The following is a 72,089-nucleotide window of genomic DNA, read 5'->3' as shown; positions in this document are numbered from 1 at the left end:
CATAAATTCAACTACCAAGTTAGATAATCTAAGAGTCAAGGACTCAACCCAATCAAGATGATCTATCAAAAGCAACATGACCAAATTCACGTTATGCATAGCTCAACAATTATCAGAAAGAGAAGGAAAATCCATTTATTGACACTCAAACTCGAAATTAAAAATGCTAAAAAAAAGAGAGAAAGGAAAGAAGACTCCATATCCTCCTTAGAGAGGGTGCGTGGCATCAATGAGCTGAATCTCTTCCTCCACAAGTTGCTGCTGGGGTCCCTCATAAGAAGGCTTGAGGTGATGTCTATTCCCTGTGAAGGTCCTTTTCTTCTCTTGATAATTTTATCCAACCTTGTGAGTAATTTTCTGCATTTTAGAAATAAAAGGAGGACTTTTTGGTACCTTTTTCATCTTGGGTTCATGAAAGTTAGAATCAATATTGATATGAAATTTTCTCACATAATAATTCCTTCTATGATAGCACAAATGAGAAATATATCCTACTTTACCACAATGATTTCATACAATATGAGTGCAAGATGTCTTGTTATTCTTTAAAGAATCAATTTCACTTTCTGGACAATGTTAAAAAAAATCATATTAGAGTTATGATCAAAATTATTATCAGAATGATCAGACTTGCCTGCATCAAAATTCAGTGTATATTGAGAACTAACATCAATAGGCAAGTCAAAATCCACAACTAATACAGAATCACCAATCAGTCAGCATCAGTATCTAGATAAGCACGAAGAATCAATGCGACCAGGGAAACAATGTTTACCAGGGCAACCACAAGTATTAATGTCATGAACAAATGCAAAATTTGGGTAGTCAAAAGGAAGTTCAACTTAAACATCATCAACCACATCTTGAATAACATCAATTCACGAAACTGAATGCTCTACCCTAGAATGTTTCATTGCATAAAATATACTAAAATGCATAATAATATCACCAAATTCCATGGAAAGAGTACCAACATGCACATGTATCTTAATCCTAACTGTTTTAAAAAAAGGCCTTCCTAGAATGATTGGAGACCAACTATTGGGAGATTCACCCTTTATCTCTAAAATGTAAAAATCAGCAAGGAATATCAATTCATTCATCGTAACTAAAAAATATTCAATCAAACTAGCAAAGCGAACATTACTCCTATTAGCTAACTAAATAACAACACCAGTGGCATGCAAAGGGCAAAGAATAAGGGAATTATAAACAGATTTAGGCATAACATTTATGTAAGCACCTAAATCTAACATGCAATCATCAAATCTATAATTTCCAATAATGCAAGAGATAGTAAACATCACTGGATCTTTTCACTTCTCAGGCATGATTTGGATGAATGCTAACACATTTCGGCTCACGCTCACTAGCTCGATCCCTTTCAGTCACCTCTTGTTGGTACATAACTCCTTTAGGAACTTGGCATACTCAAGAAACTGCTTGATTGCATCTAAGAGAAGGATGTTGACTTCAAATTTTCTGAATATTTTAAGGATCTCCTTTTTCTTGTATTGTCTCTGCTGACTTCTTGGACTTAATGGCTCTCTGAGGAAATGGTAGACGAATGGAGATTTTAGACTCATTATCACCTTCCCGCTTCTTTTGCATTGTCTTCCCTTTTTCTGATGTTGGTTCAGTCTCAGGACAACTTGCTTGAGCTCTTCCAATTGCTTGCTAGACCTCAGGGATATAGCATTGACATTTAGATTGGAAATTGTCTAATATTTTAAGCTCACACAATGATTTGAAGGTGGGACACACGTTTAGGTCACTGGAAATACTATCATTTTTTCATACAAAAAGGGGGTTTGAAACGAACAACTTCTGATCAACACTTACTCGAGCGAGTAACCCACTCAATGTTGTCAAACTCGAGTTTCTACGTAGGAACGGAAAGGGGTGGTAGAAACGTAAAATGTAGAAATGTAAGAACCCGCACCGTTAATTAATGTATTTAATTAATTAATATGCAAAATTAGGAAATGATTCCATAATTGACCCTAATAATTATTAAGAGGCTTTAATAATTATGGTAAGTGATTAAGAATGCTGAAAGTCGCTTTTCGGAAGAAAAGTGCAGATACCAGTTCTGCTAGTCGGTATATATGCGTACCGAAAAAGTATCCCAGAAAATTAATGTAAGTGCATGATAATTACTAGAATAAAATGTAGGACTTGTAAAACGAGTTTCAAGTCCAGATAATGAGAACTGGTGCTAGAAACCGGTACTGGCTTGGAAAAGCGCGCACCGGAAAGGTGCTCAGAAAAATATAAGAAAAATATGATAAATCTTAGAAAATTATGTAGTTTCATAATCCAAAGTTTGGGATTAAAATGCTAAGCATAGAAATTAAAGTTAATACTATGTGTTTAAGTGTGTTTGGGCTATAAATACTCCCATTATGGGCACAAAACCCTAGGATCAGAATTCTATACGTGACTTGGTGGCTGAGTGCACCTTGGCACTGTTCCATTGCTGTTTTCTTCTTCCTTGAGAGTCTAGGAGCCATTTCTTCCTTGTTTTTTGTGGTTTCTTCTTCTTAAACACTTGTGTGATGGAGAGTCACCTTTGGGAAGGGGTTTGTACGTGGTGGTGTTTCTGAGTTGTGAAGTCTGTGTGAGGGAGGTTTGGTTGCTGACTTGTTGGTTTTGGGTTGAGAGAAGCTTGGTTTTGGTTTTTGGAGGTCCAAGTGGTGACATTTGTGTTAAAGAACCAACCTTTGTGAAGCCATTTTCGTGCATCTTCCTTGAGTCAGACTTGAGGGGCTGTGTTGAGCTCCAAGAGCATCTCCATTCTGAGTTTTGAACCTTGGTATGTTGTATCAACCTTTAACTTGAGTTTTAAGGCTTAAAAATGGTACCTTGATGCATCTAATGACTAAAAGATGATAACTTGTCGTTGAGTAATGTTGAACACACCTAGAAATGCAAGATTAGGTGTTTAAAATCGGTAAAAAGGGAGCCTTTAAGGGATATCTTCACGAAAATGCAGAAATTACATTCGGTCATGAAATATCCGGATATTTGTCGAACAGATATCCGGATATTGGATATCCGGATATGCGGTTTTGGGATATCCGGATATTGGATATCCGGATATGTGAATCTGTATATCCGGATATTGCATATCCGGATATGGACAGTGAGATATCCGGATATTGTATATCCGGATATGGTCCCGAGGAATATCCGAATATTCTGGGATTTCGCAGAACAGTGGTTGTGTTGTGTGTACAGTAGGCTATTGGGGGTTTATGGACCCTAGTTTGATGAAGTTGAACTTTTGTATTTAATGGACTAAGCCAGAATCATGGGATTGAGGGCTTGTAGCTTTGTTAGAAGCTTTAAGACTTGAAAACGTAATGAAAAGACGTTGTCTTTAATTTGTATGCATGTGGTACATGTTTATTGATTTATATTTGGTCCATATCAGATTGTGATCTGCTGTGATTGGACTTTGAGCTTGTGGCGTTGGATAGCTAGCTTAGAGGTAAGCTTTCGTGTCCTCGGTTTAGCCATATTGTGGTTCCACCATGTCCCTTGGGGATATGGTATATGCATGCTGTGTTACATGCTTTTGATGTTTTGGAAATGCTGTTGAGCTATTGTATGTTAGTGCCTTGTTGATATGCATGGAGGTGTTCCACTTATACGGTAAGCCTGAGTATGTAGAACATACAAGAGGGTGAGGCTGTGGGTGAGGTGCAAGCGGTGTTCCTTGTACTACATGTAGGGAATAGACGTATTCCTACATTTCTCTGGCCAGTAGACAGTGATTACACACATGCCATAGATATCTGTTGCACTACATAGTTTTGGAACTGATAATGATATAAATGCTTTTAGAACTTATATTGCACATGTAAGTGAGCTTGGGGTGGAAGATCCTTGAGGACCCCTTGTCTTACTGAGACTTCTTGTTTAGAGATCTCACCCCACGTTTGGGGAATGCTTATTTCAGGGTCAGGTAATGTTGAGACCTCAGGCGGCAGGAGGCCGGAGCTGAGTTAGATTGTTGTTATATTATGCTGCCATGATTGGATGCTGGATTTGCATGCTGTTTATATGCTTATAGCTTCAGTTATGTTTATGGAGTTTTATGTTGAGACTGGTTGTTGACTATGTTTATTTGGTGAGCATGGGGATTGTCCATGACACATAGTATTGTTATGTCTTGATTATGTCTTGAGTCTTTTAGAGTTGTAATAATGTATCAGGATATTGTCCGGCATTACATGATGTAATACCGTGATTTAGATACACACTTTATTTATATATTGAGGTATTTCAGTAGATGTCTTATTGCAATTTATATGCAGGCGTTATTTTATGAAATTGATTAAGTAATCAAGTTGGTAATTGATAATGACGTCATAATTGAAAAGAAAAAGAATATTCCGCATTTTTAATTAAGCACCGCTTAATACGATGTAATGTTAATATTCCGAGTATACACGGGGTGTTACAAGAAACGACACGAAACATAAAGTTTCTACTTTCTACTATTTAAGGTCAAGATACAAAATTATATATATGCATGTAAAAAAAAATCACATAATGAACATGTGTGTTGAGCCACTTATCTATCTAAAAAGGAAAATTATTTCTGATAACCAAGTATCAAAATTATAAAGTGATAACTAACAAGTAATGGATAACCCATATGCTCTAACTGCTTCATACACTCTGCAGATTTCGGATCATCGCTCATCAGATATAATTGCACTTCTTTCAATGCACACAATGATCCAAAAACACAAAACGATTCTCATTGCATAACTTATAATAGAATTGCAGCTTTATAAGACATAATTATAAAATACATATATTCAAACAAAAAGATATCAAGGTAATGTGCATATGATTTGGGAAAAATGAAAAATTAGGTTTTTTTTAATTTATTTTTTTGTAAATATTTTTTTTTTAATTTCTTTTTAAGTAAAAACGGTCAAAATGGTACAAACGTAAGTTTTTATCATTTTTACGTTTTTTGGAGGCATTTTTACCAGTTTTTACCAAGGGTCATTTTTACTTCACGCACCACTCTAGTAAAAACGTAAAAACATAAGTTTTTACACTAATTTTTGACAACAATGAACCCACTAACTTAAGTAAGCGAGTTATTCGAGTAAGTAGGTTACTTACTGGAATAAGTGTTCGTCAAATATGGACAAAGTAATATATGGTTTAGGGACTGAGTTAAAGTGATAAAGTTTTGTTAAAAATAGGACAAAATGACCAATCAACCTAAAAATTATAAAATTAAAAGATTTCCGAGAGCCTTGGTCAGTGTTATTAAACTCGAACTGGTAATCGACTCGGTCAGGGTGCTGGGTCAATGGATCATTGGTCTAACCATTGGGTCATTGGTTCAACCGCATGAATTAAATATATGTAATAAAATACAATAAATAAAAAATTAGAAGCATTTTAGCTAATTAGATTTGAATTAGTAGTAACTGTTATAAATTATAATCTAAATGGTTTATGTTCGCATTTTTTGGATAAAACTTATTTACCTTTACTGTCATCCACTTGAGTGTTTTTTGGCGGCTCTACTATTGGAAAATTCATCGTAAAACTTTATGGGAGAATTAAATGTCATGTTGCATGACATTTCTTAAGTCATGTCACTCTCACAAAAAAGGATGGCCCCACCTTATTTTTTTTTTCTTTTTAAGTGGGACCCACATCAAATTTTTAGGTTTTAATATTAAAAATAAATGAATATTTATGTAAAATCTACGATACAATAAGAAAATAAAATTTCTAAAATACTCTTTATTTTTAATCATAATTCTCAAAACGATATCATTTTGAGATTGTTGGAGATAACTTTATTTTTTTGTCACATGAGAAATATTTCTCCTATAAAATATTTATTATTAACACAAACTTTATTTTTCCAACAATGCATGCAATTTTACAATATTTAAGCATCATTCACAATTAAACATCAACTGCTTGATATCAAGCATTTTGAAATTAATTTTTTTTATAAATAGATATATATTTTCGAAGCTCTCACGGATCCATCGAATCTAAGTTTGGGTGTGAGCCTCTCCACTCCATTAATATTTTTCCATGTGCTGAAATCACCATATACCAATATCAGCCCAACGCTATGCAATAACTATACTAAAGAGGATGGAGAGTCAAGATTCTTCGTACTTGCCTAAACACAAAATTGACTAGGTGCAGTGGCTTTAGGGGGCGATAAAGACGGAGATTAATGTGAGAGGGATGAAGAAGTGAGGTTGCATAAATGAAGAAGGGAGTTGCATGAGTTCCTAAGTTATTTTATATATATATATACCTAAATAAAAGCTAAAAAGCAAAAAATAAAAAGAAAAGAATCAACCGACATCCCTAATTTGAGGAGTGGCTTAGGAGTCCACAAGCAAAAACAAGAGTAATCAGGATGAGGTTCTGAGAAGACAAAATCATCATCCATATTTGGGTGGTCTAATGTAACACCCCGTGTATACCCGGAATATTAACATTACATCGTATTAAGCGGTGCTTAATTAAAAATGCGAAATATTCTTTTTCTTTTCAATTATGACGTCATTATCAATTACCAACTTGATTACTTAATCAATTTCACAAAATATCGCCTGTATGTAAATTGCAATAAGACATCTACTGAAATACCTCAATATATAGATAAAGTGTGTATCTAAATCACGGCATTACATCAAGTAATCCGGACAATATCCTGATACATTATTACAACTCCAAAAGACTCAAGACATAATCAAGACATCAAAATACTATGTGTCATGGACAATCCCCATGCTCACCAATAAACATAGTAAACAACAAGTCTCAACATAAATCTTCAAAACATAAACTGAAGCTATAAGCATAAAAGCAGCATGCAAATCCAGCATCCAATCAAGGCAACATAATATAACAGCAATCTAACTCAGCTCCGGCCTCCTGCCGCCTGAGGTCTCAACATCACCTGATCCTGAAATAAGCATTCCCCAAACGTGGGGTGAGATCTCTAAACTAGAAATCTCAGTAAGACAAGGGGTCCTCAAGGATCTTCCACCCCAAGCTCACTTACATGTGCAATATAAGTTCAAAAAGCATTTATATCATTATCAGTTCCAAAACTATGTAGTGCAACATATATCTATGGCATGTGTGTAATCACTATCTACTGGCCAGAGAAATGTAGGAATACGTCTATTCCCTACATGTAGTACAAGGAACACCGCTTGCACCTCACCCACATCCTCACCCTCTTGTATGTTCTACATACTCAGGCTTACCGTATAGGTGGAACACCTCCATGCATATCAACAAGGCACTAACATACAATAGCTCAACAGCATTTCCAAAACATCAAAAGCATGTAACACAGCATGCATATACCATATCCCCATGGGACATGGTGGAACCACAACATGGCTAAACCGAGGACACGAAAGCTTACCTCTAAGCTAGCTATCCAATGCCACAAGCTCAAAGTCCAATCACAGCAGATCACAATCTGATATGGACCAAACATAAATCAATAACATGTACCACATGCATAAAAATTAAAGACAACGCCTTTTCATTACGTTTTCAAGTCTTAAAGCTTCTAACAAAGCCACAAGCCCTAAATCCCATGATTCTGGCTTAATCCATTAAAAACAGAAGTTCAACTTCATCAATCTAGGGTCTACAAACCCCCAATAGCCTACTGTATGCACAACACAGCTACTGTTCTGCGAAATCCCAGAATATCCGGATATCTCATTGTTCATATGCGGATATGCATATCCGGATATACAGATTCACATATCCGGATATCCAATATCCGGATATCCCAAAACCACGTATCCGGATATCCAATATCCGGATATCAGTTCGACAGATATCCAGATATCTCACGACAGAATGCAGTTTCTGCATTTTCGTGAAGATATCCCTCAAAGGTTCCCTTTTTACTGATTTTAAACACCTAATCATGCATTTCTAGATGTGTTAAGCCTCACTCAACAACAAGTTATCATCTTTTAACCTTAACATGCATCAAGCTTTCATTTTTAAGCCTTAAAACTCAAGTTAAAGGTTGATATACATACCAAAGCTCAAAAAAAGCAAAGGGAGATGCTCTTGGAGCTCACAACCAGACTCAAGCTACTGCCACAAGAGGATGCACGAAAATGAACACAAGATGACTCTTTTACTCAACAAGAAGACACCTTGAAGCATCAAAATGCCAACAAAAGGTCACACCCCTCAAGAACAGCAAACACAGCTCTTCAAACTCCCTCACACAGGTTCTCTAACTAAGAAACACCACCCCAATGTAGTCCCAAGGCCAACCCTCACCCTCACCAAGTGTTTTAATGGAAGAACAAGCCTCAAAGGTGGAAGCTTGCTCAAGAAATGGAAGGGAAGGCAATGGAACAGTGTATAAGGTGCAAGTCAGCCGCCAAGTCACGTAGACAAATCTGAGTGCTTAGGGTTATGTGCTAAAAGGCATATATATAGCCAAAACTCACTTAAGCGCACAATATTAACTTTAATTTCTACGCTTAGTATTTTAATCCCAAACTTTGGATTATGAAACTACATGATTTTCTAAGAATTATCATATTTTTCTTATATTTTTCTGAGCAATTTTCCGGTACGCGCTTTTCAAAGCCAGTACCGGTTTCTAGCACCAGTTCTCATTATTTAGACTTGAAACTCGTTTTACAAGTCCTACATGTTATTCTAGTAATTATCATGCACTTACTTTAATTTTTCGGGATACTTTTTCAGCACGCATTTATATCGACTAGCAGAACCGGTATCTGCACTTTTCTTCCAAAAAGCGACTTTCAGCATTCTTAATCACTTATTATGATTATTAAGCCTCATAAATAATTATTAGGGTCAATTATGGAATCATTTCTTATTTTTGCATAATTAATTAATTAAATACCTTAATTAACGGTGCGGGTTCTTACATTCACACCACCTTTTTGGGATTTTGACCTCAAAATCATAAACATACCTGGTCGAAACTCGGGGTACTGCCGGAGAAGCTCGTCCTCACGCTCCCAAGTACACTCCTCAGAAGTCCTTCCGGTCCACTGCACCTTGACCATCGGAATGATCTTGCTCCTCAGCTGCTTCTCGCCACGATCGAGAATTCTGAGTGGTCCGACGGGAGTCTTTAGGTTCTCCCGAACCTCCACATCATCCGGTTGCACCACGTGCGACGGATTTGCTATGTACTTCCGAAGCTGAGACACGTGAAACACGTCATGGATGTTAGCCAGGTTCGGAGGCAAGGCGGTAGGCAACAGGTCCTACTCTACCAAGAATCTGGTATGGCCGGGCTCAGCTTCCTCACTCCGAGTGCCCGACCTACACCAGTGACAGGTGAAAGTCTCACAAACACGTGCTCACCCTCACTGAAATCCAGTGGACAATGCTTGACATCATAGTAGCTCTTCTGGCGATTCTGCACCTGCTTCAACTTTTCACGGATCATCTGAATATGCAAGGTGGTATCTTGGACAAAGTCCAAGCCAAAAAGCTCCTTATCCCCAACCTCAGACCAACAAGTAGGAGTCCGACACCTCCTACCATACAGTGCTTCGTAGGGCGCCATGCCCAGGCTAGCATGAAAACTGTTGTTGTAAGAAAACTCAACCAACGGAAGGTACCCATCCCATGCCGAGCCCTGCTCCAACGTGCAAGCTCGCAGCATGTCCTCCAAGGTCTGGATGGTCCTCTCAGTCTGTCCATCAGTCTGAGGGTGATAGGCGGTACTCAATCTCAACTGCGTACCAGAAGCCTCCTGCAGCGCCTCCCAGAACCGAGAAGTGAACTTCGGGTCCCTATCACTAATGATACTCTCGGGCACCCCGTGAAGCCTCACAATCTCGCGGACATAAAGCTTGGCCAACTGCTCTGTAGTGAAGCTCACCTTCACTAGAAGAAAATGGGCAGACTTCGTCAGTCTGTCCACAATGACCCAAATAGAGTCACAACCCGCCTGAATCTTCGGCAATCCCACCACGTAGTCCATGGAAATACCTTCCCACTTCCACTGTGGTACTTCAAGAGGTTGAAGTTCACCAGACGGTCTCTGATGCTCAATCTTCACCTTCTGGCAAACCAAACACTTAGACACAAAGATAACAACATCTTTCTTCATGCCCGGCCACCAGAAGTTCTTCTTCAAGTCTTGATACATCTTAGTAGCACCAGGGTGGATAGAAAACTGACCCTTATGACATTCTGCCATAATCTCCTCTTTCAACGGGCCTCGAGGAACTACAATCCTCTGCTGAAACAAAAGCACTCCATCCTCATTCCAAGACACATCGTCTTGGTTCTTCACATAATCCAAACACTCTCTCTGAACTTGTGCCTCTTTAATCTTTTCAAGCAGCTCGTTCACAACATCAGATGCTTCCAATCCGAGAAGTACACTCTCACACAGAGCGGTCACTGCCAAGTTGCGGAACTTCTCAACCACATCGAAGTTACCAAGTAACAAACTGGATGAACTACTGGATTTCCGACTCAAAGCATCAGCTACCACATTGGCCTTGCCAGGATGATACCTTAGCTCGAAGTCGTAGTCCTTTATGAACTCCATCCATCTCCTCTGCCTCATGTTCAACTCCTTCTGGTCGAACAGGTACTTCAAACTCTTGTGGTCACTGAAAACCACAAACCTCAAGCCAAAAAGATAATGCCTCAAAATCTTGAAAGCAAACACAATAGCAGCCAACTCCAAGTCATGAGTAGGGTAGTTCTCCTCATGAGGCTTCAACTGCCTCGAAGCATAGGCAATCACTTTGCCCAACTGCATCAACACACAACCTAGCCCCTTCCTGGAGGCGTCGGTGTAAAGCTCAATCTCAAGCGCAGGATCAGGAAGGACCAACACAGGAGCAGTAGTCAGTCTCTCCTTCAACTCCTGAAAACAGACCTCACACTCGTGAGTCCACACAAATGGAGTCTCCTTCCGAGTAAGGCGAGTCAATGGCAAAACCATGGTGGAGAATCCCTTGATGAACCTCCGATAGTAACCTGCCAAACCCAAAAAGCTCCTCACTTTCGTAACTGTCTCGGGTCTTTCCCAATCCAGTACGGCCTCAATCTTGTTCGGATCCACTGCAACTCCCTCAGCAGAAATAACATGCCCAAGGAACTTCACAGACTTGAGCCAGAACTCACATTTGGAAGGCTTCACATACAACTTCTTCTCTTTCAGCACTTGCAGAACAGTCCTCAAATGCTCCACATGCTCCTCCTCCGTCTTGGAGTAAATCAAAATGTCGTCAATGAAGATGATCACAAACTGATCCAGGTACGGCTGGAAAATCCGGTTCATGTAATCCATGAACACAACAGGTGCATTGGTGAGACCGAACGGAATCACCAAGTACTCAAAATGACCATATCTCGAGCGAAATGCGGTCTTCGGGACATCCTCCGGCTTCACCCGAATCTGATGGTATCCGGACCGGAGATCAATCTTGGAATACACACAAGCACCCCTGAGCTGATCCAACAGATCATCAATCCGAGGAAGAGGATACTTGTTCTTGATTGTCACCTTGTTCAGCTGCCTGTAGTCGGTGCACAATCGCATTGTCCCGTCCTTCTTCTTCACAAAGATAACTGGTGCTCCTCAAGGAGACACACTTGGTCTAATGAAATCTTTCGCTGAAAGATCCTCAATATGCTTCTTCAGCTCTGCCAACTCCGGTGGCGACATCCGGTATGGAGCTAAAGAAATCGGCCCCACACCAGGAAACAGATCTATGGAGAACTCTATCTCCCTCTGTGGCGGAAACTCAGGAATCTCCTCAGGAAACACCTCCAGGAACTCCTTCACCACAGGAATGCCGGTGATGTCCTCCTGTGTACCACTCACCAAACCTCCCAACATGACATAACCAAATGCCCCTGCTCTCAAGGCTCTCCTAGCCTGCAGCAATGAAATGTACGGCGAGGAACTGACTGTGGAATCACACGGAGACAACACTACACGCTTGGCACAACAATCAATCATCACACAATTTCTGGACAGCCAATCCATGCCCAGAATAACCTCCAAGTTGGCCATCGACAATCCTATCAGATCCACCGAGAACTCACGGCCATCCCACTGAAACGCCACATCGCGATGAACAGTGGTAGCATCACATCTTTCTCCGGTGGCGGTAGTCACCCGCATCGGTGGAGAAAGCACATCACTGGGCAACTCAAGCCCCACAACAATCGGGGTAGCAACAAAAGAATACGTAGCCCCAGAGTCAAACAACACATCAACAGCTGATGAACCAATCGTAACAGTACCTCTGACAAGGTTCGGAGCTCGATCCGACTGCTGACGATCCAGAGTATAAACTCTCCCAGAAGATGGTGGCACTGCCGGTGCCGAAGCAGGTGGAAGGGGAACCATCTGAAGTGGCACTGCCTGCACTGCAGTAACCCTTGTCTTCGCCGACGGACAATCTCTGGAGAAATGGCCCTCCTTGCCACACTGAAAGCAAATCAACTGGCCGGTAGAACACGGCCCAAAATGAGTCTTCCCGCATCCCGAACACCTAGGAGCAGGAGGTCTCGCTGCACTCCCCTGAGCATAAGTCCTCTTGAACTGACTCGGCGCCTGCCGAGCTGCTAACGGTTTACCATTGCCCTTGTTCCCAAACTTCCTGTCTCGCCAAGAAGTGGAACTACCAGCTGCAACCTTCGTCGCCTCAGCAACCTTGGCCCTCTTGGCCTTACTCGAGCTGTAGAAATCTTCAATATCACGACACTGCTGAACCAGTGTCCCAAAATCTCTAGAAGCAGAACCAGCTAGGTAACCAGCAATATCCTCACTAAGTCCCCTGCGGAACTTAGCAGCCAGAAATATAGGAGTAGGCCTCGCCATCCTGAAGTGTGCAAACTTCACCAACTGGTTGAACTTGGCCAGGTACTCGTCCACAGACAACGAGCCCTGAACCAATCTATCAAACTCTCCCTGCTGCCTCTCCTGAGCGTCATATGGAAAGTACTGCCCCAAGAAGAAATCCTCAAACATAGGCCAAGTCATCACATGACCCTGCATCTCGTAGACATGAGAAAGGTTTGTCCACCACTCATGGACATCGCCCTCCAGCATGTAAGTAGCGAACATCAACTTATGCGGATCTGTGCACTGCATGACCCGAAAAATCTTGTCCAACGCCTGAAGCCAACGTGCAGCAGCAACAGGATCAAAGGATCCATCAAAGGCAGGTGGCTTATGCTTACGGAAAGCATTCAGCCGGCGATCGATCTCATCACGATCCTCAGCAAAAACAGGGACGGTATGCATGGCCCCCGTAAGATGACTGCCATCTCCCATCTGACTCTGAGAGTCATCCTGCAGACTGGGTTGAGGTGGTGGTGGTGGTGGTGGCGGTGGAGGTGGTGGCGGAGGAACATGGCCAACAGCAGGACCATTCCTCATCTCCTCCAACATGACTTTAAACATCGTCATGTTCGCCATACGGTTGGCCTCCAACACGTCCTCAGTGGCCTTCCTGTTCGCCTCTCTGACGGCGTCCAGCCTGGCCTGGTTTGCCATTCTCATGGCCTCCTGGTCGGCTAGTCGGGCCGCCTGCATCTCAGCTAATGCAGCCAGGACAGGATCGGGCCGATCCTCCGAAGTCTCGCGGTTTCTCCCGGGCCTTACCATGATTCTGCACAAATTATGAGTTGATCAGGCCCACGCAATGTGGTCACATATGCATTATCATAATAATACTCGACAGAGCAAACACACAAAACAGACACAACCAAACATCCTAATCATTGCAATACATACAGGCTTTTCCCTTGAACCGTTGCTTTGATACCATAAAATGTAACACCCCGTGTATACTCGGAATATTAACATTACATCGTATTAAGCGGTGCTTAATTAAAAATGCGAAATATTCTTTTTCTTTTCAATTATGACGTCATTATCAATTACCAACTTGATTACTTAATCAATTTCATAAAATATCGCCTGTATGTAAATTGCAATAAGACATCTACTGAAATACCTCAATATATAGATAAAGTGTGTATCTAAATCACGGCATTACATCAAGTAATCCGGACAATATCGTGATACATTATTACAACTCCAAAAGACTCAAGACATAATCAAGACATCAAAATACTATGTGTCATGGACAATCCCCATGCTCACCAATAAACATAGTAAACAACAAGTCTCAACATAAATCTTCAAAACATAAACTGAAGCTATAAGCATAGAAGCAGCATGCAAATCCAGCATCCAATCAAGGCAGCATAATATAACAGCAATCTAACTCAGCTCCGGCCTCCTGCCGCCTGAGGTCTCAACATTACCTGATCCTGAAATAAGCATTCCCCAAATGTGGGGTGAGATCTCTAAACTAGAAATCTCAGTAAGACAAGGGGTCCTCAAGGATCTTCCACCCCAAGCTCACTTACATGTGCAATATAAGTTCAAAAAGCATTTATATCATTATCAGTTCCAAAACTATGTAGTGCAACATATATCTATGGCATGTGTGTAATCACTATCTACTGGCCAGAGAAATGTAGGAATACGCCTATTCCCTACATGTAGTACAAGGAACACCGCTTGCACCTCACCCACAGCCTCACCCTCTTGTATGTTCTACATACTCAGGCTTACCGTATAGGTGGAACACCTCCATGCATATCAACAAGGCACTAACATACAATAGCTCAACAGCATTTCCAAAACATCAAAAGCATGTAACACAGCATGCATATACCATATCCCCATGGGACATGGTGGAACCACAACATGGCTAAACCGAGGACACGAAAGCTTACGTCTAAGCTAGCTATCCAATGCCACAAGCTCAAAGTCCAATCACAGCAGATCACAATCTGATATGGACCAAACATAAATCAATAACATGTACCACATGCATACAAATTAAAAACAACGCCTTTTCATTACGTTTTCAAGTCTTAAAGCTTCTAACAAAGCCACAAGCCCTAAATCCCATGATTCTGGCTTAATCCATTAAAAACAGAAGTTCAACTTCATCAATCTAGGTCTACAAACCCCCAATAGCCTACTGTATGCACAGCACAGCTACTGTTCTGCGAAATCCCAGAATATCCGGATATCTCATTGTCCATATCCGGATATCCAGATATGCATATCCGGATATACAGATTCACATATCCGGATATCCAATATCCGGATATCCCAAAACCACGTATCCGGATATCCAATATCCGGATATCAGTTCGACAGATATCCGGATATCTCACGACAGAATGCAGTTTCTGCATTTTCGTGAAGATATCCCTCAAAGGTTCCTTTTTTTACCGATTTTAAACACCTAATCATGCATTTCTAAATGTGTTAAGCATCACTCAACAACAAGTTATCATCTTTTAACCTTAACATGCATCAAGCTTTCATTTTTAAGCCTTAAAACTCAAGTTAAAGGTTGATATACATACCAAAGCTCAAAAACAGCAAAGGGAGATGCTCTTGGAGCTCACAACCAGACTCAAGCTACTGCCACAAGAGGATGCACGAAAATGAACACAAGATGACTCTTTTACTCAACAAGAAGACACCTTGAAGCATCAAAATACCAACAAAAGGTCACACCCCTCAAGAACAGCAAACACAGCTCTTCAAACTCCCTCACACAGGTTCTCTAACTCAGAAACACCACCCCAATGTAGTCCCAAGGCCAACCCTCACCCTCACCAAGTGTTTTAATAGAAGAACAAGCCTCAAAGGTGGAAGCTTGCTCAAGAAATGGAAGGGAAGGCAATGGAACAGTGTATAAGGTGCAATTCAGCCACCAAGTCACGTAGACAAATCTGAGTGCCTAGGTTTATGTGCTAAAATGCATATATATAGCCAAAACTCACTTAAGCGCACAATATTAACTTTAATTTATACGCTTAGCATTTTAATCCCAAACTTTGGATTATGAAACTACATAATTTTCTAACAATTATCATATTTTTCTTATATTTTTTTGAGCACCTTTCCGGTACGCGCTTTTCAAAGCCAGTACCGGTTTCTAGCACCAGTTCTCATTATTTGGACTTGAAACTCGTTTTGCAAGTCCTACATGTTATTCTAGTAATTATCATGCACTTACTTTAATTTTCCGGGATAATTTTTCGGCACGCATTTATACCGACTAGCAGAACCGGTATCTGCACTTTTCTTCCGAAAAGCGACTTTCAGCATTCTTAATCACTTATTATGATTATTAAGCCTCATAAATAATTATTAGGGTCAATTATGGAATCATTTCTTATTTTTGCATAATTAATTAATTAAATACCTTAATTAACGGTGCAGGTTCTTACATCTAACAGGAGGTTCGTCAGGTAATCGGTGTAGCAATTGGCCTCTCTCAGTATATGAATAAAGTGAACCAGTCAATTACAATTGATCAATGCTCAAAAATTTGAGTCACCAAAGATGACTCACGAGCTTTCTCACTATGCCTAGTAAGCAATGCGACAACAGAGTTTGAGTTGCTTTCGATAATTAGTTTCCTAACACCCTTACTCCAAGCTACCAGGTAGCCTTTTCACAACACCCCACAGTTCTGTATTCCATGCTAAACAAATACTAATTCTGTAAGAAAATTCACCTCTTCAGTTGCCACTTGAGTCTCGCAGGACCCCATCACAAGTAGGATGCCCCTAGAAACAAGTAATAGCAAATACATATTTTACATGGAACTTAAAAAAAAAATGAGATGACAAAAAGAATTCATTTGTTATTAAAAAATGAAAACGGCTTAAAATGATATCGATACCGTCTTGTTTTCGGGGAGAAACCACCTTGTTTGTTATTTGGTTTGTAGTGTGGATTCATATAGTATTGCTCAGTGATTTTCTATTGTAACACAAAATAGGAAGCTATTATTTGCACCTCTTTTACTTATTCACACGCAATAACATAATATTATTGTGGAATCAGAACATTTTCTACACATTTGACATCTTGAGTAAATTATTTTTCCCCTTAAACATGATTGTTTAAAACTTCATCACATATAAATTCATACACTTATAAAGAATACTTTGCAACAAGAAAAACTTTCTTTGTTTTCCAATAATAATAACAATAATGATGATGATGATGATATTTTGTTTGAATTCGATGAAAAAACATCTCTTCAAATTTTGTGTTGGTCAACATTCACATTCATAAATGTGGTTCAAGCATGACACGATCATTAATAATGGGTCAAACTTTAGACTGGGCTTTGGGCCAGGGTGTAGGGCTGGTTTGAGGAATTATAATATAGAATAAGAGTTTTATGCAACATATATAACTCAGCTCCTAAACAATTGATGAGGAGACGAGAGATGGGTGTGAGAATTAGTCGTACTCCTATATTTGATCGGAAACGGTTAGAGGCTTAGAGATTCTCATGATTAATTTAAGGGTTATAATATATCCCTTAAGGGTGATATAATATTTGTTTTTATCCAAACCAATTTAATCAGGTTTGAGCATTGTTGAACCCATTTCTTTGCTTTTCTCAAAATTATTTTCTTCGTTTGATCTTGGAACTCAAACTCCAAATTTCTAATCAAGGAGAATAAATTTATTAGCATGTGAGCCATTGATTATTGGTTGGTGATATACTATTTCAGTTCAACTTCAGTACTTTTTTAAAACTTAAGTGAAACAACTTTATAATATAATATAATTTTAAAATCCTTCAAACCCTAGTTTCTTGTTAATAATCGGCTAGGTGAATTTTCATTCATGAAAACAAAAAATTATTTGAGGTACTAGGGGTGTACAAAAAAATATAAAAAAACCAATCTATTTTTAAGAACTGAACTCAACAACATCAGAATATCCATAATTTTTCAAACTGATTTATGAACTGAACCACTTTATTTTAATTGATTTATAAACCAAATCACTTTAACTGAACCGGTTTGAGAACCAAAAGAATCGGTATGATAATACAATAATTTTGGTTGCATTTTATCATTAAACATAATCAACTTTACCTACCTAAAAATGAATTTCTTGCTCAAAAAGAAAAATATTTGTTACATATCCTATTAAAAGTACGTGCTATAATTAGAATTTCAGTATATGTAAAATAAAACAAAATTATTTTCATTTAAATAATAAAAATACATAAATATAAAATAATTATATTATTATCTCTCTAACAGACACACTCACGTAACAGCCATTTGAATTTGAAGCATAGATATTTCACATACTTAGTTTTTGGTTCTATCTTATGCTGTCTTAATTCCAATAGAAAGAGGATTGAACTCACATGAGCCATGGTCACAGACTATGTTAAGCAATTATTTTATCTAACAGCTTAAACTTGTAAGGGATGGACTTTCAATGATTTTATATTATATTTCTCTAACACATATCTCAAGGTAGATATTACACATGCCCATTTTTTTGTTCTACTTTATGCTGACCTAATTCTGCATGACCTAATTCTGCATGAAAGTAGGGGTGTGAGAATCAAACTCGTGATCTCGTGGTCAGGTTTTAATACAATGTAAATAATAAATTCAACCAAAAACATTAAGCTTGTAAGTGATAAGCGTTCAATAATTTTTATATTATATCTCTTTCATATAAATCGGTTCGGAATCATTTAGTATTATCAAAATCGATTGACCGGTTCTGAAACGGTTAAAAAAAAATTGATTTGGAAAAACTAAGAAATTCGATTTGATCCATGTACACGACTAGTGAAAAAATAATTTTTTTTCAGACTTTTGTGTTTCGAGATCTCATTTATTAAGCAATTGAGGGAACGAGAATTTTTTCATGGTTTAAAAATCTGTCCTATTTTCTTAATTTCTTATTGCCACATATGATGCGGCGAGATCTGAATTTTATGTCACGAAATAAATGTAAGAAAGGTGGCTTCAAACACTCTGTAGACACCTTAATGCCTAAGAAAAAGTGATTCATTTTTGCAACATGATCTCATACATTTTCAGTATATTCCATAAATTACACAATTCATTTGCCAAATATTCTAACAAACTATACGTGCTTTGTTTTGTTTGTTGAATCTCCTTTTTTGGATAAACAACATTCAGGCAATGATTAATTTACCATTTATTATCCATTCGAAACACTTGGTAAAGAGTTACTTGGAGGGTCCCTTCCCTTATATCTAACTAAATAACCAAAAGCTGCCACATATGAGTTTGACCAGAGTGCTCATGTAGTGGCGCGTGAGTTGCAAGGATAAATATTTCCATGCAAAAAACAAAGAAGAGTGTGGAAGGGAACAAACCTGACCAAGAAAAGGTTCACTTGGTCGGGACACTAAAGCACAAGTAGACACCTTTTTTTACCAATCCAATATAAAAATTAATTAATACATGACCACAATCTTTACCTTAATTTATCATTCATTCACCAACTAATGTTATATTTTATAATAGAATCATAATTAAAGTTTGTGTTGGCTATTCTACACCAAATTGCTAGCATGTATAGGCTGGTCAGCATACACTCTATATCTTTTCCCTTTCTCTCCCTATTAAAACATGACATATTGGACAACAATACTTAGCTTTTTTCATGCAGAAGGAGGGGAGAGGCACTAACAATCTCTTTTTTCTAAGCACAGTACTTAAAGAGCATCAAAAAGAAGCTTATGGGTTAAGAAACATCGCCTTCTCAAAACCCTGAAAAAGCAATAAAACAAAAAGAATGCTATCGAGGAGAGGGAGGGAAGGAATGAACAAAGAAACTAAAATTATATATAAATACTCAAAAGCATCTCCTTTAATTTTGCTTCTCATTACAACCTCCTAACCCTTCCCTCTCTTCTTTCTTTCTTGCTTTCTCTCTTTTTCTTTCTCTCATCTTTGTTGAACTCAGCCACACACACACACACACAAAACACTCTCTCTCTTTAACTTGTTGATGCGATTCTCCCTACTATTATCTCCCAAAAAACCCCATCAACCTTTACAAAAGAGAAAGCTCCAAGAGAAACCATGGTTTATACTTCCATCCCAGCATATATTGATCCAGCCAACTGGCACCAACAGGTAAATAATAAGGGTTTCTTCAATTTGGTTCTTCACATAAAATTTCTTTCTCCAAAAGACAAAATTTCAAAAGATAAATATTCTTGCTACCTTTTGTTTATACCCTTCTCTTGAATATACCAGATATTTTTTATTTCTTTGCTTCTCCATGTTTTTTATTTTATCTCCTTCTCCAACTCCTCTAACTTTATGTTATTGCAGCAACCAAATAATCAACAAGGCAACACTGGTGGTGCTAGCTCTCATCATCTTCTTCTTCCACCACCACCACCTCCACCACCGCCAACACAACCTCATGGAAGCGGCGGTGGATCCCGGTCTATACGGCCGGGATCGATGGCGGATAGGGCAAGGATGGAGCACATACCTATGCAAGAAGCTCCACAAAAATGTCCGAGATGTGAATCCACAAACACAAAGTTTTGCTACTTCAACAATTACAGCCTCTCTCAGCCCCGCCACTTCTGCAAGACCTGTAGAAGGTACTGGACAAGAGGCGGCGCCCTGAGGAATGTCCCGGTTGGCGGTGGCTGCCGGAGGAACAAGAGGAGCAAAGGGGGAAGCACCAGCAGCTCAAAATCATCGCCGGCGAGCTCCGATCGCCAAACGGCAAGTGCGGCTTCCACTAATAGTACTGCCTCCGGTGCTGACATGGCAGGCCTCGGGTCTCCAGTGCCGCCGCCACCTCTAAGGTTCATGGCTCCAATGCATCAATTTAGTGATCACCACCTTGCTGGTGGTGATATAGCCTTAAACTATGGCTTGAACTTTAGCTCAATTTCAAGTCCAATGGGAGGAGTAGGTGTAGGAGACTTGAATTTTCACATAGGAAACCCTTTTGGTGGAGCAAGTGGTGTTGGTGTTGGTGGTTCTATCTTATCTAGTTCTAATTTGGAGCAATGGAGGGTTCCACAAACACACCAATTTCCCTTCTTGTCTAGTTTGGAAGCTTCTTCTCATGGATTATACCCATTTGAAGGTGGTAGTAGTGGAAATAATCAGGCACAAGCTGGGTATAGTGGTGCACCCAAGGTATCAACTTCAGTGAAAATGGAAGAAAATCAAGAACTTGGTTTGTCTAGACAGTTTTTGGGAATGAATAACCCTACAAGTGAACAATATTGGAGTACTGGTGGTGGTGCCACTGCAGCTTGGACAGATCTTTCTGGTTTTACCTCTTCTTCTGCTGCTAACAATCAACTATAGAATTTTCATGCTCTCTTGTTAAAGCTTCTGGTTTTTGGTTCTTCAGTTTCCTTAACCCTCCAAGATTTCAAAGTTTCACTCAACTCGCTAACTCTATATAATTAGCCCAATGTGAAGAACTTGGAGGATGGGTTGAGAAAACTTTGCTTTCTTTTAAGATCACATGAAAACCCTAGGGATGTTAGTTCTTCTTTTTTCTTTTCTTCAACTTTTAATCTTTATATGTTTTTGTTTCTTCTTGTTTTTTCTTTACATTCCAATTAATAGGTTTAGGTTTGTTTGTATGAGAAGGTTTACTATAGTGATATTATGAGTTCCAAGGAATGAAGATTGTAGTAGCTAATTAATTATGTTTGCTCTTTGGTTACCACTTAACCACACATCTATGGAAATTTCTATTTTTCTAATGGTGAAGATTGCTGAATAACTAAACTTGGTGGAAAGGTTTCATTTCCACAAAATGATTTGGAGGATAATTAATGTGCTGCACTGATAATCATAAACTCCAAAAATCATAGATTCTAAATGATTGATTCCTGGGAAATTTTTCTAATTTGGTTGGTGATCATCTTAATCAAAATCATGAATCATTTGCTACTTTAGTTTACTTAATTAGTCAAATTGAGCTCATTTGTAGTGGTCCTTTAGAGATCTGGAATTTCCTTGTGAACAGGTAGTAAAGCAAGAGTGGTGGTTAAAGAAAGCTTAATAAAAATAGGTTGTCTTTCTTATTATATACATTCCTCATATATATAGTGGAAAAGTGCGATTTTCTTCCGTTAAAAATTATATTTCTGTTATTTTTTACCTTTTAGAAAGTTATTGTAACGACTACAGGAACTTTTCCTTGATGTTAATAGCATTGTGCCGTTTAATATAATTTTCTCAAAAGATTTATCTTGCAACTTAGTGGTTATTTTATTCATAATTTTTAGTTATTGTAAAACCAACTCTCTTTTTTTTTTTTTGGCTTTTGACTCTTAAAACCACTTTTCTCAGCATACAAGATTATAGCAAGTCTTGGATAGAAGTTTTTTTTATCTTTATTCCCCAACTATGGACAATGTTTACTTTCTCATTATAAGAAGCTATTATACATATAAATCTTGGCAACCTGCACAATAAAAACTTTAGAATGCGAATCAATGAAAGTAAATATAGCTCCTTAAAGCAACTCATGGTATGCCACTTAATTTGTTGACTAATGTAACTGTTGGCAAAAATATAATAAATTGTATCATTTCTTTAGCAAATTTGGAGTGAGAATGAAGGATTCAAATAGAAAGTTTAGGATTTGATCATAGTAAACTAAAAATATACTTCAATCAACAAACATGAAACAGTTTCAATTAGGTGTTCCTTGGTTTAACGATTACTTTAGAGTTAATTAACCCCATGCAATTATTTGACCAATCAGTGACATAACTATTCAGAGACCCCAGTTTGGGACAAACTCTAACGACCTCCTCCTTAAAATTCAAAAGGTTGTCCTTGTCATGTTGTTGCAAATATGATTCGAATTTGGAGTTTACTATTCTATCCATGAACAGAGTAAATATTCTAGGACAGGGATCCTGTTCTCCAAAACCCAGATGTTGTTTTTATAACAAAAAATAAAAATAAAACAAAAAAATCGAAAATGATTGTGATGTTTCATCTTGCGCAGCCAAACCTAGCTAGAGATTGCTTTGATTCACTGAACAAAGTTTAGTACTTCAAGAAATTGCAGTTGTTATATAATTCATGAATGATTAAATATATATTCCCCATGGAGATTGAATCTCACCTTCAAATTTTATATATAAAATTTTGAATACTATAACCTAACAAATCCACCTTGAGTTTAGTGACTTCCAACTCTCCATAGAGAATATTTAGTTGATATGTCATTAAAAAATTATCGTATTTTTGCATGAGAGAGGAGTATGTCCTTTAATAATAGATATATAGTAATTGAGTCACATTGATAAAGAGAGAGAGAGAATGATTTTGAAATAATGTGTCAATGTACTTAATGTTAAAAGAGATCTAAATGATACTGTGAAGACTTTGCCTAATTTTGTGGTTTTGGTGGCAGAGACGCGGAGAAAGAGCATCAAAAGACGACAAAATGGCCACCCCACCCCAAACGATAAACATTGTAACTTTCGAGATCCATATCATCATGTTCATGATGGCCATGGATGATCTTTTACAATCGTTCTCAATACTAACAAATTTGTCATTTTTCTTTTAACTTGTTTTACGAATATTCAATTAATGTTCGAATATTAACCGAATTCATATAAATGTTTTTTTTATGAGGATAATATTTATTAAGAAGTTTTATTCTTATCTAAACTGTTGTCAATTTTTATTCATATGATGTGATAGTTTATTGAGTTAAATTTATTAATTAATTATTAATTTTAAATAAATTACAATTATCATATAAATAAAATTCAACGACTAATGAGAAATAATATTTCTTAATGTTATACTGAAATCAAATAATTCAACCTCTTGTATATATACACACACATATATATAGGGGAAAGATCCATTTACAATTTTTTTTTTACAAATTACAACCGGTCATACACTCTTAATTGAAGTATGACCAATCATACTTAGCGTAGTTTGTAAACAAAAATTTTATAAATATAAAATTTTATAATATATATATATATATATATATATATATATATATATATATGAGGTAGGATCCATTGACACTGGTGTCAAATTTAAAACTTGACACCTCATCTAAGAGCCGTTAGATCAAAAAAATTAATGGTATCACATGCTTACAAATCAGAGTCGTTGATCTTTTTTGATCTAATGGCTCTCAGATGAGATGTCAAATTTTAAATTTGACACTGGTATCAAAGGATCCTATCTACCTATATATATATATATATATATATATATATATATATATATATATATATATATATTGAATTTAATGGATTAGAAATGCAGTGGCGTAGCCACTAGGGGTGAAACTGGGCCGGCCTACAGGGGCCCACGGCTCGGCTTATATCAGGTCATACTTGACATAGTATAATTTGTATAATAGGGCGAACTTGGGCCATAGAAAAGCCTGTTTAATAAAAAGGTCGTAGGCCCACTTTCAAAAGGTCGGGCTTATAAACCTACAGGCCGGCCTATATTGTACTATTTATTTTAAATAAAATAAAATAGAATAAGTATATATGCCTTGAAGAAAAAACAAAAGATATAAATTTAATCAATTGCAATTATTTATAACTTAATTATTTTCGATTATATTTTAATAGAAATCTTACTTTATTTCTTATATAGGAGGAATCAACATCTCAACATGTTTGATTGTGTATATGAATATATTAAAAGATTTTTGAGAAATGTTATACTTACTACAAGCATCATGATGTGTTTGTTGAATTCATGTGGTTATTTTAATTTACATAATATGGATTTGTTTGTTAGATCTGATGAAATATATATTATTTAGTTTGAGCATTTTGTTTTTGAAAATGAATTAAATGCATATTGTATGAGTTTTGTTATGATTCATGATTCTGTTTGGACGTTGAAATTATGATTTTTGGTGTAGCAACAGAATTTGAGTACTTTGTAAAGTTGATTCATGGTTCTGCATGGAAGTTAAAAATTAACAAGCTAACGGGCTAAGCCAAGCCATTTATTTTTTTATAAACGGGCTAAGTCAGGCTAACAGTTAGACTTATACTAGGCTTGGGCCAGGCCAAATTGAAATTTTTTGACGTAGGTTTTTCGGGACAAAGTTTGGCCTAGCCCAGCCCACTTTCACCCCTAGTAGCCACCTTATCACTTGGTAGTGCCTTGCCTTGACACTACCTTTGTTTCAAAATTTTGCATTTATTATATATAAATATATATATAATTATATGATTAATTATAATTTGGCTATGCCTAAAATTATAATTTGGCTAAAATTATAATTTGGCACTATCTAAATAAATATAATAAAATTATAATATTTTTATCTTCAATTTTTAATTTTTATCTTTTCCCTCATTTTTTAACCACTCATTTTTCATTTTACTTTTTTAAACATATTTTTATTTTTTATTTTTATATCCACATCTTCTTTACACAATTCTCTTCCCCCCCCCTCCGCACACTTCTTTTTTCTTTTTTCCAATCAGCATCCCAAAATATCCTCCCTCCATATTACCCTAAGTATTGTTCTTTTTCTCAAAACCAACACCAGCCGCCGTCTAGCAGCAAACTCAATCAACCTCCCTGGTGCATAGAAAAAATTTGTTAGTTCTGGAGCGCAAGTTTTTGACAAATGATTACTAGCCGTATGGTTTAGATGATTAATGAAGAGCATAGCAATTTCATTTCGTCTCCACTTTCATCAAAGAAATTCGAATCCATTTGATGTATGACTGATTACAACAAAGACCTATTACTCTTATAAATTATTATATTTGAAATGTTTATCCGAAAGATTAGTACATTTTATATATTTGTTTTTGTATATAATAATAAAATTTTTAATGTTATGTAATATTATTTAGTAAATAATTTAGATAAATATGCTAGAATTACTTTTTTTCTGATAAATTTGCATAATTACAATAAATATTTTGATATGTCAAATTTGTTGACAGTAACTAAATTTTTTTTCAAACTCCGCCACTTTTGAAATGTCTAATGATGTGTGGCTAGATTCTGTCAATCTAAGATTGGGCTCCATCGTGACATGCTTATTGATAAGAAAATAAATTGAGGATCTAAAACATTAGGAGTTGTTATGTGAAATGATTAACTGGAATCTGTTGATTGAAAAATACAATCGTTCAGTTGTACTTGAAAATAGAAGAATTCAATATGCATCATTCCCAATAAATACTATAGCCAAAAATAGAGTTATATTATAACGTTGTAAAAGAATGTCCGTCCCATGAAATAGCAGAGTCAAAGCGCAGAGATTTTAGCAATCTCTAATTTGACGCAACGTTACTACAACAATGTCACAAACTCAGTGACACCAGCTGCTATCAGGTAATTAATAGAATGTCTGAAGACTCTGACCAATTCGCAGACTGTTACGCGCTAACCGCGTGGTTTTTAAGGAGGTAATAAAAGATAAAAACTCTTAATGTTATCATTTTATATTATTTAATGTTGGGAAAATATTTACCTTGCCACGTATGATAAAATTATCTTCAACAATTCAAAATTATATTATTTTGAGAGGTAGAAGAATTAGTAAAAAAATTTATAAATTTTATTTGCTTATACCAAATTTCTAAAAATTAAAAATCTATAATTTTGAAACTATTAGAAATATATAATTTTATATCCAAGAAACGATATCGGCATTCAGCATGTGAATTAACCCTTTAATGTTTGTCATTTTCAACCATTTGAATTATTTCAATTTATTATTAATTTAATGTTTTTTTCTCATATTAAAAAGTTATCAAATTTCTTAAAAAAAATTTTTTTTTTTAAAATGAGTATAATTGATGTAACAAATATTTGATGATATAAAGTAAGAAAATTACTCTAAAACAGCTAATTTGTTTGTTTGTTGTTTTTTTTCTTTTTTGGTTTTAAAAGAAGACAAGGGACTATTTGTCAGTATCTAAGTTGGACCATATAAAGAGAGAGAGAGAGAGAGGACCTGAGTGGCAGTTACTGGATCTGATTGCACGCGCTTCCATGCAGCATGGATATTTGTGGCTTTGAACATTCCAACTGAGAATGAATGCATGCTTTCATGGCGTGTTGTGTCATGTGTGAGACTGTTCCTTTCTTTTTTGGTTTAATTTCAATGTTTTCTCAAATGTTCTGCTCCAAAATTGTCTCCGTGCACCACCACTTCATTCTTCTGCATATCTTATTACTTTTCCACTTTCTTTGTTTTCAAATTAATATAATATTTTACGATATTACTAATTAAAAAAGTTATATATTTTAAATAATAATAATAAGGATAATAATTTCCTTTTTAATTTTAATAAATTATGATTGAATAATAATTTAAAATAATGCTAAGAAGTTAATAACTATCCCTATTTTTAATTCGTTAATTAATTTCGTAGGTATATCACTATTTTCTATCTTTGTAATTTTAAAAATGTTTAATTTTAACTATTATATATAAATGAATTTCCCGTTCGTTATACACTCATAATCCTAAAGTTACATATATACATATAGGCACGCATACATGTCTGTGTGTGTGTAACAAGGTATTAATAAGTATAATATACATTTAGCCACTGCTTTACAATATATAAGAAAGCCTTTATTGTAAATTTGCACTTTTGTTGAGGTTAGTTCTTCATATGCTGCTTTTCTGTATATAGAAAATTCTCACACAGAATATATGGTGGTGGCCTAGTGGGTTTCTCGATTCAAAACTTTATTTGATGTATGCTGAAGCATCAAACCAGCTTGCACCTTTCCTTTTTCCTTTATTTTTTAAATAAAACTATAACAAAAACGTGGGAGTAACCATTATATATTAAGTTGGATTTCATATATGCAGAAGAATATTTGTATTGAATATAGTATTGGAATATAAATTAATCCTTAATAACAATTAAATGAAATATAAAATGGTGGCTGCAGGGTGCAGCTCAATCTCTTAGAAACTTCCTTCAGACACCCCCATTTTGTAATTAGCGACAAAAGATATATTATTAGTACAAGATGTATGTATATATATATATATCTATATAAAAGAAATGCACTGCACTTTTTGTGCATGAAATTTGAAAATGGGATTGGCTATGTTGAAAGAAAGGAATCTTTGTTAGGTGTTAGGATTCGCTTTTGATAGGATCAAGGTCTTACCAAGAAGGAACAAAGCACATTCAAAACCACGAAAGACATAAAAATCTCACTCTCACTCACCCACGGTTGGTCGGTCCCTGAGTCAGTAGCTTATATAGTAATTAAGCATATTTTTGTTATAATAGTGATATTCCTTTCATTTCTTCACTGTTGAGTGTGGAATTTTATAGAGCAATCAATGGGATTAGAACTTGGTCAAGGTGATCCCGAAATTCTCGACTTTGAAATTCGGGTCTTGTTCTCAAGTTTCAACATTCTTTTGTACTGAAATTCTACGGACCAAAGAGGGGGAAAAAAAACTTGTAGCAAATGAAAGAGGATTAGAAATGGCCTAAATAAAAAAAAAAAATTGTTATATTTTGTTTTGTAAATATTATTTCAACAATTCTCCTAATATATAATGAAAAATTATTAAGTGAAAAATTAAATGCATTCATTATATTAAAAAAAAACAAATATTTAATATTTATATACTGATTAAAATGATTAATAGGTTGATTATTACAAATATTCAAAATTAATTTATAAAAAATAAAGGAGTTCTTAGGCTCGGAATTCCAAGCCAAAATTCTATCATTTCTCTTTCCTCTCTCTATATATGTGTGTGTGGGAGTGAATGCAGGCAATATTCGCTTAAGTTATTGATACCCACATGTACAAGTTTGGGTACCTAGATATACGATGCTCTTTCTTTTTCATGTTATCCATATATATGTATTGCAGCTTTCACTTTTATAACGTCCTTGTTATAAATATAATCTCTCTCTCTCTCTCCTTGTGTATGTGAGAAATCAGTGGTGATCTTCATGAATAGATGGAGAAAGAAGGAAAGAGACTGAGATTCCAAACTGTTCTGAGAGTCCTCACGTTCTCTCACATGTTCTCAATCATACACATGAACTTAGAATTGATTCCCTGGCCCTTATATTATTATCATTAGTTAATTGAATTCATTCATTTCAAGTTAAATGAAAGAAAATAATTGGGAAGATGACCCCACTGGCCTGGTCCATATATATTTGATGGGAACTAGCATATGCCACTACTTCCTTATAGCTGCTTTCCTTTTTTGATCAGGGCATGAGGTCCCCCATACAACTTCTTATTATTTTCCTAGAGTAACCCCAACACAAAAAGAAACATGTAGTCAGAAACTAAAATATAGGACAAGGTGAAAAATCCATATAAAGTCATCTCATATATCATTACATATATATAGGAGATAAATGTTACTTAGAAAAATTGTCTTTTAGTACAAATCTCTCTTTTATATATATATATATATATATATATATATATATATATATATATATATATATATATATAACTTATATGTAAATGGATGACCCCGTAAGAAGAAGAGAAAAAAAGAGAAAGAAAAAAAAGGGGGGGTTTTCCCTCTTCCACATGTGAGTATAAAAGATAAAGTTATCTCCAACTTATAGAAAAAACATTAATCCCTAATTTTATTTTATGATCGTGAATGTGATAGAAAAAAAGAAATGACTTTGATCTTATTAATCTAAAACGAAACCATTTTTGTAATTATGTATATTTCGTAGTAATATATGTGTATATGTAACATTATTTTTCATAAGCATATGCAACTCAGTGGTGTTGAATGGTCCTTAACTAATGTATATAGAGAAATAGATACATACACAAAAAAGAGGGAGAAATTATTGACCAAAGAGATTCTTTGTCACATTTCTCCTTTTTACGAGAGCATATGGCATCCTATGAAGCATCTAACGGCCTTATGTCAACATTCCTTTTCAAAAATGAAAAATATACTCTGAAAGCATGCGTAAATATTCTTCAAACTAATCAATGAATAGTTCATTCTACAAACATGAATAATTAGGTTAACTTTTATATATTGTAATTTTAACAACAAATGAAACAGACATGCACGTGTAAGTGTAGAAAAATTAAGAACGCGTCGCTTATTTAAAATTAATTCAGAACAAAGTCATTTTATTCCCCGCATAAGCAAATGACTGTTTTAAAATAATTCTATATTATCTTACACTTAAACACCCACTTTAAGGTTCAAAATGATTCGTGGTTTAAATTAGTCACAAACAGATTGAGAAGTGCACAAGAAGAACAAGAAACAAAGAGGAAAAAGACGTTAAAATTTGATCAACAAATAGGGGCTGAAAAAAAGCGTTACATTTTGGCTAAAATCAACCCTCTAGTCAAGTCAGATCATAATGGCAAAGGTCAGAAAAAGAGAGATTTGATACATCTAATCAAATCAAGTTGTTACGTAATGGATTCAAATTAATGTGTTGATAGACACTTTTTTTTTATATTTTTTCAACCAATTTATTCTTCAAACTATATCCAATTCGAGCATTTATCGAACTTTATTAAAGGAAGCATCTCTTCTGAATTATTTTTACATTTAAAACCTCTAGTTAAGGGGCTCAAATTTCTTACCATCTGTATCAAGGCTATTTGGTTATATACGGTGGTAGATTTTAAACCAAGAAAATGCATAACAAAATGGGGTTAACAGGAGATAGCAATTTGCATGCATAGGTGTACTCTACCTTTTGCAAAGTGCGCTGTCGTGCAAAACAATATAGCTCAATTATTTTCGTCTTCTCCAATGGAATCAGGGAACATAATTTTTTTGTTGTGATGCTGTCAGTCTTTCAATCATAAATGAGCTAAGGCTTGAAATGGGGAATAGTTGGGTGTGCAAGTTTGATGTGGACTTTGAGGGTTTTAAATTTTGTTTAATTATGTATTCTTTTGCATGGAATATGGAAATGGATGATTGCGTGAGCAAGCACTGAATCTTAATATCATAGTATTTATCCATTCAATAATGAAGGATCAATCACTCTGGAGTCAAAACTAGTCAATGCTGACAAGAATGTGAATCCGACACGAGCGTAGAAATAAAACAAATTTAAAAATAAATACAGAAAGAATTTTTTCTTAAGAAAATATGAAATACGATATATAACATATAATACTAATAGTATAATTTAAGAAGTATATATATAAAGATATAGACTTTCGATTATTTTGATTAATCCAGTTCGAACTTTCCATTAACACTTTATATTTTTTTATTGGATATTTTTATAATTAATATTGTGATATTATAGTTTTCAGAGTATTTTTATAATTAAAATAAAATTTATAATATATAATTAAAATTTATAATATATAATTATTTTTTACAAGATTTAAACGTCGTAAGTCTTCAATTGCTTTATCAATTGCCAATGCTATGGGTTTGCCGAGAATAGCCTGATGCCTGGTGGATCCTATTGGGCATACGACAAGTATGTTTTTATTGTGCTTTTGGACTAAGATTGCAGTAAAAACCCGAATTAGACCTAGCTAATATAAAAGAACCCAAAGGAAAGCTAGTGTTCTTTTGTCTCCTTTATAAACTATCCTTAGCCTCCATAGTCTCTATGAAAGTTAGATTGTTGTTGGTTGTCAAGAGTCTAAGAGAAAAATACAAGTACTCACACACTGTTCGGGTGCAAAGACATTAAAATAACAATTGATTGTCAATACAGTTGTGAAAATCTCCCATTTAAATTACTCGTTTAAAAGAGTATATTATGTTCATTTCATTTCTTTACTCACACTGAAGTCTTTATTTATAAAATATAAATTGAAACAATTAATATATTCAAATATTTAACTATCAAAATAAGTTTGTTTTTTAAAAGGCATAAGTAAAAGTGTATTTACCTTTAAAATTTATATAGTGGTTAAAATCAAAATGCATTATAAATTAAAATAAAAATAAATACATCTTTACTTGTTCACTTCATACATAAACTTATTTTACACTTATTCTTTAACATAGTTCACAAAAAAGACGAACATTTTACACTGAGATGGATGGCATGAACCCGTTTTCATAAAATGTATTTTAAGATGGGTTGAAACCCTTTGAAAAAGGGAAGAGAAAAAAAGAATGAATTGATCGTTTGACTGGTACTTTTTGTAAAATACTTTTTTTATAAAACAAAATTATGTATATTGACTGGAATATGGATATGGATTTATTGGATCGAGTCCTACTTGCGCTTTATTCTACAGTTGTGGCATAAAATATAACTAAGCGGCATTAATATTTATGGAGGAGAATTCCACATCATGTATTGGTAATTTGAATAGCCTGTTTATAGTAAAACGATAAGCTACAAAGTTAGCTCCTAACCAGCGTTTCAACATCTGAAAATGTAGTTTGATTGCTTCAAAATAATTGAGCGGGCTAGCTAGAGGGTCCGCCCCTTCAAATATATGTAAATTAATTTTTAGAATTGAACATGAGAAGCGTTATTCTTATAACCGCTTTTCGCTTACAACATTTTACAATCTATTTTTAACTGTTGATTTTCGTCAATCTAACGATTATAATTGTAAGAATAACGCTTCTCATTGAATATTATTTCAGATTTTTCAGTTATACAGTTAGTTTTCGCTCTCCATCAAAACTTATAAAAAAAATTTAGTTGTAAGTATAATTTCTATTTTTTTGCCATATGAAAATTGTAATAGCAAGGAAAATACTTAAATTATAATTTCGCCCTTTTAAAAAAAATTGGCTATTAAATAAATGGATGACATATTAAAGAATTATAAAGTAGAACTGTAGTTATGCAGATTCTTCATACCTTTTATTGAACTCATGAAGAATCAGAAGCACGCCCACCTTAAAAATCACTAACGAGCATGTTGGAGGTTTTAATCAAAATAGTATATAGTATAATTTTTTTTGGAAATATCGTATAATAAATTTCAAAATATCAAGGACAACAAACTCTACTTTAGTTCCTATAATAACCTTAACTTGAGGAATGAGAAATTGCATCAGATTAATTATTTAATTATGCATAACGATGATTAATTAGGGGATTACTTAATTAAATAAATGTTAAATAAGATTATGAGGGAAATACTCATTTAGAATGGTTAAGTGTGGGTAAGTGAGGAAGTAGGAGAATATGTTAGACACTACTGTCAGCAGCTTCTCGGTGAAGCGAGTTGTTCTGCGAGTGTTGAAATTGTTTGCTGGTGTAGCTCGCTGAAGCGAGGAGCTCAGCAAGCACTACAAGAAAAAAGTTTATTTGTGATGAAAAATTTCGTCATAAATTATCACATATGACAATTTTTGACACAAATAATCTAATTTCGTCACAAATAATCTTGCGACGCAGGCATTTGTGGTGAAATTTACTTGCGACATAGGAATTTGTGACGAAATTTCACAAAATTTTGTCACTAATAAGATTTTTTCTTGTAGTGAAGCAAACGTGTGAAATGCTAAAATCTCACTTAAGTGACTTTCTCTTCACCCAAAACACTCTTCTTCCTCACCAACCGAAGGTCCCCCATTTATGAGCAATAAGAACCCTTGAAAACCTAACTTCCCTGTTGTTCAATGGAAGCATATGTGGTTGGAGGCAAAATTGGTTAGAATTGCAAGAGGAACAACACCTATAATCCACATTCCTTAGAAAAGCCTTGTATGGTGTGGAAATTGCTTGAGGAGGTGGCCGTTTTGGGTGAAATTATGTAGTTAGAGGTGGTGCATTGCCACATTGTGAGTTGAAAGACAACCCTTGGACCATTGTCAAGTGATTTGTGGTAAGCATTCCAAACCTTTTTGTGTTTTATTTTAAGAAATGCACAATTAGGGTTTCATAAAAGTGTTGAGTGGTTGATGGTGTTGAGGCATGAATTGGGCTTAGCTTATGTTGCAAAGTATGATGGGCAAGTGATTTAATCGATGGAAATGTTTTTAGAGAACCATTTGTATAATCTTCCTTATTTTTTGAAAAATGCATGCCTATATGTTGAGATTGCTTGTGTCTCAAGCAATGTAGGTTGGATGGTTTGTATTGAATCTGTTCATGTTGTTTCTAGGTTGGAAACTAGTGAACCATCCTTGATTGATCAAGCTTTGGATGATTTCATAGAGCTTGAGTTGGATACTTAAATGATTTCAAGCCTAGGTGAGTTCATGACCTTTTTGATTGGTTGTGAATTATCTAGCGTTGTTTGTGATATGTATATGTCCACTAGCTTGCAGTTAGACTTGATTGTGTTGTTAGCAATTTCTTGATTGCAAATTCACCTTGTGATTAGGTACAGTTTTGTGGATAAGCCATTGATGTGAATTTCCTTCTATTATATTGAGTGTGAGGACTACTTTGTTGTGAAGGAAAGTATTTGGTGGAAAGTTCTGACAAGTAAGCTTTCAGACCTTGGATTTATCCCTAGATTGTTCCACTAAGCCCGTGTGGGTTTTAACTTATGTGGTTTGTGCAATGAATTATAATATAATGCATTATATGTGTTACTTGTTGTGTGGTGTAAGAGGGTTTCCTTATATAGGTATGTTGCATGATTTTCTAATGCATATATTTGTGTGTTGCATGATTGCTTAATGTGTACTGGTATGTGGTAGGATGGTTTCCCTGTGTAATTCATACACTATTTTTTGGCTAGTAGGATTATTGTCTTGAGCGTCTTGTCGACGGTATATGTATCAAGAGGGATGGCTAGGACGCTGTCATTTGTATTCTGTGGATGGTGCGAGGCACTAGTAGGATTATTAGATAGTTATTGTACACTTTGCATGCATACATATATCTATATTATGTTATTTATTATTGTATTCCTGAAGTGAACTTTGGGGTGGAGGAATCCTCCAAGAATCCCTAGTCTACTGAGATTTTTATCTCACTCCATGTTTCGAGGACCCCACTTTCAGGTACTGGAATTGATGGTGCTAGAGCATCTATTTCCATTGTAGATTGCTTATTCATGGCATGTTTTAATGTATTTTGGGAGAATCCTATGTATATGTTAGAAGAAAATGTATAGGATTTACCTTTAGTAGCTCATTTGTACATTATGTATGATGTATTTTGAGGACTTAGTCTATGATCATTCTTCTTTGGTATCTTCATTGTAATGCCCCAATTTAAAAATCGAATTGTTAACTTACAAATGGTACTAAAAGAGCAGAATAATTAAATTCTGAAGCGGAAGACTTAAAACCTAAGTATCAGAATAGGTCTTAGTAACTACGTGACTTAACTTTTTTCCTTTTTATTTTTGTTATTATCATATGTACAGTCTCATACCTATACAGACTCTTTTACTTGATTTCCCAATAACCGTCTTGAATAGTCAATATACCATTTGGATATGATATCATGTACCATTCTGAATAGTATCTTACGGATAACATAACGGCTGTAAATTGGACTAATCTAGGGTTTGAATCCTTCTATTTTATCCTTTCCTGAAATACAGAAAAGTCCAACCAATGTACTTGTCCTGACTATGGCTCCGTGTCATTACAAATATCAATTACTTGACTTGACAACATACACATAATCCTGTCGTAGATACATAAATGTAAATCGGCTATAAATGCCTCTCAAAATGATTATCAACTGTATACATGCATGATCATAGACTTCATGCACTAACCAAACATGCATATACAGACATCCAAATAACTAAATGTCCACTCTTATTGAGTCATCTATCCTCATTTCACTGGTCTCTTGCCTTTTGAGGGCTCTCTTGCTACTAATGTATCTGTAATTTAAATTACAGCCTCACGACGGGGTGAGAAATGAATCCCAATAAACTCAGGGTTTATAGAGCAATCTCCACCCATGATTTCACTTTCTGCATGAAAGTCAGATACAAAATGTAGATAACAACATGTAATCTTGCAATTACCAAACAACATGAAAATCTTGTAATTCATCACCCAAATGACTTGTAATCTTGTAAACTTATCAAACAAACTTGTAAGCTTGTAACTTTTCAAACAAACTTGTAAACTTGTAACTTGGATATTTTCGAGCCTTGATCCTTCATGTGGTAAGTATAAACTTTTAATTCTTCTATGGCCATGAACCTTGAGACAAACTAATCATATAACTTGAAACAAACAATTCACATCAAAACATCTTGTATACTTATCTACCTGAATAAAACATATCACATCACAACATGTACTTGTATACTTGAAATAAACACATCACATCACAACATGTACTTGTATACTTGAAAATTAACACATCACACATGTACTCGGTTTACATGAATGCAACTATTTTAAGTTCTCACATTAATCATGGATTATATATATCAAAACCATAATACAATGGACCTTGGTGGAACAACAAAGACGAAGAAAACTTCTAAACCGAAAGCTTACCTGACAAAAACTTTCCATGAAAAATAACTGAAAATACCTTCTATGCTTCACTTGCCACTTGATCTTTCAATGTCAACTCTCTTGATTGAACACTGGAGTCCTGAATAAAAATATCATTAACCACCCTATACATGTTACTTGTGATTGAAGAAATCAACATATTTATATGTCATCTTTACCAATTTATACCGTTCAAACAAGTCTTTAACCTTTAAATCTTGTTTCTACAAGTTCTTGTAAAATAGGTCCTACACTTGAATACTAGGTTAACTAGGTTTTTAAACCTAAAACTTACTTGAACATGCTTGATTACACTTGATCCTTGACACTAAACATTTGCTTGTAATTAAATAACATCCTAAGTTATTTTCTTTAATATGGCCGAAGCCTATATATGTATATTCACCAAGTATTCTTGCTCTCTTGCATCATCAAAATACCTAAATCAACTTGAATTCATCTAAGGTTTAATAAACCCTATACTTGAGATGAAATTAAATTCATAACCACTTGAAACTATACATAACCAAATGAGGTTTCACACATTTAACTTGCTTCTATTATCATCCAATCATCAACTTATCAAACTCTAATCATTACTCCTCATTAACATGACATGAAAATAACTTTTTAGACAATTAATCAAAGCATGGCCGAAATGCTAACATTGATTTCCAACATTGATAATCTTTACCAATTAATTCACGAAAAATCCATTTCTTATCCAATTGATCTGAATTTTGAATATGTTATAATAGACACGTATATCTTTAATTTTCTACAAACCACTCAATTTGGAGTTCTATGACTCCAGATATGAATTTTACAAAACAAGGGCATATTTGATACCTAAACAAAGTTTATTAATCTTTTACAACTTCCAATGATTCATACATGACTTAATCAACTCCATGAACATCAAGGACAATAAATACACATCAAAATACATCATATAAACATGATTTAAGATTATTCATGTTCAGCCATGTTCAAGAGAAAATCCTAAAATTATAACTTGAAAACTAATCGTTTGAACTTGAATTTCTTGACACTAATGAACTCCAAACTACCTAGAGATCATTCTCCAAGCTTCAAACCATGAAAACACTCAACTTTAGACCCATGAATAGTACCTAGGTTGTGGCCTTTAAGAGGAGAAATCAAGAGATTAAAGGCTTTTGAAAATAAACTAAAACCATAGATAAGTTCCTAAGGTTGTAAGGAAGATTTCTTGTGAAATAGTCATGATATTTTTGTGAGGTTTCTATGATAAATAAGCTCTCAAAGCTCTTGAATGGTGGCTGGTCATGGAGGAGAAAATATGCAGAAAATTTCGTGATCTTGAAGAACAATAATAAGAAGAAAACACTTAAAAGCTTTTCTAGCCATTTTTGTTGTCTTTCTTGATTTCTAACCAATTAAATTCTTTTACTTGGTAGCTAATCTTCCTTCCCTTGTATGTAGAGGAGTATTTTGAAGAGAAAAATCTAACTTGCTTTCTGAAAATATCTAAGTAACTTAACAATTAATCTTACCTTGTTAACTAGTCATTAATTTCACCTATAAGACTTCTCATTGGATGTCTTTCCTTGTAAACTTGACTTGATCTTTTGAACACTTGTTTGATTTCCTTGTTTAACCTAACTTGATATTAAGGGTTGTTGTATTCATATTGTTGGATGGAGCAAAGGACCTTGATCATATTCATTTTGTGTAGCTAAGTTCCAATATGTATATTTTGAGACATTGATGTTATGTATTGTAGACATTATGTAATCATGTTCTATATGCATACATGATGGAAGGGCGTTGAAGCATATTTGGTACGTTGTGAGGCCCATTGTACAAGTTTCTTATGTTTAACTTTTAGGAAATGTATATGAATTATGCATGAATGTCATAGAGTCATGTAGATTAAATTAAGAATGCATAACTTGTAAACCAAGTAAAGATAAGAATGATCTAACTTGGAAAGTAAGAAAATGTTATGAATTGATGAAATGAATTAGATGTAAGAGCCCCCCTGTTTGTTAGGCACATGATTGTCATTCCTACTTTATTAGGTACCCAAGAAGTGTACCAATTATGTGTGAGTTGAGCCATGAAACAAATATGATATTTCACATTTCAGGCTCTGCTTGCTTTAGTAAGGAGGCCATCGAGCCAATTAAACTAGAGACCGAAGCCAATGTCAAAGCAAGGGACTGCTCGCTGATATGCTCGCTTGAGCGAGCAAGTCCAACGAGCAGTGGCTTGGCAAGAAAATCCTGGAAAATTAAATGAAAGCAGAGGAATGCTCGCTTTCATGCTCCCTTAAGTGAGCAAGGCTGCGAGGAAACAGAACGCCTGGGCAGTAGCTACTGCCTGGGGGATTAAATTGCTCGGTTGAGCGAGCAATGCAACGAGGTGATGCGATTTTCTCACTGAGGAGCTATCTTAAACGTGGAGCTCAGCGAGCAGCAAACATTGCTGAAAGTGTGAAATGAAGTCATGTAGTGTATGGGCACTTCATGGTGGTGTCTAATAGGACTTATATGATACGTTTAAACAAGATTTAAATATTCCGCAATGTCACTTTGTCATAATTGCAATCTTGGTTTATTTTAAATACGGTATTGATTTTAAACAGAAACGTGCAAAGTTTAAAAAGAAAAATTTTAGCCGTGTTTTTAATGGAACTGTTGTGATTGTAACTGCGCTTAATATCATGCATAATGATAACATACCGAAGCATGACGGGTGTTATAGTTCCTCAACTTATATTTTTTATTTTTATTTTAATTTATAATTATTTTTTCAGTTATATTGGTCTATCTACCAACTATCAAACATTAGGCAAAATTGTTCCAAATTAGGATTCCGTAAGAATAATATTGGATCTCTCATGCGTAATTGATAATAATGATGTTGCTTCTTCTTTTTTGAGATAAATAATGATGTTGTTTTGTCTCATCTTACTTAAGCATAAATTTTTAGTGCTCTTGAAATATATATCACGTTGACTTAAAATAAAAAATAAGTTGCGAAGGTCTATATACTATATAGAGTATAAATGTATTTAGGTGAATCTATATATTATAATTTAAGTAGGTATAATATATATTAGAAATACAAAAACATTCTACCGCTAGCATAGAGTTTCCCAAGTAAAATAAATAAGATTTTCACAATGGATTCTGTGAATTCGTTAATGGATAGAGGTCATTAATGTGATTACGAGGTCAGAGTCTTATTCACACCACTAGAACGAATGCCAACCTAGGGAAACCATTTTGGAATTGCAAGAGCTTTTAAGTAATTATTCATTTTCCTAATACAAGGGTTTTCATTTTTGAAGTTTATAATAACCCTAAATCTCAAGATATGTTAAGTAAAGGTTTAAGTGAGACAATGTATGAATTAAGAGACTGTTAAGAGAATTCTGACAATTAAATCATGAAATTGTCATGATAACTTACTGGAAATATAATTCTTGCCTAATAAGTCAATTATGATCTAATAAGAGTATAAGTTATGTTTGGAGATGTAAATACCAAATTTGTGTAACGAGGGTATTTTGGTAATTTTACAAATTAGGTCTGAACTGAGTTCTGACAATCTAGTAAAATTGTTTGGTGAATTCTAAGTACTTAAAGTATGTCTAATTTAATTAGATAAAGTGTAAAATAATTTAAATAGTTAGGTCAAAGATTAAAGAAATTAAAAGCCAAACTAGGTTAAAGTAAGTTTGCTATATCATATGTGTAATTACTTTATTCTATGATTGGTTGGTCAAAGTTTCAAGTTAGCTAAGATAAAATAACAACCAATAAGAATTAAGTAACATAAACTTTGAAAAAGGCAAGTTTTGTGTGCTATGTTGCCTTTGTGAGTGCAAGTTGATTTTCATTTGATTAATCCTTCAATCTCTAAGTCATATATGTTGTGTGGTCATCCATTAAGTGTGTTCAAAGGTAAAAGTAATAACCAATGAGAATTAAGTTACTTTATGCTTTGGAAAAAGTCAAAAATGGTGGCTTTAGATATTATTCTAAGTGCAAGTCGGTTGGCATGCTTCTTGGCCTTATTTTCACTCCACTTTGGCTGATTGAAATTGTGTGAGTCTTCTCTTGGAAGTTAACTTAAAGTTTGATAAATATCTTAAGTGTTTAAAGTGAAAAAGCTAAGAAAACCTAAGCATTAAGTCTTTAAAATTGTACAAGTGGTCATCTTTCCTTACTTCTTTCATTTCCATGCCACTGTATCCTCTTCTCCTCTTCTTCTTGGCCGTCAACTATGGTGAGAGAAAGAACTTGAGAGAACTTGATTTCTAGCCATTATTTCAAGAAACTTTCAACGTGAAAAAAAAGCCTTGTGAGCTTGTGAGTGAAAACCCTAAAACCAAACACCTTGAGGCTTTGTTTTGAGTGAGATATCATTTTCTAAAGTTTGAGTATAGGTGCTGCCCTTGAAGGTTTTGGATGAGTGTTTGCTTGGTTTTTATGTTGGAAAAGACTTTGATCATCTAAAGGAAGTCATACAAGGTAATTGATGTTAATTTTGTTGGTTGGAAATAATTTGTGAAGCTATGTGTTCTTGTGTTTACCATGAATTTCTATGGATGCTGATGATGTGTTTTGAAGTGGTTTGATGTTGTATGTTGATTGATTTACCATTTAAAGTAAAGATAACATCATGAATACATGAAAAATGAAATATACATAACCTAACCCTAAGTGTGTGGTTCGACCATCACTAGGTTAATTAGGGTTTATATGTTGTTTGATGTTGTTTAATGATGGATTGATGTTGTGTGATATTTAACTGATGATTGAAAGTTAAATCAAGTATTGGCATGTTAAGAAAATGCATGCAAGATGACATTTCTTCAAGTGGTCAATTTGACTATGTATGGACAATATGTGAAGATTATATGTTCATGTTTTAATGAATATGAAATTAAGATTATGTGATGATTTATTAATGAATTGTGTGATAAAAATATAATAAAATTCATACGCCTTTATCCATGCTTATGTTTCAGCCATGTATAGTTAAATTAGGGTGTGTATGTTGTTTGACTAAATGAGTGTGTGAAGCATGAATTCAATGATTAACTAAGTATTTAAGGTCATTGGATGAAAGTTTGAATGTGTGAAAATTGTTAAATTCTACTATGCATGATTTAGCCATTTTGAGTTAATATGGTATCAATAATGTTTAAATTGTGTTAAATGATGCTAAGTGCATTTTGTGTACAATAAAATGTATTGGAATGATTTGGTTAAGTGTTTGAAGTTAAGAATATAAATTGACACTTAAAGGACATGTAAACAATGATTTGAAAGTCTAGGTTTAAGTGTATGTTTTGATGCATGATTAAATGATAAAGGGGTGTAAAGAATGATGAATGAAAAGTATGAAAGTGTGTAGGGTTCGGCCATGATTGGTTATATATAGTTGGAAATGAAGTTAATTGATAACTAAACCCTAAAAACTTAAATGAAATGTGTTCAAGTAAGTTTGAATGGTTAAGTCTCTAATTAATGGTGTTAAATATAAGTTTAACCTAATGTCAAGAATAAGGGTGTAGGTCTGACTTGTGGTATGGGCATGAATTATTAAGAGTGAATTGTTAAGAATGAAATGTGGAATTGACAAGATAAAAGTTTTGCGATACAATTGGATGTGTGAAGTCAAATCTGATAAATATTTGGATAACAAGTGTGAATCAAGATACAATGATTTTTTATCAGAGTTCTGAGGATCTGACATATCTTCTTATGTTTCAAGTAAGCGTGCTATAGGAACTTTAAAAGGTAAGCTCTTGGTTTAGGAGAATTTTCCTCTATGTTGTTCCACCAAGGTCTAAAAGGATTATGGTTGCAATATATGTGTATTTGTCAATTGGATTCTGTTAGATACTTAGTGTAGTTGCATTCATATAGGTGATGACATGCGATTGGATATCTGAGATAACATGATAAATTAATATGCTTATATTATGTATACTATGCTATATGTATCTAACCTTACATGCAGGAAGTGACTCACGGGTGGAGACTACTCCGTAAACCTTGAGTTTACAAGATTTAGTTCTCACCCCGCTTTATGGGTATATATTTCAGGTACTTCAGCTGCAGGAGAGTCTTCACAGGATAAAAGGGTGATGTAGGGATAGAGATCCCAGTTATGCTGGAGAGATGCCTGGATACTTTGGGTTGATGACTGTACTTATTATTTTGAGAGACATGTGTAGCCTTAGGTTATGATGTTATGCAGTATCTGTATGTAGATGATTAGTGTTTTGGCACGGAGCCATTTTTAGTCAACTGTGTTGGACAATTTGAGATATTTATATATGGTATGGACTTTTCTGTATTTCAGGTACAAGATAATTATGGGAATTTGTTACGAACACAATAAATAAAAATAGAAATTTGGCTTTATTGAGGAAGCCTGACCTCTAGCACAAGTTCCTTTTGCGATAACTTTTCTAATCTGATCTGATAATTTTCATTCCAATATTTCAAAGTTTAAATAGATAATATAAGCCAACAATAAAAGTAATTACCCACTAACATCAAATAGACTCCACTAATAACAAAACAAGAAAAATAACTACCCACTATTTAAACAACCCAATAATTCAGAAAATAATAAAATAACATAAAAAAACCATAACAGAATTAATCCCTGGTTAAGTCCAGTTTACAGCCGTTATACTATCCGTTAGACACTGTTCGAAATGGTACAAGATATCATTTATGGATAGTATTTTGATTGTTAATTACAGTTACCGATAAAATAAATAAGAAGTCTGCGCAGGTATGGATTGTACAGATTATAATAATGGAAAAAGGAATTATGTAATGAAATACATAAAGATAATTAAAAAAAAGTTAAATCACTTAGTTAACTGAATAACAATGATACTTTTACAGTTTAAGTCTTCGACTTAAGCATTTAATTATGCAGTGTTTCTATACCATATGCATATTAACTAACCGGTCGCAATCTGGGGTGTTACAAGGTTCATAAATAATATTTATTGTTGGAGTTTTTCACATTGCTAAAGATTGTTTTCTAATATCAAGTGGAAGTTGTGGATAGTTTAATGATATGCGAAAGAAGTTTTATTAATTAAAAGAATTTGATAATTTGGAGCAGAAGGAAGAGAATTATCAACATGCTAAGCTAGGTAAGATTAGAAGATAGGATACAATTTTGACATGTCTAACACGATTTTTCCTAGCATTTATGGTTGTGTTACATGGTTAAATTATAATAACTAGGGATGGAACCATGTTAAGAAGGTATGTGCCCCACTTGTATGTATTTTTCAATTACTATATTACTAATACTAATTTTGCATTCAAAGTTGTTTAAAATTTGCCTCCACATAAGGTGTATTAAATTTATAAGTTTGATGGTACTATAAACATATAGAAAACCTAAACAAGAAACTTGTTGGAAATTTGTGAGTGGTAAAGTTTCACATTAGTTAGAAATGGATTAAATAATTATCATTTAAGTGGAAGAACCCATGAACTCAATGTCTTAAAGTTTTGGGTCAAAGATGTGGTGTATAGCCCACTTATTATGGTGGCTTGTTGCTTAGCCCATTGGTGGGGGATATTCTTTGTTTTAGGCTTCTTCTACTGCATAACAAGGGTATTAAAGTCAATGATCTGGTTGGGCCGAGTATTTGGAGATAGTGCTTGATGTTCGAGTGTAATTGTGGAACCAAGGATCACATTAAGAATTAGCTAAGTAAATATTATATATTCCATATTGATTAGGAATTGATTGAGAGTCATACAGCTAAAAGGATCCAAAAACTTAAAATTTTATAAATTTGGGTAGATGTAAAACTCATTTATTAATTATCTCTCTAAATACTCACTTTCATTTCCATTGCTAGCTACTTTGATTTCTTGGTCCGCTGCTGATGTTAACCATATAAACAAGGCTTGCATTGTTGTAATTATTGTAGACTATATTGTTGGGATATTCAAGTGTGATGAGTCTAACATTGGTTGATAATTTGCTAAGTGAAGTCCATATAAGTGGGAGTATCTATGAACCCAACGTTTTAAGGTTTTGGGTTGAGATATGGTGTCGGTACCCCTTGTAGTGGGTTTGTCGCTTACACTAATTTGATGTGTGGATGTAGTCTCCCCTAGTTGGGCTCCCGCTGGCACCGCGCAACAGTGGTTGATTGGCCTAGTTACCGAGTATTTAGAGATGGTGGTTGGTCCCCTTCCGCTTGAGCGGGAGTTAACAATTATAGGAGGGACTCACACTTGAGGGAGAGATTGTTGGGATATTCAAGTGTGACGAGTCTCACATTGGCTGATAATAGGCTAAGTGAAATCCATATAAGTAGAAGGATCCATGATCCTAATGCCTTAAGATTTTGAATTAGGATATGATGTCGGACCCTCTTGTTGTGGGTTTATCGCTTAGGCCTATTTGATGTGCGAATGGTAGTCAACCCTAATTGGACAACCCTTGGACGCTGCCCAGCATAAATGAGCTACATAAATATTATGGACGTGATCTAAAAGCTCATATTCTACTAGGCCCAATAAGGGAAAACAACTAAGAGGAAAATAAAGGAAAGATTTCCAAAAGATACTAATTTTAGTATGACAACAATGGATCACATATTAGACCCTCAAAATTCAAGCAGAGGTCCAAAATTCCACTACATATAAACTCTATAAATAAGAGGTGAAGTTGTTGTGAATTTAGCAAGTGTACTAGTCAAACAAGTAATAAAATGATGAGTAAAGATCGTTCCGACGAGGATTTGTGTCAAGCACTGATTAACCATATGTAATTAAGTTGAATCAACCAAAAGTTCATTAATTGCATTGATTTCTTGTCACCAGAAATTTAATTTGAATTGCATAAAAACTAGATAAACAAATAGAATGTTATTATAATTTAAACAAGTAGTCAGATGTCAATTTCCCTCAAGCATGAATTTATGGATGAACCAATTTTCATAATGAATTACCTACTATGTGATGTTGATCAACCTTTTTCTTATCATCAAGATGTAATGTCTTACTACCCTGATTGATACATTAATAAGAAACCCCAATGTCTTGGTGATTCCTTTCTTAATACATGCATTAATTACTAAGATCTTAAGATCACATCAGAATCCTAGCATCAATGTCTTGACTACTAGAACATTGATGATGAAGTTGTCAAAAATAGAAACAGTGTAAACATGTCTGTTCTACACTATTCCTTTAACATGAAGAATTAATCAAGAAAACTTCATACAATCACATAAGAGATAAACAAAATATCTAATTAACCATTCATAAATTCACACTTGAGTTCCATTAAATCAGACTATAAAGAACTCTACTCAGACATAATTGAAATACAAACAAGAGAAGAAGAAAGATCAAACTCCATTGTCATGATGGTTGAGTCTTCAATCTTCAAGTACAATTACATAGAATGAACTAACTAATACAAGAACTAAGTCCTAAAGAATTTGAAGTTCAGAGAGAATGAGGAGTCAGATCAGATCTTTCAAGAGTGTGTGAAATGAGAGTGAGGGAGTAGAATATGAGAGTGTGTGAAATGAGAGTGAGGGAGTAGAATATGAGAGTGTGTGAAGCATATGAGATAACCATGTAAATCATATAGGTGGACTAGCGCTAAAACGTTGAAATCAAGCGTTTTAGCGCTGGTCTCCAAAGACATGTGCACATTGATGTGCGTAGCATGACGCTAAAATGGTCACGTCTGAAATCAAGCGTTTTAGCGCTGGTTCTCACATAAGTAGTTTACCGATTGACTATTATGAGCTTTCCACTCGGCACAACTAGCTTATTGGTCGGCACTGCAAGCTTACCGGTTCGCACACACAATCAAACAGAAGTCTACAACTTACCACTCAGCAATTTAGTCCTACCGATTGGTAACACTAGAAAGTGGTATCAATTCAAGTCTACTGGTCGGCCAACATAAAACAAATAATAGTAACAAAACGTTCAAGGGACGCAACAAAAACAAGGAAATACAAAAGATCAGAGATGGAGAGAAAAAAATACAATAAATTTTAACATTGAAAACCTCCCTAAGGAAAAGGAGTAAAAATCACGAGACACTAATCCAGAAAATCTTTCACTATGAAATAGTAGGATTACTCAGAGATGGAGAAAAAAAAACACAATAGATTTTAACGTTGAAAACCTCCCTAAGGCAAAGGAGTAAAAATCACGGGACACTAATCCAGAAAATCTTCCACTATGAAATAGTAGGATTACAAAAGATTCAAATTTCCTTAGTCACATTAAAAGTACATTCAACCTTCACCAACAATAATGGTTACAAAGTTCTTCTCTAAAGAAGTTTCACACTTGAACTTCTCTTCAAAGGATTCACACATGCTCATACAATGTCTCTCTATAATATAATTACAAAGGATTTCTTAAGGTTATAAGGGTGAGGAAAAAACCCTACCCCTTATTCTATAATCTTTATCAATAATGAGATGGATAGTGTTTGATAAAGTGGTTGAGCAGATATTGAGCCATGCACTCATAAATGAAGTGCATACTTAGCCAGCAAGCATTAATGGAGTAACACACTCCAACAAATAAAATGATGATGACCAAGAACTGATGGGTACAGAAAACTTAGGGGACTTTGACCAAAATAACACGCTTTGAATAATATTTTACCGGTATGCCACGCTCTATTTTGAATTTTCCAAAATGCCACGTTTAATCCCGCTACACCACCAAGCGAGACTGTAAGATGACACGTGGCAGTCAACCATGGAGCCCCATTGCCGCTGGTCTGACAAGCTAGAATGGTTTGTCAATCAACCAGTCTGCACACTCTGAAAAGCAAGACACGTGTCACCCTCGCACCATTCACTTTGGTCAGTCTAGCTGTATTGATTGTACGTTCTGCAAAGCAGGCCAAATGTCACCCTACCGCCATTCGCGCTGGTCAACCCAGCTAGATTGGGTGTACCTTCAGACACGTGTCAGCACCCCCTGAATTGCGCTGGGTTGCCTAGCTGGTTTGGGTCGTACTTTCCCGACACGTGTCAGCACCCCTTTATTCTCGCTGGGCTGCCTCCCAAGTTTGGTTCTTCTATAAATAGTAGTAAAACATGAACATTCCAGCAACCAGAAGAAGTAAAAAAAGGGTGCGCCAAAATTGAGAAGGTTAGATTATGTACTCATTTATTTATTTTTGTAATTTTATGTTATTAGTTAGAAAATGAGTGACGGTAATGATTCAGTAATTGCTTTGTTATATTACAATGGGAGAAAATATTAGGGTCCAAATGGCCAAGTTTTTGAAGGAGAAACAAAAATATTTCGTATAAGCCCGCGGTGTAGTTTTAATGAACTAAAGAAGACAATATATCATAAGTTGAGATTACAACGAGGCCAAGTTTTATCTCGGTTGACTGCTAGATGTGCTTCGGGACCTGAAAGTTGGGTTCATGTAGAGATCGTTGAGGATGAAGATGTTGCTTTAGTGGTAGATGCATTTCGAAATCATTCACACTCCACATTTATTGAACTATACGCAGAAGTAGACTCCCGTGGATAGTGTAGCAGTCAACATTTTCTCCCTTCCACTCACTCTATTGACATTAATATGGAGCCAGTTATGAGTCCTCAATATTCTCTCCCTTCAATTAACGTTATTGACATTAACATGGAGCCAGTTGTGAGTCCTGAAGACAGAAATGTGTCACCTGAACCACCCCTTCCCGAACCAATGTGTGCAGAATATGATGTTGCTCACGATATGTTTGATCCGGCATGGCGTACTGACAGTTCCAACGAAGAGGTGGACGAAGGGTTAGTCCCGGGCAGTGACTCCTCGGACACCGACATGGATGTAGATTTTGGTTCATGTCCGTCCACCGCTGTGTGTTATGCGGTTCCTTCTCCGGGCATTGTTGGAATGCACGAGCCCAAAGTGGCAGATTAGTAAATATAAAAACATTTGTGCTTATACATACTTGCATGTTGATTCATATACATTATTAATGCACTGCTGATACAGGTGAAGGACATACACCATTTTGGTCTCAAATAAGTCATTTTAGGCGTATAAATTGGGCTCACCCAGATCAGGAGTTGCCAGAAATAGATGGAGCACAAGTACCTAACTGGAAGATGGGTCATGAGCTGTATAAAGACCAGGTGTTTGACAACAAGCACGATGTTCAGATGGCGATCAAACAATTTTGTATGGGGCAGCACCACACCGCCATTGTATGTAAAAGTGATACGAAAAGATTAATCATGGTTTGCAAAAATCACAACAACAGTTGTCCGTGGAGGGTGAGGGCACACGTTAAAAAGGGAGGGACAAAATGGATTATCGGCAAGTGGGTTAACGAACATAACTGTGTTAACCAAACTCTTTCTCAAGACCACAAGTAGCTGGATTCAAATTTCATATGTTCAATGATTATAGGTATGTATATCTATTACAATCTGCGATTTTATATAACTAAGTTATCACAAACTAATTGTACATCCAAATGCAGAAATGATAAGGGAGGAGCCAAATGTGAAAATTTCTCTCATCCAAGAAAGGATAGCAACAAATCATGGATTTCATATATCATACAGGAAGGCCTGGAAGGCGAAGCAAAAAGCAATTGTCAAAATTTATGGGGATTGGGATGAATCATATGGTTTTTTGCCAAGGTGGTTAGACTACATGTTGAAATTTTCACCTGGGGCTGTATATAAGCTGGATCTTAATGATCATTTTGTTGACAACCGGTTGGATCAATCTCGAAAGGTGTTTGAAAGGGTTTTTTGGACTTTCAAACAGTGTGTTGATGCCTTCAATTATTGCAAACCTGTATTCCAAATAGATGGTACGCACTTATAAGGTAAATATCGGGGGACCCTATTAATAGCAACTACGGTTGATGGAAACAATTACGTTTTACCCATTGCATTTGTCGTGGTAAAAGAGGAGAATCTTGAAGACTGGTCTTGGTTTCTAGCCCTAATACGAATGCACGTGACACAAAAAGAAGGCATTTGTCTTATATCTGATCGACATGCGGGCATTATATCTGCCGTCAACAATGCCACGTTGGGATGGCAGCCACTTAAAGTGTACCATGTGTACTGTATACGGCATCTTGGTAATAATTTCAACCATAAGTTCAAGAACATTATGTTAAAGAAGCAACTGAAGAAGTTAGGTAACTTTACATGTTACAATTCTTGTAATGTCTTTTATTTGGTGTTGAGATATGTCATACACTTATGCCATACGTACTATATGCAGGTTATACAACTAGCCGGTTAGATTTTGACGCTAGTTTGGAAAAATTTAAAGAAGCAGGACTTCAAATAGCTGCCTGGATAGATCGTATTCCGAAAGAGAAATGAAGTATTGCATACGATGAAGGTGGCAGAAGGTTTGGTCACATGATTACAAACTTGTCAGAGTGTGTTAATAAAGTCCTTAAGGGCGGAAGAAGCCTTCCTATCACGGCATTGGTGCAACTCACATATGCCCGATTGGTTTCATATTTTGTGACACACGGCCAAGAGGCACGTGAGGAAATGACCAGGGGAAATCGTTTCACAAAAGTCTTTTGGCAAGCGTATGAGATAAATCAGCAAAATGCCGTAACACACTGGGTAACAGTTTATGACCCTCAGAAGACACGATTTGAAGTGCAAGAATCGTACAATCAAAGAACTCATCGTGGTGGAAAGAAATGGTCGGTTTCATTACCTGATCGAACATGTCAATGCGGTGAATTTACTGCTTTTAGATACCCCTGTAGTCATGTTATAGCAGCATGCACATCCACAAATCACGATCCAATGCAATAAGTTGATCCGGCTTACAGTGCCACATATCAATGTCAGGTATACGCAGGGTAATGGTACCCAATTGGCAATGAGGATTTTATCCCACAGAGTCAGGGACCAATTGTGATTCCAAATGTGTTGATGCGGCGTAAGAAAGGAAGGCCTTAAAGTAGTCGTATACAAAACGAGATGGACATACGTGAAGGGTCAACTATTCATACGCGATGTGGTTATTGTAGTTGTGGGGCACAATAAGCGTAACTGTCCAAGAGGCCAACCTACTGAGCAGACATAATTTATGTTGCATTCACGGTATAAAATACTATGTAACTTTGCAGGTTTATTATTATATAAAATAGTAACTGCACGTATCTAAGTCATCCTTTGGTTACAAAATAAGGGCAAATGTTTTAATCGATAATATAATAGTAAGCCGAAATGTTTATACTACATCAATTAGTATGCCATAAAGGTAAACATATATACGATAATAACAGCATCCAAAATAAAGGTAAACATATATACGACAATTACAACATGCAAAATAACATAACCATAAATACGGTTGCCTAATGTCCACCGTACATCATCCAAAATAACCTAACCATAAATACGTACATAAATGTCCAATGTACATGACCCAAAATAACATAAAAATATATGCTATGATGTCTAATGTCCATAATAAGCTAAATGGCCATCATACATGAGCCAACATATGCTACACATAAATCAACATGTCAATGGGGTCCATGATCACCATGGCAGAATCTCGGGTCATGATCGTATGGGGAGAGGTTACATCTAAATCTGGCCTCTCTCTCAGGGTTCCTTCGCAGACCTCCGTGTTGCTCAGCTGGTCTAACCTCACCCTACGTAGGGTCCTGCAAGGGGTCCTCCATCCTCGCTCAAGACTCTCTCGTGAAAAGGATGGAATGGAACTGCCCCCAACATCCTGCATGATGCTGGTGGCATATGCTATAGGTGTAGGAGTAAAAAAAAAAGGGGTTGGACCCTGTATCCCTCAACAAACTTGTCTAAGCCCTGACTCGAGTGGGAACTGCTCTCTCCCTGCCATATGTGTGCCGGTGTGGCCATGAATGTTGCCTGTGAACTGGCCTCTCCATGGTACTGGGGACTGGGATGGGCTATATGTGCATGTGTTCCAAAGGTAGAAGAAGCTGTATAAGCTGACCCTGGACAATACTGCGACAAAGGCCCAGATGGGCAATAGTACGACTGCGAAGGCCCTGAAGGAAAGCCTGGTGGAAAAAATAAACCTGGTGGTCGCTGGGGAAGAACAGGCACAAATAAAGGTCGGTCGGTGATTGAGAGTGTGGTGTAAAGGATGTCCGTCAATACGTGCCCGTCGAGATATGTGTGGCTCGTGAAGGGGTCGCTATGTGTGACGGACACTCGGTGGAGGCAAGTCCTCTACAGGCTCGGTGATCCTATTTCCTTCATGGACAGCACTCAAAGCCCGCTCTGCCTCATGACGGAGAGACTCCATCGAGAAAGCACTCTGAGACTGCTCTTGCACCATGTAGTATACAGTCTCCACACGATCGGCCTGTAAAAAAATAATCCATATAAAAATCAAGAATTAAGGTTTCATAAAATATATGTTTAAAAAAATAATATGCATAATAACATACCACATGTGATGCCTCAGCAGCCCTCTGAGTCAGCCATCGTCGGGTCACTCCCCTATACCATTGAATATATCTGCTATTAACAGATAAGTGGCCCTCACTTTCCAGTGCATGAAGATTCTCCACCACTAGATGATCTCTGTCATTCCACTGGGCAACATAAGCAGCAAACCGAACTGTCCAGTCCACATCGGGCTTTCCCCTCAAGGTGGTAGTAGACATGTCAGGCGGGCAGTCAACAGGGGGCGCGGGGATAGGCTGCCTAAACCAAAACTGTCTGAGCACCCTATCTGGCTGCTGGTACACCACGATGTGGTAATAAATAAGAGGACAAATGGCTAGCCATCTGCGAGACTGATCAGAACTCAGATGGTGTGCATGAAAATTACGATGCGGCAACCAAACAATCTCATGCCTGCGTATAACATCTAGGCGAAACCGAACTCTCTCCAAGTTGGCGGATCGATGTTGTCGCCTATCAAATACATTAAACCTGCGTAATTAAAAAAAAATATTAGTAACCCCTTTATGGCAAACATAAGACATAACTATACTCAATATGTCTCGTACCTGTGACCGTATACGGCCTCTTGGTCAACCACATCGGGAAGAGGAGGGGCGACTCGGCGTAAGCGCTTCCACGCCCAAAGCTGTAGAAGCAATACACATCCACCCATCTCTGAGCGAGCTATGTCTGTCGCTCTAGCCAACTCACGATATAGATAAGCAAGTACCGCAGAACCCCAGCTAAAAGTTCCTGTGCGATGAAAATCATCAAGGAATAATAAAAATCGTACAGGCACATAACTTGAGGCGGTATCCACGAACAGCAACCCCCTCAACACACGCATGATCAGGGCACGTGTATACATAATGCGCTGCTGCTCAGTGGCATTATTCATAGCATAGTTACCATATTCCTTATGCAAACAACGGAGACTCAACCCCCCCACCACTTAAATCTCGCACTGCTGCTGGCTCAAGCCCAAGATATCCACGAATCAGCTGTCGCCAATTATGCTGTCCAGCCCGACCAGAAACAACATGACCATCTGTGGGCAAGCCCAATAGATGATGAACATCCTCCAAAGTAATGGTCATCTCACCGTGGGCCATATGAGACGTCTGCGTCTCAGGGCGCCAACGCTCAACGAGAGCAGAAATAAGCGCATGGTCAATCTGGAACAATAAATACATGTGATGTATTAAAAAAAGTACTAGTACAAAAACTTGTGCACACAAATCAACAAAACAATATATACTCACATCATGGTTGCAGCCGCGCAACGTGGAAGAAACCTGCCTGCCTCAAGTATGGATGAATCTCCTCAGGAATGTGCATAGGATCGTGTGTTGCCGCCATCCTGACATTAAGTCGCCGATCTGCCTCACCATTCCACACGTATGTGGATATGTGATTATCCTGTAATGTCAGGAGAGACGGGTCAATAGGCCCGGGTGTAATCAACCTACGACAAGAGTCAGGGGATCCGGGATGTGTGGGAGCATGGTCCTCATAGGGCGGTGAACCGTGCAGTGAATCAGGTGGGGATGCCATGAACCTATAATAAAAAATTACATTTTTATCCTATAATTTTTTATTAACGCTACTGAAAAAAAAAAATTAAATATAAACACAAAACGTAATTAAAAATTACGATAATTAACAATCCCTAAATAATATTAAACTAATTATTGTCATTAACATTAACAATGTCTCTTATCCTATAATTTGTTTATTAATAAATACTAATAATAAAAACAATATTAAAAAATTACTACCCGAATTACTAATTAAAAAAATTTCAAATCGTACAATTTACTTATTCTACTAATTTATATAATAAAAAATAATTAAATTTTTATCCTATAATTTTTTATTAACAAATGCTACTAATTAAAAAAATATTAAATTTAAATGCAAAATCTAATTACTAATTACGATGATTAACAATACCTAAATAATATTCAACTAAATATTATAATTAACATTAACAATCTCTTTCATCCTATAATTTCTTTATTAATAAATCCTAATAATCACAACAAAATAAAAAAACATTACTATCCTAATTACTAATTACAAAAATTAACTCCCCTAAAATTTACTTATTCTACTAATTTATATAATAAAAAAATAATTAAATTTTTATCCTATAATTTTTTTTCGCAAATGCCACTATTAAAAAAATTAAATTTGAATACAAAATCTAATTACTAATTACGATAATTAACAATCCCTAAATAATATTCAACTAAATATTATAATTAACATTAACAATGTCTTTGATCCTATAATTTCTTTATTAATAAATCCTAATAATCACAACAATATAAAAAATTACTATCCTAATAACTAATTACAAAAATTAACTAACCTATAATTTATTTATTCTACTAATTTATATAATAAAAAATAATTATATGTTTATCCTATACTTTTTTATTAATAAATGCTAATACTAAATACAATATCAAAATTAAATACTAAACTAATTACTAATTTTAATAATTAACTACAATACAAAATTAACTTATACTACTACTTCATCTAATCAAATTATTAATGTCATCTATCCTATAATTTTTAAACATTTAACATATGCTGATAATTAAAAGAAAAAAAATTATTAAATATAAACTAACCTTTCAATGGAGCTGTGGTCCGCAGAGAGAGAGAGAAAGAGAGTTTTGAGAGAAAAAAATATTGGAAAGATCAAAGAAATGAAAGTGATGGGTCGGTGGTGGGGTTGGGGAGTGGGAGTATATAGACGCACAGTTGCACATATCCCGCTTTGCTGACAAGCGCGAATAAGGAGAACCAGCCACGCGTACGACATGCATCAGGAAGTCAGGAAGTTGTACGATGTGTACCAATCTAGCTGGTCTGACCAGCGCGAATGGTGGGAACATGACATGTGGCGAATTTTTCAGAACTTTACAGTGTCTGATTGACAAGCCATTCCAGCTTGTCAGACCAACGGGAACGGGGCTCTATGGTTGACCGCCACGTGTCATCTTACAGTCTCGCTTGGTGGTGTAGCGGGATTGAACGTGGCATTTTGACAAATTCGAAATGGGGCGTGGAATACTGGTAAAATATTATTCAAAGCGTGTTATTTTGGTCAAAGTCCCGAAATCTTAGTCCATTATTATCTATCACATTCATGTGAACTTAAAATGAGACTCCACTTGGAGGGTTAAGATCATGCATGCATTAAGCAAATGGGTAGCTCTAGGTAATGTACTCATAATTAATAAAGTTGGAAAAAGAAATTACATTCAGATAGCAGCCACAAATCTGGCAAATTGTTTTCATGATCAAGACCGTTCATGGTCCCAAACATTGCACTTGGAAAAGTTATAAGTTGACATTACGCAATAGCTGCCTTTTTCTTATTTCAGCATCGTGGTTCTTTATTTATTTTCTCTCTCTCAAATACATTCTTGTAAGAATAACGTTATCAGCCATAACGAAAAAGAAGACAATGTGATTTACATATCCTATCCTGGAAAGATGAATCACGTAACCATGCATTACCAACAATGATCCCAACAGACTTGTCTGTTTCGTGAGCTGACCAGCATAAATTTTTTTCCCATAATATAATATTGCAGCCATTTGGTCCAAAATTTGTGTAGGAGACTTGCCACCGAAAGACAAGAATCTTGATCACCACTTAGACAGAGAAACATGACGTAATCAACTGCTAAAAAGAAATTTCACTGCAAAAAAGGAATACAACTTTTTTTTTTCTTCAAAAAACAAATATCTGCACTTCAACTGTGTCACATAGCCGCCTTAACACTTCTTACAAGCTTTCCAGCAAAAGTGATACAATTCAACAAAATAATTTGTTGGTAAAAAAGGGAAATTTCCTTCTCAATAAAAAATAAAAAGGAAATATTGGCGATCCTGTACTAGTAATCTATTGTAAATCATATACTTAATCCGTTTCTATGTCAGCTGCTGCAATTAACAATGGCAACAACAGCACCTAAAATATTGCTGTTGTGACCGAAATGGCTCGGATTCGAATCTAAGAAACAGTCTTTTTGTAAAAATATAAAAATAAGACTGCGTATAAGGATTTCTTGACCCTACCTAGAAAATCGACTTTTCATGAGGAGCTATTTAACAGCAACACCTAAAATCTAACTGACAGTTTTCCTAGTATATTCAAAACTGTCTCCAAACGCTTATGTAGTGGATTGATTACCCCATGTGAACTAACAATTGAGATATGTAGTGGATCTTCACTACAGAGGTGCATCAGCACTGAAGTTGCATTCTCTTTGTTCCTAGGAGATCCATTAATGATTAATTCCACCAAAGTGGGCACAGCATTCATAGATCCAATTGCTTATTTTCCGTCAGGGTGGCTAACTAGTACAGCCACGATTGCCAATGCCTCATCCCTCATCTCCCCGCCAGGTTCTGCAAGCATTCATTTCTATCAAATTGGGCACAGTACCAGCCCTGATTGCTTGTCCTGTGTTCCCTTTATATAAACACAGATTGAATAGTGCTGTTCCAACATCCTCCCTCCACCTTTGACTTCCCTCGCAGAAAAGAGTAACTAGTGCTTGAATTGCTCCAGATGCAACAATTGCCACTTTGTTCTCATCCACGACAGAGAGGCTGAAAAAAGTAGCTGCTGCATTTTCCCAAGCTTCCATTCTACCATTTTTGAGCACATGAAGGATTCCTGGCACATATTATCCTCAGATAGACAGGTTCAGAAGAGCAGTAACTGCATGCTCTTGGGTGCCAGCATCAGGTAGATAGAGGAGATCAACAAGGAGGGGTATAGGAGCAGCTTCAGCAATCAATATTCGATTTTGACCACTGTGCTTGGCAAGAAGACGGAGCTCCACCGCAGTAAATTGAAGAAAAAGGTAGTCTCTATCAACAAAACATCATTAGGAAATACCAGGATGAGGATTTGAGAGATCCCAACAAAAACATTGTTCTCAAATTATAAAGATATCAAAAAGACAAAGTAAAATCCCTTTAACAACAAATTTAAGATCCTTCATTGGCAGGATTGAACAGCATGGACAAAAGGGTCTCGAGTTTGATTCTGACTTAGTCTTGTCGCATGCCCTGACCTTAGAATGGGAGAACCTCCCCTCACCCTAAAATTTTATTTACCAAAAAAACAAATTAAAATCCCTTCTTAAACATTTCGCATTAAAGCTTCTATGGAGGAGTCCACCGGCCTACGAGTTGTAGGCGTACACCATCCTTAGAACTATTGAGGAAAGCTTAGCAATTTGGAGAATGGTACCTTCTAGCATCACATCGTGTTTATGATCAAAGCAAATGATAAATTCTTTTTAAACAAAAATAAACCCCCCGAAAAATTGCACTTTTGTAGAAGTGCTAAAAACTGGGAAGAGAAGCTAAGACTAATAAAACTACGTAGGCAGTTAGCCAGGCAAAAGCCAAAGCTTTTGAGAAGTAATATTAATCTTTAGGCACCAAAAATGAGGACGGGAAAACATACAAACTTGCTAAGGAAAGAAAGAAGTTAGGATAAAGAAAAATACAAGAATAAAGATGGAAAAGTTCTGTTAACCAGGCAGGACATCAAAGAAAGATATAAGAGTTATTTCTAAAGTCCATTCAATGACAGACATGCAAGAAGAATTGTATTGGGAAGTTTAACCACTAGAGACGATGATCAAAATTAAACCTTTATCCCAAATCTAGAAATCTTTAGGTGAATGTATGACTAAAGATGAACTAAAGTATAGTAGTCAGACAATATATATGCCTATTGAAGGATGGAAATGTTTTAAGGGAGAAATGCAAGAATTGTCTGAGTTGCTCAATGCGATAATGAGCTCTATGAAAATGTCATAGGAGTCACTTTGGTACACCTACTTACAAGAACATGAATAAAGGAGACAAACAAAATTGTGCAAACTACAGAGGAATCAAGCTCATGACCCACATTAAGAAACGATGAAAAAATGTACATTAAAGGAGATCAAGACAAATACCTGCATGTCAGGGGACCAATCTGGTTTTATGATCAGAAAGTTCCTATAAAACTCGACAGAAAATTTTCTGGACAGCTAAAGAAACAGGGGTGCTGTAACGTTGGGTAATGAAGTGCCAACAAGAGCAAAATAATAAGTCCACTGGAGATGAGATAAGAAAGTTGAAGCTATAAGTGGATATGTTAAAAAATATAATATTACGAATAAATTTATCCGTTAGAAAATTGGAGTAGCACCTATAGAGGAGAGATGATGGAAACTTGTCTCAGGTGATCTGGTCAGGTGAGATACAGAACAATAAAGGTTCCAGTGAGAAAAAATTAGATCAAAGGGAAGATAGTCCAGTAAGAAAGAGCAGGTGAACACGTAAAAAAACATGAGGAGAAGCTATTGAAAAATATCTTGTTCTAAATGATTTTATTAAAAACTTGGTTTTATTATAACTCATTAATTCGTTATCCTTCATTTACTTTTTGCCATTTTAGTAGCTCTTTCGGAACACGTGGCTTATATTTTTACTACTATACTTTACAGAAACAGTAATTCCGTAGTCATAAGTTTTGTCCAGTATTCAGAGCTTTACAGCACACAGGAAAGCATAAGCCTTAAGATAAAATCGTCTTAATATTTTGATCTAGATTTGAATAAGGGATGGTTGTAATATTCCAAAGATCTTAATCAAAATTATTTTATGTTAATAAGGATTCCAGAAGGATTAGTATACAGTATGCCCTACTTTATTTAATTTTAAACTTCCACTCCTAAGGGTATTTTGCTAATTTTCATATTTGCATTTTCCCTTCTAGCTTTAGTATTAGTAGTCTTAATCTTTAAATGATTATGACTTATTCCTCATTTATGTAGAATGAGTTATAGAAGGTTTGTTTAAGATTATGTAATACTTTCTTTCCCTGAGAAGGAATGGCAACATGATGCAATCTAATTGATTGTTTATACAATCAAACCCTTATCCTACGTGCAAAGACTAAGGATCTAGCTTTGATGCCAGCGGTTATTTTCATCATCTCATCTTTTACTTCATATTTTCATTAATTTTAGTTTATACCCACTTCCAAGACCAAATCTCATTGGCAAGCATCATCAACAAATTATCCCCTCAAATCTTTAGTGGATTCATCCCTCAATTTTCCGTAAACCCACCAATCCCAGAAAGAAAGAGAAAGAAAAGGAAAATGAAATTCTAACTGTACAATTCGCAACAATCCCATATACTACGAAATTGGAAGGGAAATATCACGAGGAATTAAGGGAATAACGTGGATTCTTTTTTTTTTTTTTCCTCTTGTGAAACCAGGTTTTGGATCCAACGTGAGCTGCGATGAATAGATCTAACATTTCTAAATCAACAAAGAGAGTATTGCTATTGAGTATTGTAACATCCCCGTCTCGAGCCGGTTCAATTATCATACATATGATAAAACAGAAAACAGCGGAAGACTTAACTTACGAAAATACGAGCTAACTTTTTCTTTTTCTTTTTAAATTCTCATTCGACGTAAACGAAAATCGGACAAAGTTTCCTCTATAAATCGAACAACTGGGGATTTTTCAATCCCACTTAGAATAATTTCCTGATAACAGTTTATACAGCACATCAATCCAGAAGTACCAGTCATGCAAATATAATCAGATACCCATCCATGGGCGCATGCATAACTTGGCTCAGTGCCACTAATCTAACAACATGCAGTCCAATACATAAACACAACTGAATACTACATCATCATATAACGTGCCTGAATACTCAAATGTACATGCATCAAACTGACAGACATGTACAAAACATATACAGGCCATATACAAAATAAAGGATCAATGTCATGATCCATCAAAGGCGAAAATACAAAATGACATGAATATACTTCCAAAAAGTAGTAGCCTACAGCCACTCAAAATCCGATCCGTCAACTGCCTCAGCCACGTGTCGCGTCCCTGCCTAGTGAGGACTCACCGGGAATCTGGGCACCTAAAAATATGTCCCCAACGAGGGGTGAGATTACAAATCTCAATAAGCTCCAGGTTTATAGAGAATTCTCCATACCCCTGGCTCGCTCCTGCATGAAAGTCAGATACAGAGTATACAAATACAACATATAACAGATATCATAACAGAACAGAGCATATATCCATATCATATCAGAGATGTGCGCCGTCATTCCCAAGGGAGGACCCCAAGCGGAAATCAACGCACGTGTTCCCGAGGGAGGACCCCAAAGCGGAACCAGACATATCAGAGGCGTACACCATTAGTCCCGAGGGAGGACCCCAAAGCGGACATCAGGGTACTATACAATCAATGGCCAGAGATTGTTACAAAAATCATATTACAGAAGTCATATCAGAGCAAAACATATCATGTTATCAAATAACTCTATATGAATGCATCTATACAAAGCATCTAAATCACAGTCATACAGTCCAACCATAGTTCACTAACCATGGTGGAGCACTCAAGCAGGAAAAGACTCCTTAAACATAGAGCTTACCTCTTGAAGCTTTACCAATACCCTTACTTGTTGCACAAGTTACTTATATATCTTCAAGAGATTTTGATTCCTTTTTAGTCCCTAGGTACACCTAGAGCAAGAATCCACAAATACCAATTAATAAAATGCCATCATGCCTAGCTTTCACATAAGGCATACATTTTATCGCTTCTTTTCATTTCTTTGCATTTTTGCCAATCCTATGCCAATACACAAGTTTAGACCCCTTTATAACCGTTGGTGTTCTTTAATTTAATCATCCATTCCCTTACGAGTTTCCAACATAAATCATAGCATTTTACTTTAAAGGACCGTGGGCCTAAAATTAGGAAATCAATATATTTTTCCATGATTTCTTTTCAAATCATTTCACTTCATGACTTATCATTTTCATACTTTGAAACACACATATTTTATTAAAATAAAATATGACAACATCTTTCCCTAAACACCCTATATGTCGAATCCTTTAAAGGAATCCTTCTCTTTTACAATACATTTTCCTCACTTAATTTAACAACTACACGTACATAAAAAAAAAATATATATATATATATATATATATATATACCAAGTTCCAATTTAATTTTTGGGAATCTCAAGCTCTTTAAATCCTTCAAGGCCGAAACATCAAGGGTATGTTTCAAAGGATTTTCTTTCAAATTTAACATTCTTACTAACTCATCAAATTTCCTCTTATTCAAGCACATTAAACCTTCCTAATACATACAATAAATCTTTGTGCATCACCCCTAATTACCCTATCAAGGCCGAAATCTAGGGTATGTCACCATGGGATTTTTTTCCAATTTTTATACATGTTTATATGCTTATTCCACATTCCTATATCCAACACATCATCAATCCATCATCAATTCAAATTTTAAACTAATTTATTTCACACCAACACATGCTCACAATTTCTATGACACAAACCATCAAAATAACATCATGGAAACAAAGGTTTCTTACCACTAATCAACTTCCCAAAGTCTAGAAAGCAACCTCTAAGCCAAGCTCCATCAAAAACTCACTCTTTCTCCTCCAATGAACAGTAACTCGAAAATGAGAGGAGGAATAACTCTTCACACACTCAACTATAGCTCAAATGGATAGGTGGAATGGATTCATTGAGTGGTTTCCAATCAATTTCATGTGGTGGGTCATTAGATTTGGTGGATGAATGATTTAGAAATCAAAGAAAGAAAAACCAAACCCTAAGCCCCCCCCCCCCTTCCCCTTGACAAGTGCAGCTCGGCCATCCAAGAGAGAAGAAGAAATTCTGAAATGAATAGTGATTCATTTAAGTGACAAGGCTATATAGGCACATGTGGCCCTTTTTATCGGATGTTTTTCTATCGCGTATTTTAACTTAAACTGACTCGGAACTCACTTAAGGCTACAAACATATTTTTATTTTTCTAAAATCATTTACATTAATTTTTATTTCCTAAGGAACAATATTCTTAATTTACAGTATGGTTTCTGCACCGTTTTTGATGAAATGCACTGTGAACCACTAACTGTACTTCGTTTACTTCTGAACTTAAAACTTATTAACTTATCATTTCCTTGGGCCCATATTGACTTGTTTGGCATATATTGGACTTTCTTATTCTTATTTCATCAATTATTTGCTTCTGGACTCTACCGGTTGCTTAAACAGCAGTACAAAATACCCAGTAGAAACACTATTCACGAGATTTTCACGGAAAGTGCCAGACTATACAATTTTTCGTTCTGAACTCATATTTGTCATCAGAATTGTCAAATTATGTTTCTAAAATCATTTTGCTCATTTAAGCTCTACCGGTTAATTCACAAAACTGTAAATTCTCCGGCAGAACGCACTGTTCATAACATAGTCATGATTATAGTCAAAATACTCGAAATCGCTCACTGAATCTAATTATGACATTTAAATCTTTAAATTAAATCTCTAACTAAGATTTACCAGTTAGGGTCATTATAAGTATTGACACACCCAAGACGAGGGGCGGCTCTCCCTCAAAATTTGTCAAAATACACTAATCAATCTCCATCTATTTTAAAAAAAAGTTTTTCTTATGCATGCCACCCTTCAAACCATGATCATTTTAATGTCTAGCTCCACCACTGCCCAAAACTCACTCGCCCCACCTCTTACCCCACCCTCACAAAAATAATAAAAAATACACTGTTCACATTGGGCATTAGATCACCTGTACCATATGTCCCCATATCAATTTCACAACACTAACAGAGATACAACGGCCTGCAGGAGGATGGGGAAGGGCTATGTGGGTTTAAAATCTGAATAGCATTACTATTTCAACCTTTCAATATTATATAACCCACATAAATCTAACAACTTCATGAAGTTTTAATTTCACAATTTTAGATAAATATATAATACTGCAGAAAGAACAAAAAACTTTCAAGAAGTGTGACTGTTGTTGGCATGAAGACATGGCAGTGGGTAGTAGTGGACAATTGAGAGAAGAATGCCAGAAGGAAGACATTTTCTAATCAGTATACTAACCAATTAGGGGAAGAAAGAAAAAGGGGGGGGGGGGGGGGGGGGGGGGGGGGGGGGGGGGGGGGGGGGGGGGGGGGGGGGGGTCTTTCCTACATTTCCAAGTGTTACATAAATATTAATAATTCTGAGATATAAAAAGTACACTATTAAGTGAATAGTGAAACACAAAATGCTTCTATCCCGACCAGCAAGTGTAAAGATAAGGACAATCCTTATACATAGTTTTAACCTTGCAAATACCAGATTCGAACCCGTGATCTTTCAATCATAAAGGAAAAACTTTACCCATGGTCCAGGCTCGCCCTTTTTAAGGGATATTATTAATATGTGTTGAGATATATAAAATCATTAATGTAACCTCATCCAATAGCTTAAGCTTTTGGGTTGAATTGGTTCTTTACATGGTATCAGAGCCTCGGTGTACCGGGTTCGATCCTCGTCGCCCCCCACTTTATTTCAAGTGGAATTTCTTTCTTCGCACAGGTAGGTGGGCCTGTGCATTGTCCACTCTTCAAGCCCAATGGGCTCTCGTGTGAGGGGGCGTGTTGAGATATATAAAATCATTAATGTAACCTGACCCAATAGCTTAAGCTTTTGGGTTGAATTGGTTAAGCGTGCTTGACTTGGAGCAATTCTGGGATGGGTGCCCTCCTGGGAAGTTTTTCCAGGAAATGTGCGAGTGAGGAAAAAGCACACTGGAAAGTCTCGTGTTAGTATGTGGGGATAGTCATTGATTCTTGAAGCGGCCAGGCGTTACAGTAGGCCTGTGCATTGTCCACCCTTCAAGCCCAGTAGGCTCTTGTGTGAGGGGGCGTGTTGAGATATATAAAACCATTAATGTAGCCTCACTCAATAGCTTAAGCTTTTGGGTTGAATTGGTTCTTTACAATACGAACCACTCATTAGCATTAGACTGATTTCCCAATGCAAAACCTATTTATTAGCAGTACACTATCACTGTTCGTTTACTGCACGAATGATATTAGAATCTGTCAATGACCAAGACAACAAAGTAGATGCAAATAAATTACAACAAATCTTATGCTTGTTAAACAGAACCATTAAACATTGTTAGCCGCTTAACATGTTAAATAACTATCTCATTGATTTTCTAAAAGTTCTATTTAACTTCTCATAGTGCATGTACTGTTAGAAATGCGCAACCAGAACACTTAACAAAAGGAGACAATATATCCACATTATGAAAAAAAAAGGACTAGAAGCTATGTGTACAAAAATTAATTTAGGTGCTTGCAATAAACTCAGAGCATATTGAAATAAATATGGTTTGGATTTTAAGCGAATTCTTTTAAATCCTACAACACATGATATATATACATACAAAACAGCTATGTCTCTACCATAATAAAATTTCATCCACGAGACAATTCAATACCAGTGTGTGGCTGTGAACTTTTCGTATCTACTGGCTACATGGCTGTTGCAGAAGCGGTGTAGTTTTGATTAGGAGGAGCACTCCCTGGAGAAGCTAACTTATCACTACTCTGAGGCTCTGAATTGCTTTCTTTTGTAGTTGTCCCTTGCTTAGTCTTTGGCTTATAAGAAACTGCACACTACCACGTGCAGCAAGCAAAGCTTCATTTTTTTTCTATTTGGATTTGAATCTAAAGCATCCTGAGATGCACAACAATGTAACTCATTATCAGACATCGTTTACTCCACTGCCTCCACCCCATTCAGAATACCTTGCAGCTGTTCAACTTATTGTTATAGCATAAGAACATGAATGATCATGCAAGAAGAATAAAAATGACCAATACTACAAGGCCCCTAGATTTTGGCGCAATTAAGAATATACCTGTACTGGGCTTGCAGTGATAAGCCTAGCAATACCACCACCAATAACATGACCATCGGGACTGGAAAGGGAAACACTCATGCCACCTGTTCTATTGCGAGGTCCACCATCTTTAGCAACCAAGTAAGAACCAGACAAGCATAATATTTGAAACCGGCCCTGCAAAAAAGTTTAGTATTGCATCATAAGAACCAACCTTAGGCACTCTAAGCAGCACTCATTAGCCACTGCAATCAGCTGGATTTATACAAACATTACGATAGAATTCGCTTAGGACATATTTAAAATAACAGGTATATTTTCTCAATAGAATAGCATGCAAATCCAATGAGAATAGGAGATGATGGGAGAAAAGAAAGAAAGAAAGAAGACGGCAAAACAAATAAAACTTGTAATAAGAACGAATGAGTTTTACCTTATGAATGACCACACACACTATCGCAGATATAAATGACCAACATTTTAGATAAATTCATTAGGACATTTCATCGAACACCTAAATTGCAAGAGAAATAAAAGGATAAGAAATTTACCTGAAATGGTATAGGTGGTGGATTTTCAATTCCGAAGATTTTCAAATCACTTGAAGGTGCAGACAGATTTTCCTAAATTTTTACATAAAAAATTTAGTTTAAAAATTAGTTAAAAGCACGTATTTCAAATAAATTATCTATCTCCGTATTTTTATCACTCTTCATTTAAAAAAAATACACAATTCAATAAAAACATATAAGAGCTTAAAAAAAAGTTCCTCCAATGAGCTTTTAGTTTTCAACTTTTTTTTTCATTATAGAAAAAGAGTTTTTCGTTATAAGAGTTTTTTTCAAAATCTGTTTGGCTTAACTTATGCTTATAAGTAACTTTTAGCTTAAAAAAAAGAGGATCCAAACAGACACCAAGTAAAAGTGTATTTACCTTTAAAATTTAGTGGCTAAAATCAAAATGCATTATAAATTAAAATAAAAATAAATACATCTTTACTTGTTCACTTCATACATAAACTTATTTTACACTTATTCTTCAACTTAGTTCACAAAAAAGACGAACATTTTACACTGAGGTGGATGGCATCAACCCGTTTTCATAAAATATATTTTAAGATGGGGTTGAAACCCTTTGAAAAAGGGAAGAGAAAAAAAGAATTAATTGATCGTTGGACTAGTACTTTTTATAAAATACTTTTTTATAAAACAAAATGATGTATATTGACTGAAATATGGATATGGATTTGTTGGAGTCCTACTTGCGCTTTATTCTACAGTTGCGGCATAAAATATAGTAAGTGACATTAATTATGGAGAAGAATTCCACATCATGGATTGGTAATTTGAATAGCCTGTATATAGTAAAATGATAAGCTACAGAGTTAGCTCCTAACCAGCGTTTCAACATCTCAAAAATGTAGGTTGTTTGCTTTAAAATAGTGGAGGGAGGGAGGGGCTAGCTAGAGCGTCTGCCCCTTCAAATATATGTAAATTAACTTTTAGAAATATTATTTCAGATTTTTTATTAAAGATAAAATATTATTGAAAAAATGGGGAGAAATTAGGAAAGTAATCCTTGTCTAAAGAGTAATTTTTTTTTATAAAGCTGAAAAAAAATTGAAAATAAAAGCAAACACAGCTTTCTCTTGCAAATCAGAATATCACCCTCTTAGTGATATTCTCAAATGGTGATTTGCTTTCAATTTACACACAATGTCACTTTTTCATGCAAATTAGAACCCTGGACAAATATTCCTACCAAATACAGCTTTCTTTAAATCCCATATGCACTTTTCCAGACAACAAATCAAAACTTCCCTACCAAACACCCCCCAAAGATTTTTGCAGTTAGAGAATAATATAAATTATTAAAAGACTCTCACCCAACACTTTGGTTGAAACGATTTTTTACATTATTAAGAGAGTGTTTGGTAGAGAGTTTATTTTCAGATTATTAGAAAAATGAGGATAGTAATCCAATTTATCCATGTTTAAAAAAAAAAATTGAAATTTTTTCGAAAAATATGATTTTCCTAGAATTTTATTTTGTGAGTAAAATATATACAAAACACTATTTAAAAATACCATTCAGAAAATGATATTCTCATTTTCCTTAGGAAAATGAAAAATATAGAATACACTAAAAGCCAACATTCCCATTTTAGCCTAGCAAATAATATTTTTGTACCATTTCCGAAAAACTCACATTCCCACTGAAAATCACGATTTTCATATAAAAAATAATTTCTCCTAAAACCTAAAAGCACATCATAAATCAAAGAGTAAATACTTTTTTTAGTCTCTGGCAATATCCACAAAGTCCTTTTTCATCCCTAGCAATTAAAAAAAGGGACAAATTGGTCCCTTAAATAACAAAAAAGAGGCCATGTTCATCCTTCTGTTAAATCCTCCCCAACGGCCCAACTAACGGTGCACAGTTGGCACGTTAGTTTGCTGACGCGGATTGGATGTGATCCACCGTGGAAGACGAGACGATGACGTTTAGATAATGGCATGCATCTCCATGGTCGTGTTGCAACTCCAACGCCTTGGGGTAAATTGGGAACCCTAAATCCCCCAAATTACTCAAATGAACCCTAAACAGAAAAATCCCCCAAATTCTTCGAACGTGGATGACTGAAAATCGACGACAGTAGAATACCTCTATCGAATTTGTTGGGGCATAGGAGAGTATGAGTCTTTTTTCTGGCATGGGGGGATCAAATGAGATTACTTCAATAGGGGGAAGAACACTGACAAGGACTGTCGGTCGTAGGTGCAAATGTGGGAGAAAAGTATCGTCTATACCTCTAAAACTGAGAAAAACCCAAACATGGCTTTATTTGGGTGCCCTAATTTCAAGGTATACATGTGTAATGTGAAGGTAATTAAGTTGAAACACTTGAGTATCGTGGTTTGTTATTTTGGCAGGAGAAGTATGGTTCTCAGGGCTTTCTTATGGTTTGTTATCTTTGTTTTACAACAATGAACAGATCTATCATATAGAGCTTCACATTATAAGCAAGCAATAAGTTGACACTCTTCCTTTTTGGTGTTTTGAAGTGAGTGTATGCAAAATGAGACCATGGGATGTTCTCTCTTCTTTCATTCTTCTTGTCACATTCCTTCTTACTTCCGTCAACTGTGAAGACCCATATAGGTTCATCACTTGAAGATGTTTGAGTTCAATGTGGTTCTTCGTTTCAATTTTGCAGGGGATCATGATTAATGGGCAGTTCTCGGGTCCTCAAATTGTTACAAATGACAACTTGTTTATCAGTGTTTACAACTACCTTAGAGAACCATTCCTCATTTCATGGTTTGTTATTTTGGTAGTTCTCAGCCACATAAGGGCAACTTGAGAGGAAGCAGCCCACCTCCATCAAATCCACAACAGGCAAATGAATTGTTGAGTAATGAAACAATGAATGCAGCAGCCCACCTCCATCAAACCCACAACAGGCAAATGAATTGTTGAGTAATAAAACAATGAATGCAGCAACCTGTGGCACACGAAGCAGATTATTGGCCTTCATGAGCACACCTGGTTTTAGGCCACCAAGGCCTGCCTCAAGAAAATGAGCTGCTGCTGTATATGACTTGAGAGTAGTGCATGAGCCAACTGAGAAGGGTGTATTATTATTTGACTGACTTTTTTTGTAAATTCTGGCCATTATGTATTTGGAGGCCTTGTTATGTCAATGTTTTTTTGGGAATAGTTTGTTGTACCCTTTTGAATTGTACTCAACAGTGATTCAAATGCCATTTTGTATTAGAGGTCTTTCTTTTAATTTCTGACAGTTGGCTTTATTTTGTAATGCACTATTGTACATCCATGTCTTCAAATATAATGATACTCATATCATGTTCCAACTATGATGTTTCACAGGGTTGATGAATGTTTAAGTTTACCATTTCTGATGTTTTTTAACTAATATATGTAGTTGTGGTTGTTGTACATCCATGTCTTCTGGTTTAACAAATTGGACTGCATAAAATCCTCTGCTGTCATGTTCCTGTTGTAGATTCGTATTGCAATGGTTTTACAAAATTGGACTGCATAGAAATCCTTGGAAGTCATGTGCCTATTTTTCTTTGATTAGGGACAAATAAGGGCCCTGGGGTTTTTGTCAGGGACCAAAGAGGTCCTCGTGCATTTTGACAGGGACCAAAATGGCCCTCGTGGTTTTGACATGATTAACAAATATCCAGTCCAACAGGGAACTTCTGTTACAACAATTTCTTGATTTAGGCATATATATATATGTACATTGTGGTTTGTGATGCAATGCAGCAAACTGACACATTCATTCCATGCCTAAGTATGCAGTATACCCTACTACAACAATAATAGCATTGACATGGCATTGGATACACAAATATATGATGCATATGATGCAGAAAGATTCAAATCAACACATAATAGGCCATATAATAAAAGCTTCTTCATTAATTTGGATAACAAGAGTACTGAGTACTCATTACACTTCATTGAAGGAAAAATACATTGGGGTCACTTGTTTTGGCTGTTACCACAATAACAACAAAAATACACATGATGATCACCCCTACACAAGCAACAATTAAGACCCTAGTTGACCTATCAACATGCCTAATTTCCTTGTCCATCCTATCTAACTCCTCCACCATCTTCAGGTATAGCTCATTCAGCTTTCTTTCCTGCTCATTAAGCTTCAGTTCTTGCTCACTAATCTTCACACCTTGGTCATTCAGCTTAGCTTGCAATTGCTCACTCATCATCATGTCTATATACTTCAACTTGAAATTAATTTAAGCAACATCCAACTTCACATTGTGTATTCTTCCATCTTCCAGCTCCATCCGTTCATTACAGACGTCATCTACCCATATAAAAAAATCACAAAACGACTTCTTCTCCTACCAAAATAACAAACCACGATGAGCAAGTGTTTCAACTTAATTACCTTCACATTACACATGTATACCTTGAAATTAGGACACCCAAAGAAAGCCCTGTTTGGGTTTCTCTCAGTTTTGGAGGTATAGACGATACTTTGTCTCCCCCGTTTGCACCTACGACCGGCAGTCCTTGTCAGTGTTCTCCCCCTATTGAAGTACTACCACTTGATCCCCCATGCCAGAAGAAAGACTCATCTTCTCCTACGCCCCAGCAAATCCAGTAGAGGTCTTCTACTGTCGTCGATTTTCAGTCATCAATGTCCGGAGAATTTGAGAGATTTTTCTGTTTAGGGTTCATTTGGGGGATTTAGGGTTCCCAATTTACCACAAGGCGTTGGAGTTGCAACACGACCATGGAGATGCATACCATTATCAAAACGTCATCGTCTCGTCATCCACGGTGGCCCACATCCAATCCGCGTCAGCAAACTAACGTGCCAACTGTGCACCGTTAGTTGGGCCGTTGGGGGGATTTAACAGAAGGATGAACGTGACCGCTTTTTTGTTATTTAAGGGACCAATTTGTCCCTTTTTATTGCTAGGGACGAAAAAGGGCTTCGTGCATATTGCCAGGCTCCAATACCCTGACACGCAAATTTTTAGAAAAAAGGGCGTGTAGGATACGTGTCCGACACGGACACGCTCCGACACGTTCCGACACGCGGTCAACATTTTACGGCACGTGGTCAACTCTCCCACACGTTCTTCCGACACGCAGTGAATTTTTTCTGACACGTGGTCAATGCTCGGACACGTTTTTTTTTAGTCTTAATTTTATTTTATTAACTAAACAAAAAAATCATTTATAAATCAATTTTTTTCTGTTATGAAATTTGACATGAAAAATTAACAAGGTACGAAAAATTATTTTTGTTTATATTTATGTTATGAAATTTGAATATTTGATTGGTTATATGACTTATTATGGACTATTATATCTATTAAATATAAATTATATTATATATATTAAAAATATTATTCAATATCAAAACATATCCCAACGTATCGAAATATGTCATTTTTAGAATTAACGTGTCAGCGCGTCATGTCTCGTGTCTTGTGTCCGTACATCATAGTTGCGAGGGATTAAAAAGGTATTTACTCTAAATCAAATGTTCAAACCAAACAAGATATCCGAAAAGGAATAAGAATCAGCGAGATTGTTCTCACGCAGTCTCTGGGCAGTTCCACTCTCGGGTAAAACGCTGCGTTTGTTTCTTTCTCTGAATGTTGTTATTCTGAGGTTCAAAAATGGGTTATTTTGAATACTAAAAAAAAAAAAATGGGTTTTTTTTCTTACCATTTCATCACTGCGAATGCTGAACTTGGTTTCAATTTAAGCTCTCGACACAGTTCCCCTTCCTGTTATGGTTCAGTTGCATCTCTTTTTTATAATTTGTATTAAATTTAATTTCCACGTTTCTTCATGTATATATATTTTTTAATTTAATTATGCAGAATTTGAAGTTGAGATGCATGTATGTATGATCTTTGAGAGTTTTTGATTAAAAGATTAGTTTTTTATGGCAACGGCAACATATCCACCACCCCCACCTTATTGCAGACTCTACAAAGATTACTTGCAAGATCTTAAGTCTGCTCCGGAGCCTCCACCACCTATTGAAGGAACTTACGTTTGTTTTGGATGCAATTACACTGTAAGGATTTTTACCCTCTTCAATTTTGATCCCTTGAAAGTTGTATTATGACCCTAATTTCCTGTTTGGATAAAACAGCTTATGCATAATAAGTACTTATTTGATCTCAGTGTTTTAAGAGGCGCTTATGCAGAATGAAATTTTAACTATTCATTAAGGTTAATTTAGTCTGAAATTATTGTTTATTGTTACTTTGGAGACATTTGGTGGAGAAGAAATTTTTTTATCCGGAAATCACGATTCTCGGAAATATGATAGGAAAGTAAGTTTTTCGATAATGTTATCAAAAAGTTACTTGGTAGTTCAAAATGTTTCCGGAAATGTTGGATTAATTTTCCTAATACTTCGTTTAATTATTTTTTTCTAAACAATTAATTCATATTTTCTCAAAATACCACCTGGATGGTATTTTTTAGTAGCATTTTGGTTTAGAAAATACACACAAAATAGAATCCTGGGAAAATAACTGTCCCATAAATTTTTTCTCCAATGTGCTATCAAATATGGGATTCTAGGAAACCCACCCTCACTTTCACATAGGATTATTTTTTATTAGCTTGCATTTTTATTCTCTTTTTTTTAGCTATTTCTAATGATTTAAACGCTTTATTTCCTTAAGTGGGCACTTTAAAACTAGGAATTAGTGAGTGGTTGACGTTAGGCTTGTAAAACAGGGTTTCTTCTTGTAGGTTTGAGATGCAGTTTGCAAGAAGTCTTTATTTATGTATTTGTGTTTTTATGCTGGGATCTCTATGTCATGATAACATGTTATTAATATTTTTTTTCTTTGCTTACTTTTTACATAGACTAGTGCCATTCTACCGAGCTTGGAAGAACAAGGGGTGCGCCAGCTCTA

The 72,089-nt window shown here is 35.7% G+C and overlaps 3 protein-coding genes across 6 annotated transcripts in view; 2 read left to right on the top strand and 1 right to left on the bottom strand.

Moving 5' to 3' along the window:
* Window positions 1–19,825: 19,825 nt before the first annotated feature.
* LOC133297729 (dof zinc finger protein DOF2.4-like) lies at window positions 19,826–21,598 on the top strand. Its single transcript, XM_061496921.1, has 2 exons — window positions 19,826–20,058; window positions 20,260–21,598. The coding sequence occupies exons 1-2, from the start codon at window positions 20,005–20,007 to the stop codon at window positions 21,262–21,264; spliced, it is 1,059 nt and encodes a 352-aa protein (XP_061352905.1). The 5' UTR covers window positions 19,826–20,004; the 3' UTR covers window positions 21,265–21,598.
* A 29,946-nt stretch (window positions 21,599–51,544) lies between these two features.
* On the bottom strand, window positions 51,545–52,699 carry LOC133297727 (serine/threonine-protein phosphatase 7 long form homolog). Its single transcript, XM_061496919.1, has 3 exons — window positions 52,368–52,699; window positions 51,801–52,290; window positions 51,545–51,715 (listed from the first exon to the last, which is right to left on the bottom strand). The coding sequence occupies exons 1-3, from the start codon at window positions 52,697–52,699 to the stop codon at window positions 51,545–51,547; spliced, it is 993 nt and encodes a 330-aa protein (XP_061352903.1).
* An 18,007-nt stretch (window positions 52,700–70,706) lies between these two features.
* Window positions 70,707–72,089, top strand: part of LOC133297726 (mediator of RNA polymerase II transcription subunit 7a-like) — an 8,785-nt gene continuing 7,402 nt past the window's right edge. For 2 of the 4 annotated variants that reach the window (XM_061496918.1, XM_061496914.1), the window contains exons 1-2: window positions 70,785–71,233; window positions 72,040–72,089. The exon at window positions 72,040–72,089 is cut by the window's right edge and continues 20 nt beyond it. In XM_061496918.1, coding sequence (XP_061352902.1) covers window positions 71,099–71,233; window positions 72,040–72,089 — 185 coding nt within the window. In that variant the 5' untranslated portion in view covers window positions 70,785–71,098. The other 2 variants (XM_061496916.1, XM_061496915.1) reach the window with 2 other exon arrangements.

This window comes from Gastrolobium bilobum, unplaced genomic scaffold, assembly GCF_033153095.1.
Source record: "Gastrolobium bilobum isolate Gb01-03AN ecotype WA unplaced genomic scaffold, APGP_CSIRO_Gbil_v1 utg54037, whole genome shotgun sequence".
Lineage (NCBI taxonomy): Eukaryota > Viridiplantae > Streptophyta > Magnoliopsida > Fabales > Fabaceae > Gastrolobium > Gastrolobium bilobum.
This window is presented reverse-complemented; position numbering and strand designations above follow the sequence as displayed.

Excerpts from the sequence above, each read along its gene's own strand:
- LOC133297729 (XM_061496921.1), top strand. The coding sequence starts at position 20,005 with ATGGTTTATACTTCCATCCCAGCATATATTGATCCAGCCAACTGGCAC. Across the intron at positions 20,059-20,259 it reads CAGCCAACTGGCACCAACAG|CAACCAAATAATCAACAAGG; the intron begins GTAAATAATAAG and ends ATGTTATTGCAG.
- LOC133297727 (XM_061496919.1), bottom strand. The coding sequence starts at position 52,699 with ATGAATAATGCCACTGAGCAGCAGCGCATTATGTATACACGTGCCCTG. Across the intron at positions 52,291-52,367 it reads GAGGCCGTATACGGTCACAG|GTTTAATGTATTTGATAGGC; the intron begins GTACGAGACATA and ends TTAATTACGCAG. Across the intron at positions 51,716-51,800 it reads CTGCTGAGGCATCACATGTG|GCCGATCGTGTGGAGACTGT; the intron begins GTATGTTATTAT and ends ATTTTTTTACAG.